Source organism: Silene latifolia, chromosome 1 (assembly GCF_048544455.1).
Source record: "Silene latifolia isolate original U9 population chromosome 1, ASM4854445v1, whole genome shotgun sequence".
Classification (NCBI taxonomy): domain Eukaryota; kingdom Viridiplantae; phylum Streptophyta; class Magnoliopsida; order Caryophyllales; family Caryophyllaceae; genus Silene; species Silene latifolia.
Window position 1 is genome coordinate 91,012,883 of NC_133526.1, and position 72,089 is coordinate 91,084,971.

A 72,089-nucleotide genomic window follows, 5' to 3' on the forward strand; every position below is an offset into this window, starting at 1 on the left:
AAAACATTATTTATAACTTTACAAACTACTCTTAGCAAATAGGCAAGTAAAGGTCGGATCCCAAAGGACGGGTATTGATGTAGGATTCTCAATTGCAAATGGTTGTGTCTTAGGGTGTCACAAATTGGGTTGAGGTAGGAGATACACTAAACTAATCAACAAGATGAAAGTAAAGTAAAGAAAACAAGCAAGGTAATTAAAAGGGGATGTAAACAATTGATTAAAGGCACTAGGGTGTCATGGGTTCATAGGGGATTCATGGGAGTTGATCATACAAACATGTTCTCAATTATATGCAAGCACTTATTGTTGTGATGGGATCGAGTTGGTGTATAAGCCTACAATCCCTAAGAAGGTTTGGGTCCCGGAGCCGAATCGATTAGATTGTACAACACCTAAAAGTCGACTTAATCCTTCCAATTCAACTTTATGCATGGTCAAATAAGGCTCGAGTTGGTTTATATGCTTACAAGCCTCATTGAAAATATAGGTGATGGATCAAAAAATGCAAGGATTCATAGGCTCGCATTTCATCAAACATAACATGTGCATAAGTTGAAATCATAACAAGCAAGCAAATTAATTATGAAAACATATTCGATTAAGCATGAATCACTCCCCATGTTTGTTTCCCCTAATTCCCCATTAACCCTAGCTAGAAGACTACTCACTCATTATCAAGTTAAACATGCTAATAAGATTGTCAATCAAACTAACAAGGCAAAACATGATGAATAAATGAAAATGATTAACAACAATTAAACAAGGTTAAGAGAGAATTATACCTATGAAGATGATTCCAAATAATAAAGCAAAGATAATAGAAGTACTTGATGATTGATGGAAGGTTGTCAATCCTCCAAATAAACCCAAATAATCTTCTAATTACCCAAAATAAATGAAGAACAATAGAGAAATTAAGGAAAGATTAAGATATGATTAATATTGATAAATTGTATTACAACTAAATTAGGACTAATTTGAGATTAAGAGAGTATAAGAGATGATTAAGATATGATAAGAGATTGATGCTAATTTAAGTAGTACAATGGGGTATTTGTACTAAAGATTAGGTACAAGGATTAGGGTTACTAAGGGCTTAAATGACTATTAAGACCCTAAGAAAAGTTGAGGAAATGCTCCTCCCGAAGGAAATGAGCGGATCCCCATAGCTAGTTTCGCCACGATCCGCCCGTCCTGTGCTGTTGCACGGGCTCTTCTGTCTTGTGATCCGCTCGGATCCAGGGGAAGACGCTCGGATCAGGGTGCTGTAAGCCGCTCATGTTGGGAGCAAGATGCCCGGATCTTGATGTTGTGAGATGCCTGGATCGTGCATGATCCGCTCGAATTCCTGGGCAGACTGCTTCTCTTCTTTTCCTCCTTAACAATCCGCAAGGATCATATCGGGGATGCAAGGATCCTTTCATCATTTCCCATTTCACTTTATTATCTACTTAGGCCTCTAGTGTAGGTCTTCTCTTTGATGCTTGGTCATTAGGTGCGATCAATTTAGCTCCATTTCGCCTCGTAAATGCAAGGTTAGCAATCCTTTCCTACCAAGGAGACAAAACCTCAAAGAATATGCAAAATGGGAAACTAAAGATAGTAAATGACCCAATTATACACTATAAAGCATGGGAACGGGGTTAATTCGGGGACTATATGTGCTCAATTATGAGTCACATCATGCTCTCTGCGTACAAATGAAGAAATGCCTCATTTCAATCATTTTCAATAAAATAAGGCAACATTTTCATTGCCACAAAATTAAAAAATGAAATAAGTAAGGGAATGAGAGGTTCATACCTATCGTCCCCGGCCACCTACGAGTGCCTCGATGGCCGTAGCCCCCAACCGGTTGGCCATCCTCCACAGCGCCATGTACCGAGACGGTGCCATCTGCATTCAATTACAAAGAAGGTTCAAAAGGAACAAACGCATTCTTATACAATAAAACAAAAAAGACAGCCAAAGCTAGGGGCTTACCCTCCTCATCAAGTGCTGCCACTCCTCCAAACCCGCGTCCGTCACCTCCTCGCCGAAGTCGCAGATCTCCGAGATCGTCGTCAAACCCGCCGCGTCAGTGTACTCGAGTGTCTCCGGGTAAGCTGGGGGCTCGACGCCTGCCACCTCGATCTCCTACAAGGTCCAAATAACCCTTTATTTTACGATCGTTCGTCATTTGTCAAATCAATTCAAAAATAACAAAAGATGAAATACTTACCACTATCGGCCAGTACGCCAATCTCTGGTTAACGAACTCGGAGTACTCCTCGCCAGGAAGAAGGAAGGCGTCACCACTCGCGTCATCCAAGTCAGCCTCTCTCTCAGCGTCAGAAGGCTCCCTAAACATCATCCGTGGAGGATCGATGGGAACCGTGAAGGTGTCACGAGAGCACTGCCGAGTCAAACACTCGCCCAGGTACCACACGGGTCCAATGGGTGTCCTCAACAACAGCCGACTCGAGCTCCTAGGACGAAGTACCTCGGACACGAAAATTGGAGTCTCAGGGTAGTCCTCCCAAGGTCTAGGCACCCACTAAAATAAGCAAACGAGGGGTCATTCCTATGATCGGCTCTAAGCGCGAGGGGGTCATTCTTATGATCACTTCTAAATAAAAGAAAGAAAGAAAGTAACCAGATAAGGATCAAAGGCATTTACGTCGTCCAACTTCAGGGCATTCACGCCCCATCGATAAACATCGTAAGAAGAGCGCTGGCTCTTCCTACGACACACTACCCAGTCCCTCACGACAGGGTACGCCCTCGGCTCGGGCTCCGTCCTCTTGGGCGCGATGCTGGGAAAGTAGGAGTACACCCACGCCTGTAGACAGAATAATTATTTATTTTCTACGATAATGATCTTTCATAATTCAATAGAGATAAAGAAGTGAAGAAGTAATGATCTTTCATAATGCAAATAAAGTTTCATAACTCCAACAAGAGTCCATGACCGACAGTAGCAAAAGAAGTCCCCTTCTCTATCAGCTTCGGATGCACCATGGCCCTCATGTAGCGAGTGAGGACCTTAAAGCCATGAGTAACCCAGTCCCACCGACCCAGGCTACTCAAGTCAGACAGAAAAGGAAGAAGCTTCGTCGACAACCTCTCCCTCTTGTCTCCAAGGTAAATCGTGTTGGGGCTGGTGTCCTTTACAGTTAGTGCAAGGACTTATAAATCTCTAAAAGGATCAAAGGGTATACTTTTGTATCATTATCAGTTGGTCCACGTTTATCAATAACGGTTGGCTTGCTAGATAAGTTTGACGTTATTGTCATACAGATAGCGGTGATCAACTGGTCCCTAAAAGTCACACCTATAGGATACGTTTGAGAGATGTGACGGTATGAAAATACAGTCATATTGATGCCAAATTGACTAACCAGTTAGTCCGAGTTATTTGACTAATAATTAGTTAAAATGTGATGTTGAGATATTTTATTTAATACGGATTAAATAAAAATGGCTAAGACGAATTAAGCGGTTAATTCGTAAATTAAATATTAACGATTATATTTAATTAATGTATATTGAATTAATTATACAATATCGTCTTTGTCGGACATGTATTAACACTTCAACTAATACGTGTTATTAGTTGATGCCTTAATAACCGATAACCGATGACGATTTATGATAAAACCGTGTCATATACATTTAGCGAATTTCGGGTCGTACCATGAGTTAAAAATAAGAGAAAGTGGAAAGCCCACTCTCCCCATTTGGAAGCTCACGGCCGAACCAAGCACAAAAGGAGAGCTTTCTCTCCTTTTTGCCCTAATCATTCATTTGGAAAAACAATTAGGGTTTTGAGAAACATTTTCTCTCAAAACTTTAGATCTCACATCTAAAAGAAAACTCACATAACAATCCTCTCAATATTGCAAGGCAATTAGAGGATACATTCTAGCACAAGGGCATTTCTCGGACGATCTTGGGTGCAACAATTAGGAGGAGATCTACTTTGATCTCTCATTGCCGAATTGCACTAGGACCGGAGGTTAATACTTAATCTTTATCGTTTCATTGTTGTTTTTCGTTTATGACAATAAATTGCATATAAAATTTGCGTTATAGTCCTAATTTTATTGGGTTTTATACGGATATTACCCTTCAAGTGGTATCAGAGCGAGGCCACGTAAATTTTTCTATGTGATTTTCATCAAACGAAATGGATCGATAATTTTTTTGTTGCTCAAAACCACACGGCTAAAAAAAATTTTTTGCACGGTTTTTTATTTTTTTTGGCACGGCTGCCATGAATTCCGTGCCTTGTTTTCTTTTTGTTTGCGATTTTGATCTTTGCATATTATTTTGTAATCGATATTCATTGTAATATGTTAAAGATCTATCAATTGCAAATTCATTTCTATACGGATTAGGTGATATCGCAATTGGTTTTTATCAAATCGATAATTTTTGTATAAAAATTTGATAGACCGTGTGGCCTTTTAGGTCTCGGCATTTTTTTTAGTGTCACGGCCTGTTTTTGCTTTGGGAACCGTGTCCAGTTTACACGGTTGCATTGTCGATCTTTTGTTTTCCTTTTGTTCTTTGCATATTGTAATTTTAATCGATAATTATTGCAATATGTTAAAGTTGTTTCAATTGTAATTTCAATTCTATACGGATTAGACTAAATTGCAATTGGGTTTTTACAAATCGTTTTGTTTTTGATCTTTTGTTGCTCACGTAATGATTGAGCCGAAATTTTTTTTGTTCTTTTTGTTGCTCTCGGTTTTCAGCAGCATTATAAAAAAAAAAAAAAAAAATTTCTGGGTACTGTTCACGCCCAGCCGTGAAGAAAGAAAAAAAAAAATTTTATGTTTTGTTTTTTTTTTCAGCCAATTTTGCATAATACTGATTTATGCATTCGCTTGATAGTGAAACGGTTCACCCACGTACAAGTTAGTTACTTTAAAACGATTTAAAGTAACGGATTATCACGAATTAAAGGTGGTTTGGATAAATTTAACATAATTACGGAATTATGTCACGAATAAATTTAATTTAGTTGATGCATTTTATTTATCATTATTTTGAATATTTTGAATGTTTACATTACGTATTTATTTATTTATTTTACAATCGGTTGTAACTTAGTGTGGCCTTAGTAGAACGTGTTACCGTAATGATGGAACACGGTCTTGGTTGTATTTTGAGATCTCGTATCTCCCTTTTTATTTCTTTTAATTACAGTTTTTTATTTAGAATGTAAATAGGTTTATATTTTGTAAATTTTAATTGTAATTTTGAGAAGACTAAAGATGGAGATCGGATGCTCACTCCCGCTGCATGGACAAAGATGGAACATCAAGACAAGCTTCTCGGGTCCAACGGTGGATTCCAAAGTTGTTTTTTGTTCTTTTTACTAGGATAGGCCACACTAGGAATTTTTATTTACGTATTGCATTCATTTATTTATTTTATCGTATCGATAGATTGCATCATATTCCGCCTAAAAACCAAACCACCTAATAATTGCATGAAAAACCGACTCATGTAGAGGTCACGCGTTAGTTTTCTATGACATTCATATGTCACACGATTTAAGCCATCATCTAAATTAATTCATTCACGCAGTTGCTAGTTATTCGTTCACTTAAAATGAATTTAAACTTAGTTGATGGGATCTTCCTCGTATAAACCAAAATTGAGAGTAGTCTTTATAGGTCAAACTCCAATGAGTCCCTTCTTCGTCGGTAGGCATAATATGACCCCTTCTACGTCGGGTAAGTTGGAACCGATTGACCTATTTTATCTCAACACTATGGTCACTCGTACGATCCTGTGATTATGGTGGACAATAGATAGGATTTACGGAAATCTATCGACCAAGAGTTTTTACGGAAGAACTAGCTAAACAGTTGGCTTATCAATTTACAGAAATTGAGTCTTGGGATCACTTGTATTATTCTTGAGGGAGATCAATTATGCAAGTGCAATGAGTCTACACGATTAAAATGAATTTTAAATAGACTTAAATCACCTCGATGCGTTGCTTATTTCGTTTTTGTTTTTCTTTTTTTTCCAGCGTAGATCACGTATTTTAAACTGCTAATAACATAATGGCTGGCATCCTCGATGACCCAATGCCAAGTGCCACATTGGACCGTGAGTCCTGGCTTCGGATCTTTATGAATCAGATGAATCAGTCTACTAGATCAAGAATGATGGATCAAACTTCGCGGAATGGGAAGCGGCATTACGGAATGCCGCCACCGGCCGACGGAAGCTCAAGTATCGATCGAGCCCCTCCCGCCAACCCTTGGCCCCACGGCTCGAGTTAACGAGGTCTCCACGTATAGCGACTTCGTCATGGAAGCGGGTGCGATTAAAAACGTACTCATTTTTGCAATGGAATCCAATTTGCAGAAACGCTTCATAGCCCAGGGTGCAAACAAGATTTTCACCACGCTCACTAAGGAATTCTCGAAAGCACCGAGAATCGTGACCTATGAGCATACCACTCGCTTCTTTGATGCGAGACTCCAGAAGGGCCAACCGGTTAGCCCACACATTCTCAAAGATGATTGAGAATGTTGAGAGATGGAGACGCTTGATTGTAAAATCAGCGAGAACATCGTGATTGACCGCATGCTTCATTCACTCCACGATGGTTTTGCGCTCTTTAGAGCGAATTACTATATGAATGATTTGAAGAAAAGTCCCCATGAACTGCACTCCCTTCTTGTACAGACCGAGAAGGACATGAAGTTCAGTGGGAGCTTGAAACAGGATGTTCTCGTTGTGACAAACAAGGGGAAGGGTAAGGGCAAAGCTCAGGCAAACCTAGCGAGAGGTAAACCGAAGTTTAAGAAGTCGGGTCCAGGTAAGAGTGGGCCTGGTGAGTCGAGCACCTCATCAGGCGCGACAAAGAGCAAGAATGAAAACCTGGAATGCCATCATTGCCACAAGACTGGGCATTGGAGGCGTACATGTCCTGTTTATCATGAGGACTTAAAGGCAGGTCGCGTTAAACCTGTTGGTATGTCTTCATCCTCTTCTACTTTTATTCATATGATTGAGATTAACCATGCAAGTTACGGAACTTGGGTACTTGATACTCGGTTGTGGTTCTCATCTGTAATCATGTGCGGGGCTCAAACATCGAACCCCTCGTAAAGGGTGAGGTGGACCTGCGTGTTGGGAATGGAGCATGAGTGGCTGCCGTCTCAAGGGGAACATATGTGATCCAGCTTCCTAGCGGATTTGAGTTATTTTTATATAACTGCTATTATGTACCCAGTCTTTCCAAAAACATTATTTCAGTTTCTGCACTTGATAAACTTGGATTTTCATTTGTAATAGAGAATAATACTTGCATTTTCTCATTACACGATATGATTTATGGCAAGGCAGTCTCCATGAACGGAATTTATGTTTTAGATCAGACCACCGAAATATTACACGTAATGAATAAAAAGTTAAAGGTTGGTGACAAAGATCAAACGTATCTATGGCACTCGCCGTATATGGGACACATTAATGAGAAACGCGTTAAACAACTCATCAAAAATGGAGCTATCTCGGCCTTTGATTTTCAATCATTTGGCACGTGTGAATCATGTCTCATCGGTAAGATGACTCGAATTTCCTTCAAAGGTGTTGGAATGCGCGGCTGGCGACCTATTAGGACTCATACACACGGATGTATGTGGACCTATGTCAATCACCGCACGAGAAGGCTATAGGTATTTTATCACTTTCACGGACGATTTAAGTAGATATGGTTATGTCTACTTAATGAAGCACAAAAGTGAATCCTTTGAGAAATTCAAGGAATACCAGAATAGGGTACAGAACCTATTGGGTAGAAAGATTAAAACACTGCGTTCGGATCGTGGTGGCGAATATCTTTCTCACGAGTTTGATCAACACCTTAAAGACGTGGATTGCCTTACGATTAACTCCACCGGAACACCTCAGTTGAATGGTGTGTCCGAACGGAAAAATCGAACATTACTTGATATGGTTCGATCCATGATGAGTCACACTGTGTTGCCTGACTCATTGTGGGGTTATGCTCTTCTGTCAGCTGCTCTAATACTTAACCGAAGTCCGTCTAAAGCTGTTGACAAGACTCCATATGAACTATGGAAGGGAACGGTCCCTAACTTGTCCTTTATACGGGTTTGGGGCTGCGAGGCTTATGTCAAGTGGAGACACGAGGATAAGCTCGGCCCGCGATCGGTCAAGACATACTTTATAGGTTATCCTAAAGGAACACTTGGTCATTACTTTTATTCGCCAACCGAACAACGTGTTTTTGTTGCGGCTAGTGCGACATTCTTAGAGAAGGAATTTCTCGAGAATGCAAAGAGTGATAGAACCTTCGACCTGTCGGAGATTCCAGAACCAAATACCGAGCAACCATTGGAGGAACCAATTCCTTCAATCCCGGCTGCGGTGAATATTCCTGAGGAACCTAGAAGGTCGGGAAGAGTCTCTATTCCTCCAGACAGATACATTGGTATGGTCGAGGAACATGACATAGATGACGTTCTACTCTTAACAAGTAGTGAACCCGCAACCTATAAAGGTGTCATGACCAGTTCTGACTCAAAGCTATGGCTTGAGGCCATGCAATCCGAGATGGACTCCATGTATGAGAACAACGTATGGGATCTTGTTTACTTACCTGCTAAGGTTCGTCCCCTTCAATGCAAATGGCTTTACAAGATAAAGCATTCTGTGGAAGGTCAACAAGATATCTATAAAGCACGACTAGTTGCTAAAGGTTTCACCCAAGTGCCAGTCCGCACTACGATGAAATTTTTGCACCCGTAGTCATCTTTGCGTTCCATTCGGATTATCTTAGCGATTGCCGCTTTTCATGACTATGAAATTTGGCAAATGGATGTGAAAACCGCCTTCTTAAACGGCTTTTTGGAGGAAGAGTTGTACATGGTACAACCCGAAGGTTTCATCGATCAAGAACATCCTAAGAAAGTGTGCAAGCTTAAGCGTTCCATTTATGGACTTAAGCAAGCATCTCGGAGTTGGAATCATCGCTTCGACCAAGTGATTAAAGAGAATGGATTTACTCGATCGGTCGAGGAACCATGTCTTTATATCAAGTCGAGTGGGAGCAAGATTGTCTTCCTAATATTGTATGTCGATGACATACTCCTGATTGGGAATGACATACCTCTCTTAACTTCGGTGAAAGTATGGTTGAAAAACCATTTCCAGATGAAAGATCTAGGTGAGGCACAAAGAATTCTAGGCATCCGTATCTATCGAGATAGATCACGACGGATGTTATCTCTCAGTCAGGAGTCTTACATAGACAAAGTCCTAGAGAGATTCAGCATGACTAACTCCAAGAAGGGGTTTCTTCCTATGGCTCCAGGAGTGCATTTGAGCAAGTCTCAAGCACCAGAGACACCGGAAGAAAAAGAGCGCATGACACGAATTCCTTATGCCTCGGCTATAGGATCAATCATGTATGCCATGATATGCACACGTCCGGACGTGGCATATGCATTGAGTATGACAAGTCGATTCCAACAACATCCAGGTGAATCACATTGGATGGCTGTCAAGAACATTCTTAAGTACCTACGGAGGACTAAAGATTGGGCATTGACTTATGGAGGCGATCAAAAGCTATGCGCAACCGGTTACGCAGATGCTAGCTTCCAAACGGATCGAGATGACTCAAAATCTCGGTATGGATTCGTTTTTTACTCTTAATGGCGCTGCAGATCACCGGAAGAGTTCCAAACAAAGTGTTACAAAGAGATTCTACGACCGGGTCCGAGTACTATGCCGCGTCCGAAGCTGCAAAGGAAGCGATATGGATGCGTCAATTCTTACAAGGACTATCTGTAGTGCCTAGTTCGAATGACCCGATCACCATCTATTGCGACAATAGAGGTGCCATCTTCCAAGCTAAGGAGCCAAAGTCTAGCAACAAGTCTAGACATGTACAACAGAAAGCTCATCTAATCCGAGATTACGTCGAGCAAAAGGAAGTAGTGATAGAAAAGATTGCTACGATGATGATAACATAGACGATCCTCTCACTAAACCATTACGACAAGATAAGCATGAAGGGCATGTTAATTCCATGGGAATTAAACGTGTTCCTAAGTTGTAGTACTCTTTTATGGATTAGATTCATTCTCTTTTGTACTCTATACGACATCATCGTTTTGATATTTTATATATTTTGTTTTTCATGTGGATTTGTACGACAAATTTTGAACACCACAAAGTGAACTGAACAAACATTATAATTTTGGTCCTTAATTGCCCACGTGAGCTGATAACTCAAGGTAATTATTTTGTGACGTTGGTTGATGGTGGGTTCAACGAGCCATAAGTCAACCGGTTGACTGACCAATCACAGAAGCATGTTATACGGATATCTCGTAGGACACAATTGTGACATCAACGTGGAGTCCAAAATGTTTTATAACATTCGGTGCCCGGTCGTGGATAGGACCTCCATAGTGATCCTAAGAGTCGATTCTTTTGACTATCGACTGTCTCTTGAGACTAAGGCAGATTTTGGGTGACTTTGGTTTCTTTCTCACGGTCATCCGTAACAGGGGGCCAAGTAGATTGTTTCGGTCATTTCATGTCGTGCTTAGATCGGAAGGAGTTCGAGTTGAAGGAAATATTCAGCCTTGATCGGTACTCGATATTTCTCGGGGCCACTCGAGGAGTCAGAATCGAAATGCATGGCCATGCTCGAATACGAATTCGTTTTATCAGTTAAGTTACTCTCTAGTCGGGGAAACCACTCTAGATACAGATCGATTGTAAAATACGACCTTTGCGGATCCGGATCTGCAAATTGTTTTACATTGAGTGGGAGAAATTTTAAATGAATATGAGAATCGGTTATCGCACATACACTTGTACGGACAAGTGGGAGTTTGTTGAGCCGTGTCCTCCGGTTAGTGCGGATAACGTCATTGCACATACACTTGTACGGACAAGTGGGAGCTTGTTGGGGCTAGTGTCCTTTACAGTTAGTGCAAGGACTTATAAATCTCTAAAAGGATCAAAGGGTATACTTTTGTATCATTATCAGTTGGTCCACGTTTATCAATAACGGTTGGCTTGCTAGATAAGTTTGACGTTATTGTCATACAAATGGCGGTGATCAACTGGTCCCTAAAAGTCACACCTATAGGATACGTTTGAGAGATGTGACGGTATGAAAATACAGTCATATTGATGCCAAATTGACTAACCAGTTAGTCCGAGTTATTTGACTAATAATTAGTTAAAATGTGATGTTGAGATATTTTATTTAATACGGATTAAATAAAAATGGCTAAGACGAATTAAGCGGTTAATTCGTAAATTAAATATTAACGATTATATTTAATTAATGTATATTGAATTAATTATACAATATCGTCTTTGTCGGACATGTATTAACACTTCAACTAATACGTGTTATTAGTTGATGCCTTAATAACCGATAACCGATGACGATTTATGATAAAACCGTGTCATATACATTTAGCGAATTTCGGGTCGTACCATGAGTTAAAAATAAGAGAAAGTGGAAAGCCCACTCTCCCCATTTGGAAGCTCACGGCCGAACCAAGCACAAAAGGAGAGCTTTCTCTCCTTTTTGCCCTAATCATTCATTTGGAAAAACAATTAGGGTTTTGAGAAACATTTTCTCTCAAAACTTTAGATCTCACATCTAAAAGAAAACTCACATAACAATCCTCTCAATATTGCAAGGCAATTAGAGGATACATTCTAGCACAAGGGCATTTCTCGGACGATCTTGGGTGCAACAATTAGGAGGAGATCTACTTTGATCTCTCATTTCCGAATTGCACTAGGACCGGAGGTTAATACTTAATCTTTATCGTTTCATTGTTGTTTTTCGTTTATGACAATAAATTGCATATAAAATTTGCGTTATAGTCCTAATTTTATTGGGTTTTATACGGATATTACCCTTCAAATCGAAGACAAGAACCACCACAACCACAAGCGGGCCCTCTGCTCTACAGTACAAGGAGGAGGAGCCACCTTCCTCCCATCCATCATCTCCGTCGCCGGGGTCCTACCTACAAAGTAGTCCATGACTTAAGAACTCGGCACCAACCCGGGAACGCTAGCAGCACCTGCCTCCAGGTTCTAGCCGATCAACCTCCTCGCCTCAGCGGAGTCCACTCTCATAGCCGTCGACGGCCACACCAAAGCCTCCTCTCAACACGGCAGACCCGAGATCAAGCCGTAGTCCTCCAAATTGATCCCGGCCTCTCCAAAAGGCATATGGAAAGTCGAGGTCGTGTCCCAGTACCGATCAAGGAAAGCTCGGATCAGGCTAAGGTTAGCCCAAATATTCCTTTCCCTGATCGCTCTCCAAGCTCCCACCAAGGCCCCAAAGGCTCCCAACTCGATGATGGCCTTCTCCTCCACCTATAGTCTCTCAAAGGCATCCATCATCATCGAGTAGACGGAAAAGGACCTCATGTTCACGGCCTCCTGTATCAATTCAAAACAAAGCTATCTTTAGCATAAAAACAAATGAGTGTAGATACCTCATTTCTGCACCTCTCGCAAGCCACCCGGTGATGATTGGGCCGCATGTTTGGTACACGGAACGATTTATGACAGTTCGTAAGTTTATCGTCAAGTTATAGCTCAAATACTTTTGTCTACCCCTTGGTTGTCATCTACGCGCCGATACAGTCGTTTTGACAGTAATTAGAGTTCATTTGGAGTCCGGGTAAAAAACCGCTTCATTTTCTAATAAACTGTTTAAAATGCCAGGGTAGTCCACCCAAGGTCTGGGCACCCACTAAGACAAGCAAATGAAGGGTCATTCCTATAATCGGCTCTAAGCGAAAAAGGGCTCATTCTTATGATCACTTCTAAAAGCAATAAATAAATAAAGGAAAAGTGATTGAAGATACTTACGTCGCTCAAATTCAGGGCATTCACGCCCCGTCGACAAACGTCGTAAGAAGAACGCTGGCTCTTCCTACGACACACCACCCAGTCCCTCACAACTGGGTATGCCCTCGGCTCCGGCTCCGGCCTCTTGGGCGCGAAGCCCGGAAAGTAGGAGTACACCCATGCCTGCAAAACAAAACAATCGATAATGATCTTTCATGATTCGGGTAGAAGAAATACATGAAGAAGTAGTGATCTTTCATAATGTAAAATAGAGGTTCATACCTCCAACAGCAGTCCAGGACCGACCGTAGCAGGAGAAGTCCCCTTCTCCAAAAGCTCAGGACGAACCATGGCCCTCATGTAGTGAGTGAGGCCGCAAAGCCAGGAGTAACCCAGTCCCAATGACCTAGGTCACTCAAGTCAGAAATGAACAGAAGAAGCTTCGTCGATAGCCTCTCCCCCTTGTCTCCAAGGTAAAGTGAAGACAAGAACCACCAAAGCCACAGACGAGCTCTCTGCTCCGCAGTACAAGCTGGAGGAGCCACCTTCCTCTCGTCCATCATCACCGTCGCCAGGGTCCTACCCGCAAAGTAGTCCCTGACGTAAGTGCTCGGCACTAACCCGGGAATGCTAGCAGCACCCTCTGCCAGGTTCCAGCCGATCAGCCTCCTTGCCTCGGCCGAGTCCACCCTCATGGCCGTCGACGGCCACAACACAACCTCCTCTCCACACAGCAGATCGGAGATCATGCCGTAGTCCTCCTGAGTGACCCCGACCACTCCAAAAGGCATGTGAAAGGTCGAGGTCGTGTCCCAGTACCGATCAAGGAAAGCTAGAATCAGGCAAGATTAGCCCGAAGCTTCATTCCCTTGATCGCCCTCCACGCTCCCACTAAGGCTCCGAGGGCTCCCAACTCGATGATGGCCCTCTCCTCCTCCATCAGTCTCCCATAGGCCTAGATCATCGTCGTGTAACAAGAGAAAGACCGCAAGTTCCCGGCCTCCTGTATCAATTCAAGGAAAATGCTATCTTTATCACAAAGACCAACAAGAAATGAAATTACAAATGAAGAAGGAAATATGATAGGAAATGGCAAGTCCGACTTACCAAACTCCTCACCGTCCTGTACGACAGGTGGCTCTCTGCTGCCCAAATGAGATGTCTACCATCCCATTTCTCGGCCCACTCAGGCGCCCCCACCAGCTGACGACCACCACGCCCTACGTTGGCCTGCCGCGGGACCTCCTAAACCTCCTCCTGTACAACCTCCTCGAACACCTCCTTAAGAGTAAGAGAAGGGTCGAAGTCAAAGTCTACGTCCATGGAAGCCCTCTCCAACGTAGAAGGAACGTCACCTGCAAAATCAAAGTAAATTAGGCCGCGTCAAGTGACTACAAGCCTTGATAAGTTGTTTCAAGCCTTTTCGAGCCCTGAAAATGGCCTTTCTCGCAATCTTTAGCCTTTTCATTCGAAACCCTATCACTCATGTGGTAAATTGGGTCAATTCAAGTCTAAGTCCAAGCCTAGTCACGGGTTTGAGTCGAAAATTCGGCAGCATTTCGCTATAATATCGATTATGCCTAGGAAAAGTGTCCTGAAAAAAGCTGCCACAAATCAAAAATCTGACATGGTAGGAAGTTTAATCATCACGCAAGGATTCCAGAAAACCAAATTTCATCAAAAATGGGCAATCCTAAAGGCAATTTCGAAGCAAGTTTCGAAACAGCTGAGAAACCGTCTCAAAATTGCTCAAATGTTCAATACTCGACGAAAATTCAAAAAGAATACATGGTTATGTTCCTAGCATTGCCTATTATCCATTTCCATTGTCAATTTTACAAGACAAACCCATTTGGGGGAAAAGCCCCAAATTTTCGAAATTTGGGTAATACAAAAAAACCTAATTTTTCCAATCAAAATCGAGCTAATACGGGAATTAAAGCAAAGATAAGACACATACCTCTATTACTCAGACAAGGACGAACTCGGGAAAAGACGCAGCATCTGCTGTGCCTCTTCCAAGAGTCGCAACTCTTGCTGCGCCTCTTCCCCAGCTCCTTTTCCGTTCAATTTTCAAAAGTTCGTTATAAGTTGGTTACTTGTGGGCCCATCTTTGGTGCGCCTATTCCCCAACACCATATATCATATATTGGGTCTATTGTACGTTTATTTTTTGTCCGGACCCGTATCTTCGAGCAGACTGTGAACTATCGCGGTATTTTATCTTCGAGCAGACCGTGAACTGTCGCAGTATTTTAACTTCAAGCAGACTGCGAACCGTCGTAGTATTTCATCAGGACTTCGCTTGCAGCAACGATCGGGTTTCGCCTTTTTATCCACCGAGAGTCCATGACAGCCTATTCTAATTTTCGAGAGACGGAGTTTGTTTGGAAGAAGACACGAGCAGGTTCCCAGAAATGATTCAATCCAGACAGGATCATCAACATATTCCCCGACGAGAGTTCGTTTGAGACCGACGCAAGCATAGTTCTCCCAACAGTTTTCTACCGAAGTCCTACTGTCCTCAATGTTTATTTGTTTCGAGAAAGAAATATCAGGTATGGTTTCTTCTTATGGCTGGCGAGCCTCCTTACCTAGTCTAATGGACTTTAAACGACCCTCCCCGAAAGTCGACAGACTCTAAAATGTTCCCGACGACAGGTCCTTGGCTCAGACCCCTTGAGCCGTCTCGCGTCGCCATAGTCGTCAGGTGGTAAACTTTGATTGACCTGGTGGCTATACTTTGACTTTCGCCTTGTCCAAGCCTCAGTCAAACCGGCGGCTCTGTAGATACCTCATTTCTGCACCTCCCGCAAGCCACCCGGTGATGATTGGGCCGCATGTTTGGTACACGAAACGATTTATAATAGTTCGTAAGTTTATCGTCAAGTGATAGCTCAAATACTTGTGTCTACCCCTTGGTCATCATCTATGCGCTGATACGGTCGTTTTGACGATAATTAGAGTTCATTTGGAGTCCTGGTCAAAAACCGCTTCATTTTCTAATAAAGCGTTTAAAATGTCGAGTCAGAATGTCCTAGAATATTCCGGATATATTTATTCCATAAATTTAATTTTACATCTTATGGCAAAATATATCTCAAAAATCTTATAAGGAAGTTAAGATCTACCGCAATTCCATAAAAGAAACGCGAAATTCTTTCTTCCGCAGGAGGAAACCTCTGGGGAAAAGACGTAGCATCTGCTGCGCCTCTTCGAAGGATCGCAGCAGCTGCTGCGCCTCTTCCCCGGCCCTTTTCTGCGTATTTTCATATTTTTCCGTGATTTGTTTCCAAAGTTTGAGTCATTCCATAACTCTTCATATTTTCTAGTATAAATAGGGACCTCCGTCCCACATATTTTTCACGCGAGTGTCCGCCCTTCTCTTCTCCCTTTGCATTCTAAGGCCGTTTTCTAAGCTTTTGACGTCTACGTGCTTGATCAATCGACCACATAAGCTCAGATCATTCTGAGTACCAGTCACGTTGCATGACCGACCAATTTGACCACTACACATTAATCAATTTAATCTAAATCCTCTCACGAGGGCACTTTCTTCATACATTCGAGTCGAGCAATCACTAAAACGTTAACTTAGTTAATCTCGTTTCGTCAAACATGTAAGTCTGAGGGTGTAAATCCCATCTTTATTACTGTATTTCATTTTTGTATCAATTAATGTAAGATTTACGTCAAAAGCATATTTAAAACCGATTTCTAAAACCCTTTATTAAACCCTCTTTTACGGATTAATAGTGACAAGACGTCGAGAAGAAACGCAGCAACTGCTGCGCCTCTTCGAAGAGTCGCAGCATCTGCTGCGCCTCTTCCTGAGGCTACCGCAGTTCTTGCTTTTCTTCTTCTTCCTCTGTTCGTTATTGGTTTCGTCTTTTCTCGTTTTTCTTCTTTTATTTCGTACATAATAATTCTAATACGAGTTCTATTTCACTATTAATAATTATCACGTTTTATTCACGGTTTAAATCCCTTATAATCAATATTTGCGGGTTTTCGCCATTAAGTCAAACCCGGATTTTTGGGACTTGATTCGTTCATATAAAGTTTATGAAATTCGTCCTTGTACATACTTTTTACCTTTTGTTTCCAGTTTGTCTAACTCGTTTCTGTTTTCGTAAATAACCTAATTAATTTGTAATTAATCCTAACACGTTTATAATTAGTTTTAATTAGTTTTAATCCGTTTTAACTTGTGTTTTATAGCTTTTATGACACTTTCATATGTAAATAATATGTTAAATCACTTTCATCCGAGTCCAATATCGATAATCAATCATTAAGGGGTCGTTTGGTTGCATATAGGAATTTGTATTGGCTAGGAAGTCATAAAACACGTGAATTTGGAATTCATGTGAATTGCAAAAAAATGTTTGGTTGCCATGGAGGAAGTGCAATTCATGTAGGCATTCTAACTTACCTAGGGGGGCCTAGGTAAGCAACTTCCTCCATTATGGAGGAATTGTAATTCATGGGAACTTCCAATTCATGTGAATTGGGGTAACCAAACAACATACCCATTTTGCAATTCACATGAATTTAAGTTCCTGCATTGTTTAGTGGGTAACCAAACGACTCCTAAAATTACCAACGAACGTAAACAATCCGCAGTTTTGACTTCACAACCAGAATTCAACTTAGAAACAGACGCAGTGACCACTGCGCCTCTTCCAAGAGACGCAGCATTGTTGCGCCTGTTCCAGGGTGACTTCTGTCCCTGAACTCCGTTCTTGCTATGACCTAATCTCTTAATTAATTAATCAGCTAATAATTGTATTATCACCTCTAATCTGTTTATTTTCTAACCTTTTATTTTCCATTCTTTTCTCAAATCATCCGTCTTAAGTATATTTTTGACGTAAATCATGTAACCAATTGTAAATTATTGTAATTTTAATTATCGTTATTTATTTCTCGTATTTATCATTATTATGTATGATTTATTTACTTGTTTTCACATGTAATTAATTCTAAACCCTAATTCGACAATAATGAGTGCTAAATTACGTGTTCACCGACTTAGTTAATATTCACATACTAGGACTAAAACGTTGTTTGTTTCATTGCATGCATATAATCGACAACATATCTGATGGGGCATATTCTGCACCCGCTGACCAAGTCAACATACTGAGCAAGGTCAAGGATATCTACAGCAAGTCAACGACTTAGACAGCCTAACCGAGTCAGCCTGTCGGCCTGTCTCTTATGCCTCGGCTGGGACAACTAGCCAGCCGAGGCACATATCCGCGAACTCATATCCAAGACCCCTCGGCGGCGAGTCAACAGGGCCCGCCGGCCTGCCATGGGTCCCTCGGTCGAGGGAAGATCAGTCTTTCCACCTGCTAGCCACTTGGCCACTACGTGACAAAAGGTGAAAGTCTATAAATACTCCTCAACCCTCATTGAGGAAAGGATCCACAATTTAACCTAAGAATCACTATTCATCTGGTAATATCCTCCTTATCTCTCTACAATATATACTTCGCCAAGTAACAACAACTTACCTCTCTAAGTTACTGACTTGAGCGTCGGAGTGAGTTCGCTCGGTCCAAAGCCGAGCCCTCAGTTTGTTCACTGTTTCAGGAGACCGAAAGGAGAAGCCAACCAAAGACGTCATTCTACAAGCACGGGTGGTAACAAATAACTGCTCTGGAATTACACCCGGAACAATTGGCGCCGTCTGTGGGAAAGGGATACTACAAGCTAGTCACATTCATTCCTAAACAAAACAAAAACCCACCCAAAAAGCTAAGAAGATGTCAAAACAACAAGAGGTATTCGTAACTGACGAAACCGAATTCTACCATGATGATACCGTCCACAATTCTGGAGTTGCGCAGCCCTCCACCGGCCGGGTAATTCAACCGGAGTACGGGATGCCAATAATGCCAGATATGCCGCTGCCCGCCAACCAGGTCACCATCATGGGACACGTGGTTGATGCAGCAAAACTGAAGCAACTCCTGGACCTAATTAGTAGTACGCCGGCTCACACTGTCACACCGACAAGAGCGGCGGAACCCGTCCAAGAGACCAGGGACCAGAATGTGACTCCAAGAGACTTGAACGGAGCACTGGAAGAAGCTGGCCCTGTCGAGACGCCGGGGGAGCCCAGAGCGCTAGTGTCAGACCTGAGTCCTTCCCGCACTTACGGGAGGACGGCGTCGCCGCAGCACCGACGAGGCATTCCCCAGAGGAGTGGAAGAAGTCCGACTTACCAGAGTCGGAGAAGAAGCCCGACTCACCAGAGGCGGAGAAGAAGCCCCTCCCGCCACGGGGAGAGGAGCTGGACTAGGGGTGCGAGGAGTCGATCGCCGCGTGTCGTTCGACACGCGGTCAGACAACCCCTCAGCACCTACGTCTTAGAGACCCCGGTGCCGACTAAGCTAAAGCTGCCACCCATAGCATACAAAGAAGAAGGCGACCCAACCGACCACGTCGAGGCTTACGAGTCTCACATGTCGGTATGGGAGCAACCCGATGAGGTTTGGTGCCGAGTCTTCCCAACGACACTGCATGGGATGGCACAAAGTTGGTACAAGGGGCTACCCGACGGGTCGGTATACTGTTACGCCGACCTAAAGGACACATTCCTAGCCCAGTATTCTTGCAACAAGAGGAGGGCCGTGGAGACCTCGGACCTCCTGACTATCAGACAGGAGGGAGGCGAGTCTCTCCGAAGTTATGTAAAAAGGTTCGACGCCAAGGTTCAGCAGATTCGTGAGCCGAACAATGAACCGGCGACCTTTCGCGATGAAAGGCCTCCCGAGAGGAGACCTAAAAAATGAGCTCATCAAGTGTGGCGGCCTGAACCTAGACTCCGCCAGGAAGATGGCCGATCAGGCCATAAAGGTGGAGGACTGCCATAAGACCTGGGTAGGCCCCAGCGAGGCTGGGCACTCAGAGAGAAAGAGCCGCCGGGAGGATAACTCGGACGAAGGACGCCGTGACAATAATAGGTCACGGTCTGACAGGTCCACCAGAAAGCAAAACTCGGCGGGCGCCGGGGGGAATTCAGGACCGTACTACCAGAAGCGGTTCAATGGCCACACCCCTTGGTCGTATCTGCCGCCGAGGTCTTCGCCCTGAGCAAGCACGAGGGCCAGAAGTGGGAAAGGCACCCCAAGCCGAAGAGGGACGGTGACACGAGCCAGTACTGTGAGTACCACGGCCACACCGGTCACCTTACTGACAACTGCCGGCATCTGAAGAATGCCATCGAAGAGCTGATCCGGAAGGGGAGCCTCGACAAATATGTCGCCAAAGGCCAAAAGACTAATGCCGGCGGCTCGAATAAGAAATCCGTCTTCGAACGAATAGGAGTGATCCATATTGTCATCGGGGGCAACGAGAACGGTGGGTCCGCTCATGGGCACAAACGGCACCTGAACGAGCTGTATCAGGCCATCAACTTTGTGCCTAAAACAGCGGTCCCCGCGTCCAGCATCCCCGACATGACTATTGGGAAGAAGGACTACGAGGGAGTCATCGCCCCTCACAGCGACCCACTTGTAGTCCACTTGGACATATCCAACCACCTGGTCAAGAGGTGCCTGATTGACACAGGCGCCTACACGAACATCATGTTCAGGGAGTGCTTTCTCAACCTCGGTCTGAAGGTTGAAGACCTGAGCCCCTGCACCAATCCGTTGTACGCTTTTTAAATCGGCCTGGTACCCCAGGGTTGATCGGTTGCCGGTGATGTTCGGCGAGGGAGATGCGGCTAAGAATATCCTAGCTGAGTTCGTGGTCATCGACGGCTCGTCCGCCTACAACGTTCTCATAGGCCGACTCACTCTGAGCGAGGCCGACGCAGTGATGTCCATCCGGGCCCTGACACTGATGTATGTCTCGGACCGGGGGGAGGCGCATAAGCTCGTCTCCAGGGACGAGAAGGATGAGGTGGTCAACATCCAGATATCTGCCAGAGGGTGTAACATGCAATCCCTCAAAGTGGCAAAGAAATCAGAGAAGGGAAAGAGCCCATCCTTACAACAGGAGGGCGACCTCATGGATGCAACTAACGGCTAACTGGGAAGGTCCCGGCAAAGTGGTTGAAGAAATAAGGCTGGGTAGATACCGGCTGACAGACATGGAGGGTGTGCCTTGGATGAGCCATTAGAACACTATCTCAGGAAATACTTTGTATAGCGGCGGAGGCGCCCGAGACAACTGTGGACACCCCGACGCATGTTTATATCTAATGAAGAATGGTCCAAGTTTTCCACCAAAGTGTTCATTTCCCCCCCCCCCCCCCATAGTCACTATCAAGAAATAGACGCAACGGCAGTCACCCCAAGAAGTAGACGCCACGGCAGTCACCCCAAGAGGTAGACGCCACGGCGATCACTCCAAGAGGTAGACGTCACCGCATCACTATCAAGAAATAGACGCAACGGCAAATCACCCAAGAAGTAGACGCCACGGCAGTCACCCCAAGAGGTAGACGCCACGGCAGTCACTCCAAGAGGTAGACGTCACCGCAGTCACTATCAAGAAATAGACGCAACGGCAGTCACCCCAAGAAGTAGACGCCACGGCAGTCACCCCAAGAGGTAGACGCCACGGTAGTCACTCCAAGAGGTAGACGTCACCGCAGTCATTATCAAGAAATAGACGCAACGGCAGTCACCCCAAGAAGTAGATGCCACGGCAGTCACCCCAAGAGGTAGACGCCACGGCAGTCACTCCAAGAGGTAGACGTCACAGCAGTCCCTATCATACGCTGTCGCGCCGTAACCCCTAGTCGCCTCGGCCAACCGAAGGCCTGGCAGGGGACACAACGGTCGACACGCTAACATATTCAAGAAAAGACGTTAAACATAGTTGAGATACGCATTCTGACTGCCTCGGCCAAGCCGAAGGTAAAAATGAAAAAGAGCGCTCAATTAATAACGCAAGAAGACAAGAAAAGACCTCGGCCGAGCCAGAGGCAAAATCAGCAAACTCTTATTAAAAATGACAACGGGTTGCAAGTGAGGAGAATACAGACGACGGCCGTCCCCATAGGGATAAGCCAAAACACAACCTACCAAAGGTGTACAAATACAAGGAAAAGGAAAGCAAAAGGTTATAGACATATCATTCAAGCGCCAAAAGATGGCAGGGAGGAAAGGCTTAATAATTGGCTCCCGAACAGCTGCAGCTATCCGAGACGCCGGGTGAGCTTGGTGACGACTGCCCGTCTCCCTACGCCTGTTGCTGCTTGTCATCAACAGCGTTAGCAGCGTCGTCCTTGTTGGGCAACTCAGAAGCTGTCTTCGCAGTCTCGGCTTCCTCAGCAGCCTCAGCCTCAGCTTTCTTGGCAGCCTCAGCCTCAGCAGCCTCAGCTGCCCTCATCCTCTCCGCTTCCTCTTTGGCCGCCTTGGCCTCTTCAGCAAGGGCTGCCTTCTCCGCAGCCACCTCTTCCTCCCTCTTCACCCGTTTCTCCTCCTTGGCCTTCTCCTCCGCGGCTTTCTCCTTAGCTTCGAGCTTATCCTCAAACAGCTCGTCAAATTTGTCCCACGGAAAGGAGCCATCAAGAAGGAAGAGCTCCCCAATCACTTCCCTGGCGGCTTCTTCGGCCAGGTCCCGGTATTGGGCACACATGTTAGGGAGGATAACGGTTTGGAGCGTCTCAATGTCCTCCTCCCTTTGGGTGATGATAGCATCCTTGTTCCGAACCACCTTCCCCTGGGCCTGAAACAAGCCCCTAAATTCGTCCCTCTGCGTACGGTAAAGGTCGGCGTGCTTCTGAACGAGGTCACGCATCTCCAGGCGACTTAGCGGCTTCAAATACCGCCGCAGCCTCGGCCTTGACTCTCTCAGTAAGGACCTCCTTTTCAGCGTCCTCCCTGAGTTTTCTCTCAGCAGGGACTGCCTTTTCAGCCTCAGCCTTGGCCCTCTTAGCCTCCTTGTTCGCCGCGTCGAGTTCAAGCCTTAGCCGCTCGAGCTGTGGGGCAGCTTCAGCCATGGTCTTCTCTTGCTCCATAATGTGGGAGCCGGCTAGCTGAGTCCATTTCGCCAGCCTCTTGTATATTCTCGTCCCCTCTGCCACAAGCTCGGTGGGGGAAACCTTCTGGAGTAAGGAGTCAACGGTGACATTTCTATCACCCGCCTTCTCAGGCTGCTTCTCTAATTGCCGCACAGTGAGAACGGCGGCTGCCGACGGTTGATCTACAAAAAATTCAATTAAAGCATCCGTGTCAATACACATGGACATATCGGAGAGCCTGTCATCAGGGACGCCCAATGAACCGGCTAAGTCTGAGCAATAGGATAGATCAGTACCGGGCTTAGCTTTCTTGGTCGGAGGACCCATTTCCTTGCCGCCCTCGGCAGTAGTAGCAGCGGAAGCATTGGCAGCAGGAGTAGACTCTTTCCTTTTACGGACAAGGGGGGACCCCTCCGCATCGGAGTCCTCCCCATTGGTAATGTCAACGATCACCACCGTCTCCTTCTGGACTGAAGGGATGGGAGGCGGAACTGATGTCGACGCCGTCGCCGCCGAAGACTTTGCTTTCCGCGTTCGGCGCGGCATGTTACTAGCAACCTTCGCCTGGGCCGCCTCCACGTTCAAGCCTTTCAGCTGCTGATCCATGAGATCATTCGGCGACATTCTGCGATCACGGGCCAGAGCCTTAGGGTGCAAATCAGCAACGGTCTTATCCTTGTGCAGCCCCATTCTCCGGAGGATATCCTCAGACAGGTCTGGTCCAAAGTGGTCTGCAAAGGAACCAAAGCAAGGGTTAAGTAGAAGAAATAAATCAAAATTCAAGAAACAGAAACATTAAGAGCAGAGATGGGCCTCACACCGACCCCACTCACCCTGTGCTAGGGCCGGTATGAGGCCAACATGGCAGAGCAGCTCATCCTGAAGAATGATCTGCGTCGGGGGAATCCATCTTTTCGACACCCCACTCTTGTCCGCCTCAAAAAGCCTTATCGCCAGCTTCTCATCCGCATTAAGAGGGACCTTCCTGGCGTCCATCTTAAGCTTGCTCCGGGTGACCCATTTCTCACGCTCTGCCTTACTCTCGCACCGCAAGTTAACTTCGTGCTGGAAGGACCGGGGCAGCGGATAGTCATCCGGCACCTCAACATACACCCACCGATCTTTCCAGTCCTTGCAGGAGGAGAGCTTATCAACGGAGACGTAACCCGGCTTCATTTGTACGCTGTACCATCCGACGCGGCCAGGAAATGACGGCCGAAGGTGGTGAAGCCGACGGAATAAATTAACCGTTGGGACCTCCCCCTTGAAGAGACAGAGCCAGACAAAGCCGACTATAGTTCTAATGGCCAACGGGTGCAGCTGGGCCACGGCGACGTTCATAGCCCTAATAATGGCCATAAGGTAATCATTCAGCGGAAACCGGAGCCCGTACTCCGGTGCTGGGATGTATCGCCGGTGCAACCCGGGGAGGGCAACAGACGGCCGACCCTCCTCGGGGATAACAATTTTGTATCCCCCGCCGAAGTAGAAGTGGCCCTCGAAAAATGTTTCGCGGAACAACCGGCGAACTTGTGGGTCCAGGCACGGTCGGGCGGAGACCTTACAAGGTTCGCCGTGATCCATGACGTCTCGCCTCCCCTCATTAGGATGAGCCCTTTCAACATCATCACCGTCATCATCAACGTCATCATCATCCTCCCAACCCTCCAAAGCTTCTGGATCAACTTCGGGAGAAGGAGACCTAGGACCCCCGGACCTTAGCGGGACGGCGGCCAGAGCCTCCTCTTCATCAAGACGCGACGGGGAACCCCCCGGCGCAGGTTTACTAGGTCCGGCATCAGCAGAAGACATGTTTACAACAAAACTTACAAGTTAAAAAGGGAAAAATTTGTTTGTTTACCTTGAAGAAAAGCACTAGCCGAAGTAACGACTCTGAAGATTAGAAGAGAAAGAAGCCCATGAAAGTTTAGAGAGAAGAAAATTTTAGAGAGAATGAAATTGGTGGCCAATTTCAGGGACTAACTGCCCTATTTATAGGGGAAAGCCCATGAAGAAGGACCAATCAGGGCACGACCCATGAAACGCGTCGACCAATCGGCGAATGTACACGTGTCAGACATGCAACCACGGAATGTCAATCGTTGCAACAGTTGAACGTCAATCAATGCAACAGTGACCAAGCGTCTTCAACACGCCCCTTCATAACTCTCTGCCTATTCATCTTCAACAAATTCCTAAGTATCCGTTCTCCGCCGGCCACATGATCAACCAAGCCAGATAGCACCAGCCAGGGGGCAATCAGAAACAACCGGCACTCTCCACCCTGGTCTCAGCCAGCGTCATTGCCTTTTCCACATCGGATGTCCATTACACAACCATGTGGAGGGGGGATATGGTACGGCCATAATACGATCAAGCCGAGGAAGAAGAAGCCGGGGCAGAAATTTTTTACTTGCGCAGAATATACGCTCAACATACATCGGAGCCCATACCATGGCATAGACTACGCTGGGGGCAAATTGATGGGGCATATTCAGCACCCGCTGACAAAGTCAACATACTGAGCAAGGTCAAGGATATCTATAGCAAGTCAACGACTTAGACAGCCTAACCGACTCAGCCTGTCGGCCTGTCTCTTATGCCTCGGCTGGGACAACTAGCCAGCCGGGGCACATATCCGCGAACTCATATCCAAGACCCCTCGGCGGCGAGTCAACGGGCCCGCCGGCCTGCCATGGGTCCCTCGGCCGAGGGCAGATCAGTCTTTCCACCTGCTAGCCACTTGGCCACTACGTGACAAAAGGTGAAAGTCTATAAATACTCCTCAACCCTCATTGAGGAAAGGATCCACAATTTAACCTAAAAATCACTATTCATCTGGTAATATCCTCCTTATCTCTCTACAATATATACTTCGCCAAGTAACAACAACTTACCTCTCTAAGTTACTGACTTGAGCGTCGGAGTGAGTTCGCTCGGTCCAAAGCCGAGCCCTCAGTTTGTTCACTGTTTCAGGAGACCGAAAGGAGAAGCCAACCAAAGACGTCATTCTACAAGCACGGGTGGTAACAAATAACTGCTCTGGAATTACACCCGGAACAATATCAAATACAAATGATTTCCCTAATCATTAATAGAGGCCGCTATCGAGGCGGGCGGGATTAGGTGTTCAGTAAAAGGACTTCCTAATACGTACCCTCACCCCTTACTCCACATCTTTGTGAACATCCGTGTTCATTGGCATCCACGAGAGTCATTCTAGACATCGAATGCTAAGGGTAACGAGTTCTTAGTATCTATGTCACTACTTTGTGTCTTGACATGACACGAGGTATTAGTACGGTTCCAATTTCCCATAAAAATTGGTGGCGACCCCACAAATGCAAACGCTTGTTCCCAAGCGCCCCCGTGGGCCCGTGTCCACAGTTTGGCGACTCCGCTGGGGAGAATACGCTTATGTGTTGCCAAGGGTGAAACTTGAACAAGGTTAGGGAATAGTTTATACGAGACAGTTATCGATTTTCATTACTCGACCTTCTTAGGTCGTGATTCGGCCTTTGTAGGCCCAACCCAACCCATTCGACCAAATGTCCCATCTGGACGGTCCAAATTCTTATCTGAGCCTAAAGATAGATAGCGATTGACGTCAACCATACCGTGGTGCATAATCATGTTTGTATCAAGGGCTTTCACTACTCGAGGAAATGGACTAGGAACCTGTAACACCCCCATTTATTCGGGAGCCTTTAGCTAGACATTCCCAAATAAATAGGACTGTTATCATCTCGGTTTCCCGAGGTAGTAGATAACAAAGTACAACTCACCAAAGTACTTTAAATAAAAACTTTAATGGTTCAATATGTTTTACAATTTTAATCAACTAATACTTAATATAAAAATAAATACAACTCGCAGCGGAAAATAAATAAGTGATATACCTATATATGTGATCTAGACTTCATCTAAGGTTCCAAGTTTGGCTCTCATCCCAATGCTCCCAAGTCAGCTAATCTTTTGTACCTGTCAAATCTGCTCCCCATAAAACGGTTCACCGCAGGTGTTCACGAATACACTGTCAACCACGAGGTTGAGTAGGAATAACCAACAACAAGTCAAAGTGAAATGATATGATATATGATGCCAAAACAACTGAGCTCATCACCCGAAACACCCATTCATCCCGCCAATCCCTGGTCCGGGGTATTCATCATTCCAACCGAAGTTGAAGTATTCACCATCCCAACCGAAGCTGAGGTATTCATCATCCCAACCGAAGTCGAGGTATTCAATTATAATTATACGTCATGCCAACATGAAATCATCTCAGACACGAGGCTGAGGTATCCAATCCAAACAAATTTCCAATATAAATAATTAAACGATAACCAATCAGACAACATATAATCCACATCCATTAATTCACCGGAGTCCACAATACTTTTATAATCTCCACAAACCAACAAGGATAAGACGAGTTGAGTAGTTATCCTACCTGGCAAGCGATTCCAATTAAGCAGCTCAAGTAATCCAAATTAATTAAAGCAATCCGATCCGATTATAATCCTTCACAACCGTCACCTTTATCAAAAATAATATTTACAATTACTAATTATTAGCTTCCATTATTATTTAATTTAATAATAATAATAATTATAAATTATATTCATTATTCAAATTAATTAATTATTATTATTAAAGGTCTATGATATTAAAACCCGATTCAAATTCAATCCCGAGTCATCCAAATAAAACCCGTCTTAAACAAATAACCAAATACCCAAAACATGTGAACAACACAAACTACCAATGACAAACTACGTTAATACAAAAACCCACATACGCACTTAATACAGATGACAAAACCGCATCCGACACCCATCTTTTAACCGCCTTCTCCCGACACTACCAACCACCAATGACACCACCATCGCCTGACTCCTCTTGCCTGCACTAAGACGAATCCCGACATCCTCCTACCACCAGCTAAACCGCCCAGAACAGACCACACAACCTCGCCCTAAACACTACCACGAAGCTACCTATACCGAAAACCTGACATATACAAACTCCCGTATAACTACTATTTACGACAACCACCACCACACTAAAGACGACCACCGACCTCAAAAGTGTCCTATAACCAACCACCAACAGCCACCCATGACACAACCACACTACCCCAACCACGTCATGTGACACCCTCATTTATTGCGGAAAAGTAAACACATAATTCTAGATAAAAACTGCATGGATATGTTTGTAATAAGTTCATTTGGGTAAAAACCTGTGAATTTTAAAACATGAACCTGTTATAAAAATATCCAAATGGGAAGGTGTCAAACATGCAAGGTCTAAAATAAATCTCATAAATAAAACATCGCTAAAGTCGTGAAACAAAGTTATACAATCCAAATATGAAAAAGGGAGACATATGTCCCTAAAAAGTATATGACATAAAAAGTGTTTAAGGGTCACAATAAGATAAAGCCAATCTAGGTCCCAAGGTTACTTTGCTCGCTAGCTCGTCCATGTACCCCATATATGCATCACCTACCTGTCAATCGCATTTTATACAAATACGAAAGCCACAGTCAGTGGGGAGTAACTCCGAGTTCTCCCAGCCACGAAATGTCATAATTAATATAACATGTAAACATAAGAATATGAATACGAATAACACATAGCCTTAGCATATAGATGCTAGACAATCATGCTTATCATGTGAACAACAATATAACAACACATAGTCCTAGCATGTGAATACTAGACCGACTCATACTACACTATCATGTGAATCACATAACATCCAGGAATCCAAACTCTATCAACCATAGCCGGCTTGCATCTCACCTTCTATGATTCATAAAATCATCAAACAAGAAAGGACAATATATCTAGAGACAGGCATAAGTTCTTAGGACAGTCAATAGTCACTCTGTAACTCGAGTCTATACCACGAGGTAAGGTAAACACCCTAGTCCTAAACCTGCGCAGACCTAGCGACATGCGGAAAATACCGCATCCAAGACCCATGATCACACACATGAGTACCCCTCTGGAGTCCACCAAAGGGTTGGCTAGTACTTAAGCTGACCACATACTTCTAAGAGTACGTCAGGAGGTCATGTCCTAACTTGGATATAAGCCCACCAAGTTAAGACACAAAGGTTATTAAGCGGTGAACATACACTCGTCAAAGACTATAAGGGCCTATCTATGACGAAGGCCGAAATACTCACCTAGGACCTAGTCCCAGCTTGAATACTTTAGCCCACTCCACACAAGACAAGTAGGACACCCAATTAACCATAAGAGGGGCAAAGAGTCCAAACTTGCACACACACAAATGATCATACACACCATAGCATATGAAAGACTACGTAAGAGCATATTCAGCTGACAATATCTCCAATATCTCCAATATCAATAATAATCCAAATTCCAGCTAACCAACAGTACCATAATCCATGAGAACAAGCTAAAATGGCAGAGAGGCAACAAGACTCAAGCATAAGGCATCCAAAGCATCCAACAACCAACATGTGAAATGATAATCACAAATATCAAGGCATCAACCTAAAACATCCAATAACAACCAATCTCACCCCAAAGATAAACCCTCGACCCTAGTCCCGCGACGGGTCATTGGTCAAATCGAGGCTGGCCAGTTTAAACCTAGTTTGACCAAACTCGTTCGGTCAATCTGGCCCAGCTCAGAGTCTTGGCCTACTTTGGCCCAAATCACAAAATTCATCACAATATCATTCTCATGCCATTTCCAATTTCTATCATGAGAAAGACTATCAACATAAGAAAATATATTCCAACTTACAAAATAACTAATTCCACAAAATTCTCGCATAATAAAATAGCATAAATAACCGTCTCACATAAGGGTAAACTTTTCTATAAATTTTAATCGATAAAACGACGCCATTTACTCATACGGACTCCGAATTGAGTGATTCAAGTGGCTAAACCACCTAATTTTTCGATGCCGTTCAATCTGTCATATTTTTGGAAACATTGGAAACCGTCTCGGTCCGGTACTGACGCGTTCCAGCCAACACGCGGACTTGTCACAACACATAATTCCTCATCCAAATTTGTTCCAAACAATAATATACAAATGGGTAACATAAATTAAACATAAGCATACTCATTTTACTCCATTCATTCATTTATCAACAAGATCGTCTCAAACAACAACAAACAACAACAACAACAACAACAACAACAACAACAACAACAAACAACAACAAACAACAAATACAACTACTAATGTGACATTAATTCGTCGAGTAACTCGGAATAGTTACCTTAAGCTAGCAAAGAGACAAGTAATAACTTGAGAAAGCTTCTAAAACCCAAAATTACTCTTCATCTTCAACAACATATGAGTCACCTAACTCATCTTCAAATTCTTCACCTATAAGAACAACAAAAACATAATTATTAAGCTTAAATTCGAAACCCTAAAAAAAAGTGTCTTAAACAAAAATTGGGGGAAATGAAAATAAAGCTTACTAGTAGATGAGGATTGAAGAGAGGATTCCAAATATATAATTTTTATGAGATTTGGTGGAGAAATGAAGGATTTATGGTGGATTTAGGGATTGTAAGGAGGATTTTTAGTGGGTTTTTGGTGTTTGAGAGAAGGAGGAGATAGATTGAGTTATGGATGAAATGAAAATTGGAAGAGGGAGCAAATGGGGGTAGGTGGCCAGCCAAGAGGCATGGGGAGATGGGTCATTTGTTTACGTTTTGGTTCGTTTCGACGGAAATTAGAAATATTCGTCGAACGCGATTTCCGAGAAAATAAAGTTCTTAAACACGATTTTACTAAAAGATTAAGTACTCATATGTCCAATATCCAAACTCGTTTACCCAACGACCGCAAGAAATGGGAAAATCCCAATTTTACGACTTTTATCCGAAATCTATTTTATCAAAGGAAAAGGTTTAAATATAGTTCAAATCACTTTTAAACATTTCTAAACTATCAAAAATAATTACATTTCTTCAAAATAAAATACGATTATATTTTATCAAATAAATTTTATTTCAAATAAATTAATATTAAATTAAAATAGATTAAAATATTACTTTTAAAATATAATAAAGGTCTTCAAATTTACGGGGTGTTACAATCATCCCTCCTTTTAAGAAGTTTCGTCCCCGAAACTTAGAAGAAGGAACATTGTATATATGTAGGTCTATCTCTTTAAAATCAAGTAAACAAAATCTTCAAAATGTGAACATATGAAATATAAGTGTCTTTTCAATGGAACGGAATATCCTCGTCGGCCGTCCAAGAACATCAACATTCTAAATCAAAGACATAAAAATATATATTTTTACACCAACAAATGAGAAAACCAATTATCGGACGTCTCCAATAACGAGCTTTACCACTCATTGACGTTAAAACCAGTGGAAAACATTAAAACATTTCCAAGAGTCTTTAGTTCGAAACTCTATAATAAGGATAATAACTCCACTAGCTATGACCAAACTCTAACTACGACTTTTAAACAACTAGGCAAGGACTACTAACGCGGAGAGTATTTAAGAGAAGGAGAGGAACACTCGAAAGGATTGCTAAAATTCACAAGAATTAGATAAAGGAAAGAGAATCACCTCACGAGAAAAGTTCAGGATATTTAGCTAACATAGAAGATTCAGGCTCCCAAGTTTCTTCTTCGACATTTCCACAACGCCAAAGGATACGAACTAGGGGCACAACTTTGTTTCTAAGTTGCTTGTTTGCCCTTTCGAGGATTCGGATCGGCCTTTCTTCCAAAGCCAAGTTAGGTTCCAAATCTGGGATTTCTTCTTGAATAACATGGCTCGGATCACTAATGTACTTCCTCAACTGAGATACATGGAAGACATCATGAACCTTGCTCAAATTCGGGGGCAACTCTAAACGGTAAGCAACGGGACCAATCTTCTCAAGAACACGGAAAGGTCCAATGTATTTGGGACTCAGCTTTCCTTTCACACCAAACTGTTTTACCCCTTTCATAGGTGATACTTTAAGGAACACTCGATCATCAACCTCAAAGGCAAGTGGTCGACGACGGACATCGGCATACGATTTTTGTCGGTCTTGAGCGGCTTTCATACGCTCTCGAATGATCTGAACCTGATTGATGGTCTCAGTTACCAAATCGGGTCCCAACACATGAGCATCTTGGACTTGATCCCAACAAACAGGACTACGGCACTTCCTACCGTACAAAGCTTCATAAGGGGACATCTTGATAGAGGAATGATAGCTATTGTTGTAGGAGAATTCGACCAGAGGTAAACATTTCTCCCAAGAAGTGTGGAAGTCTAAAGCACAAGCACGGAGGAGGTCCTCTAAAGTCTGGATAGTCCTCTCAGTCTGTCCATCTGTAGCGGCATGAAAAGCGGTACTCATCAGTATCTTACTACCCATGGCCGCTTGCAAAGCAGTCCAGAAACGGGAACAGAATCTAGGGTCACGATCTGAAACTATATCCTTAGGCACTCCATAGTAGCGTACTATCTCCCTCACATAGGCCTCAGCTAGGACATCTAATCTCCACGTCTCCTTGATAGGTATAAACCTAGCACATTTGGTCAATCGATCTACAACCACCCAAACCGCATCTTTTCCACTAGCAGTCTTAGGTAAAGCCATCACAAAGTCCATGGAGATGGACTCCCATTTCCAAAGGGGAACATCCAAAGGTTGTAGCAAACCCCCGGGTTTCTGATGCTCAATCTTCACTTTCTGACAGGTAAGACACTTGCTAACATACTCTAGGACATCAATCTTCATCCTAGGCCACCAAAACTGTAATCTCAAGTCTTTATACATCATGTTACCACCAGGATGAATAGAGTAAGGAGAAAGGTGAGCTTCATCAAGGATCTTCTTCCTCAACTCGGCTACTCTCGGAACATACATCCTACCTTGGTAACGAAGGTATCCATCACTATCCACCACACAATCCTTAGCTTGCCCAAGTTGGATTTTTGCTTGAATGGACTTGAAAGTAGCATCCTCAGGTAGGCAAGTACGGATCTCATGGTAAAAGTCGGGTTCTTCACTCAAGGCACTAAGATAGTCAAAGCCCTTCCCAACAAGGCTTGTCCCTAACTTTTGAAATTCCGTGGTAAGTTCATCAGGTAACACACGGATAGTGCTCAAAGAGTGACTAGTCTTCCTACTCAAAGCATCGGCCACCACGTTTGCTTTCCCTTCATGATAAATCAACTCGGCATCATAATCATTCACCAACTCTAGCCATCTTCTTTGCCTCATATTCAATTCTTTCTGGGTAAAGATACACCTCAAACTCTTATGATTGGTATAAATGCGGCAATGAACTCCAATAAGGTAATGCCTCCATGTCTTCAAGGCATGTACCACGGCGGCTAATTCAAGATCATGAGTCGGATAATTCACCTCGTGAACCCTCAGTTGTCGAGAAGCATAAGCAATAACCCTTCGGTTTTGCATCAAGACACAACCTAGGCCATGCTTTGAAGCATCACAATAAACATCGTAGTCCACACCATCCTCAGGTAAGGTCAACACCGGAGCGGTAGTCAACCTAGTCTTCAACTCCAAGAAGGCATTCTCACACTCATCGGTCCACACAAACTTAGACTCCTTCTTCAACAATTGAGTCATCGGTCTACCTAACTTAGAGAAATCTTTCACGAATCGACGGTAATAACCCGCCAAACCGAGAAAGCTTCGAATCTCAGTCACATTTTCCGGACTCTTCCAGTCCACAACGGCCTCAATCTTAGAAGGATCTACCATAACACCATCTTTGGATATGACATGTCCAAGAAACGTTACTTGATGCAACCAAAATTCACATTTCGAGAACTTAGCATACCACTTTTGACGATGTAGAATGTCTAAGATGATATGGAGGTGTTTGGCATGTTCTTCATCATTCTTTGAGAAAATCAAGATATCATCAATGAACACTACAACACACTTATCGAGGTACTCACTAAAGGTACGATTCATTTGATCCATGAAGATAGCAGGAGCATTAGTCAATCCGAAGGGCATCACTTTAAATTCGAAATGACCATATCTCGTGCTGAAAGCAGTCTTAGGAATATCGGACTCACGCACCGGAATTTGATGATAACCCGATCGGAGGTCAATCTTAGAAAAAGTAGAAGCACCACGTAATTGGTCAAAGAGATCATCAATTCGTGGAAGAGGATACTTGTTCTTTATTGTCACACGATTGAGTTCACGATAATCAATGCAAAGTCGCATAGATCCATCCTTTTTCTTCACAAAGAGGATGGGGGAACCCCAAGGAGAAGCACTAGGCCTAATAAAGCCTTTCTCAATCAAGTCATCAAGTTGAACTCTCAACTCCTTCAATTCGGAAGGTGCCATACGATAAGGAGCTTTAGCAATAGGACCGGTTCCGGGAACTAGGTCAATAGAAAATTCAACATCTCTTTCAGGAGGAATCCCGGGTAATTCATCGGGAAATACATCCGGAAATTCACAAACAATGGGAACATCCTTAAACGGAAGAAGAGAAGGAGAATTAGAAGTAGTCACTACACATAGGAATGCTTGATGACCCTTCTTCAAAGCATTCACCATCTTCATAGCTGAGATCAACTTCACACCTGTTTGCTTTCGAACCCCTTGATAAGATACGCGAGTACCCAAAGGGCTTTTAAGAACAATCTTTTGATCTCGACATTCAAATCGAGCATGATAGGTAGATAACCAATACATGCCCAAAATAACATCAAACTCTTCAAGTGGAAATCGAAGGAGATTAGCCGGGAAAATAGATCCCGCAATCGATATAGGGACATCCGAATAAAAATAAGAATAAGAGAAGATGTCGCCGGAGGGTAAAGATATTGATGTACTATCTCCAAGTGAAGGTTCAAGAGGTAACTTGTCGGAGAATTTCATCGATATAAATGACAAAGAAGCACCGGTATCAAATAAAACCAAACAAGGGACATCAAATATTAAGAACGTACCAGTGACTATGTCTGGGTGTGCCTCAGCCTCAGCACGGCTCATCACAAAGATGCGACCTCTCGGCCTCTCAGGAACAACAGGTGTAGTAGTAGTCTTCTTCTCAGGACACTCATTAGGCTTGTGTCCAGGCTTGTTGCAAGAGACACACACAATTTGCTTATCAAAGCAACGAATTCCGGGATGCAAAGGCTTCTTACAATGATAGCACATACGACCCTTAGGATTTTTGTCGTTGCTAGGAGATAGAACACGAGCACCTTGATTTGCTTGTCCACTCGGAACAAACCTCTTCTTGTTAGGATAAGAGGGGGAAGAAGTAGGCACAAAGGGTCTAGAAGGAGCAACATAAGGCCTAGAAGTGGAGTAGAGTGGCCTCTTGCCAAGGGAAGTACGAGAAGCATGAGCCTCTTCATCAATAGCCCGAATAGAGCTCTCGGCCCATAATGCATCATCATAGATTGAGACAAAGGAAGTAGAATCCCTACGGATCAAGCTCTTAAGCTTTGGAGTAAGCTTGTCAAGGTAAAAGAAAGCCTTTTCTTCTTCATTTTTGACAAGTCTAGAAGCATAGTGAGCAAGTTCATTGAACTTGTCGGTAAAACTTGACAGAAAGACTTCCTTGCTTTAAATTCATAAACTCTTTAAGCCTTTGTTGTTTCAGCTCTTTTGGATAGAACCTAGCCTCAACTAGATCCTTAAAGCGATCCCAACCAAAACCAGGCTCAAGAGTGGAAGTAGGACTAGTCATGGTCCACCATCTATCAGCTTCTTTCACAAGGAAGTGAGAAGCCAATTTCACCTTGTCTTCTTCGCGAACATCATACAAGGCAAAGCTTTTCTCCAATTCACGAAACCATTCGGTGAGTGCCACCGGGTCTACTTCACCACCATAAGTTTGAGTCTTGTTTCGAGTCAATTGACTTGCCACCCAAGTGTAAGAACCGGGTCTTTCACCTTCTGGAAACTGAGGAGGGGGAGGAGGAGGAGGTTGGTTTTGTTGTATGTCTTGCTGGTTCTGGAGAATCTGAGTAAGAGCTTGTAAGATTGCATTATCAATGTTTCTTATAGGAGTCATCTTGCAAAAGAGAACACTAATTAGCACCTAATAAATAGCAATCACAAAGAGACTACAACATAAGGTCCTAAGTCTACCCATCCTACCCATCTCTCGAGTTTATTATTTAAAGGTCAAGTTATTTATATTGGGGTGCACAAACGTGCGTCGGGAGCAAATATGCTCTGATACCAACTGTGACACCCTCATTTATTGCGGAAAAGTAAACACATAATTCTAGATAAAAACTGCATGGATATGTTTGTAATAGGTTCATTTGGGTAAAAACCTGTGAATTTTAAAACCTGAACCTGTTATAAAAATATCCAAATGGGAAGGTGTCAAACATGCAAGGTCTAAAATAAATCTCATAAATAAAACATCGCTAAAGTCGCGAAACAAAGTTATACAACCCAAATATGAAAAAGGGAGACATATGTCCCTAAAAAGTATATGACATAAAAAGTGTTTAAGGGTCACAATAAGTTAAAGCCAATCTAGGTCCCAAGGTTACTTTGCTCGCTAGCTCGTCCATGTACCCCATATATGCATCACCTACCTACACAATCGCATTTTATACAAATACGAAAGCCACGGTCGGTGGGGAGTAACTCCGAGTTCTCCCAGCCACGAAATGTCATAATTAATATAACATGTAAACATAAGAATATGAATATGAATAACACATAGCCTTAGCATATAGATGCTAGACAATCATGCTTATCATGTGAACAACAATATAACAACACATAGTCCTAGCATGTGAATACTAGACCGACTCATACTACACTATCATGTGAATCACATAACATCCAGGAATCCAAACTCTATCAACCATAGCCGGCTTGCATCTCACCTTCTATGATTCATAGAATCATCAAACAAGAAAGGACAATATATCTAGAGACAGGCATAAGTTCTTAGGACAGTCAATAGTCACTCTGTAATTCGAGTCTATACCACGAGGTAAGGTAAACACCCTAGTCCTAAACCTGCGCAGACCTAGCGACATGCGGAAAATACCGCATCCAAGACCCATGATCACACACATGAGTAAACCTAAGGAGTCCACCAAAGGGTTGACTAGTACTTAACCTGACCACATACTTCTAAGAGTACGTCAGGAGGTCATGCCCTAACTTGGATATAAGCCCACCAAGTTAAGACACAAAGGCCATTAAGCGGTGAACATACACTCGTCAAAGACTATAAGGGCCTATCCATGACGATGGCCGAAATACTCACCTAGGACCTAGTCCCAACTTGAATACTTTAGCCCACTCCACACAAGACAAGTAGGACACCCAATTAACCATAAGAGGGGCAAAGAGTCCAAACTTGCACACACACAAATGATCATACACACCCTAGCATATGAAAGACTACGCAAGAGCATATTCAGCTGACAATCCAACAATATCTCCAATATCAATAATAATCCAAATTCCAGCTAACCAACAGTACCATAATCCATGAGAACAAGCTAAAATGGCAGAGAGGCAACAAGACTCAAGCATAAGGCATCCAAAGCATCCAACAACCAATATGTGAAATGATAATCACAAATATCAAGGCATCAACCTAAAATATCCAATAACAACCAATCTCACCTCAAAGACAAACCCTCGACCCTAGTCCCGCGACGGGTCATTGGTCAAATCGAGGCTGACCGGTTTAAACCTAGTTTGACCAAACTCGTTCGGTCAATCTGGCCCAGCTCAGAGTCTTGGCCTACTTTGGCCCAAATCACAAAATTCATCACAATATCATTCTCATGCCATTTCCAATTTCTATCATGTGAAAGACTATCAACATAAGAAAATATATTCCAACTTACAAAATAACTAATTCCACAAAAGTCTCGCATAATAAAATAGCATAAATAACCGTCTCACACAAGGGTAAACTTTTCTATAAATTTTAATCGATAAAACGACGCCATTTACTCATACGGACTCCGAATTGAGTGATTCAAGTGGCTAAACCACCTAATTTTTCGATGCCGTTCAATCTGTCATATTTTTGGAAACATTGGAAACCGTCTCGGTCCGGTACTGACGCGTTCCAGCCAACACGCGGACTTGTCACAACACATAATTCCTCATCCAAATTTGTTCCAACCAATAATATACAAATGGGTAACATAAATTAAACATAAGCATACTCATCTTACTCCATTCATTCATTTATCAACAAGATCGTCTCAAACAACAACAAACAACAACAACAATAACAAACAACAACAACAACAACAACAAACAACAACAAACAACAAATACAACTACTAATGTGACATTAATTCGTCGAGTAACTCGGAATAGTTACCTTAAGCTAGCAAAGACACAAGTAATAACATGAGAAAGATTCTAAAACCCAAAATTACTCTTCATCTTCAACAACATATGAGTCACCTAACTTATCTTCAAATTCTTCACCTATAAGAACAACAAAAACACAATTATTAAGCTTAAATTCGAAACCCTAAAAAAAAGTGTCTTAAACAAAAATTGAGGGAAATGAAAATAAAGCTTACTAGTAGATGAGGATTGAAGAGAGGATTCCAAATATATAATTTTTATGAGATTTGGTGGAGAAATGAAAGATTTATGGTGGATTTAGGGATTGTAAGGAGGATTTTTAGTGGGTTTTTGGTGTTTGAGAGAAGGAGGAGATAGATTGAGTTATGGATGAAATGAAAATTGGAAGAGGGAGCAAATGGGGGTAGGTGGCCAGCCAAGAGGCATGGGGAGATGGGTCATTTGTTTACGTTTTGGTTCGTTTCGACGGAAATTAGAAATATTCGTCGAACGCGATTTCCGAGAAAATTAAAGTTCTTAAACACGATTTTACTAAAAGATTAAGTACTCATATGTCCAATATCCAAACTCGTTTACCCAACGACCGCAAGAAATGGGAAAATCCCAATTTTACGACTTTTATCCGAAATCTATTTTATCAAAGGAAAAGGTTTAAATATAGTTCAAATCACTTTTAAACATTTCTAAACTATCAAAAATAATTACATTTCTTCAAAATAAAATACGATTATATATTATCAAATAAATTTTATTTCAAATAAATTAATATTAAATTAAAATAGATTAAAATATTACTTTTAAAATATAATAAAGGTCTTCAAATTTACGGGGTGTTACACGTCATATCCACGCAACAACACAACCCCATACACGATTGAAACCGTGTTCAACCAACCTCTTCAACCCGCCGCTAAAACAACCCATTACCGACCTCCACACAAACCTACACCACATACGACCACCACCACTGGTCCACGGGGATCCCAGAGGTAGCCCCACACTCCCCTCGACCCATCTAACCGCCACCAGAAACACCCAACAACGACAGCAGCACACACGCATACCCCTTCCCCTGTTTCTCGTTCCTCCGGCCACCAACCGCACAAACCACCACCAACGACCATCCCAAAGTTATATATAGTGATATAACTATATATGTGATCTAGACTTCATCTAAGGTTCCAAGTTTGGCTCTCATCCCAATGCTCCCAAGTCAGCTAATCTTTGGTACCTGTCACATTTGCTCCCCATAAAACGGTTCACCGCAAGTGTTCACGAATACACTGTCAACCACGAGGTTGAGTAGGAATAACTAACAACAAGTCAAAGTGAAATGATATGATATATGATGCCAAAACAACTGAGCTCATCACCCGAAACACCCATTCATCCCGCCAATCCCTGGTCCGGGGTATTCATCATTCCAACCGAAGTTGAAGTATTCACCATCCCAACCGAAGCTGGGGTATTCATCATCCCAACCGAAGTCGAGGTATTCAATTATAATTATATGTCATGCCAACATGAAATCATCTCAGACACGAGGCTGAGGTATCCAATCCAAACAAATTTCCAATATAAATAATTAAACGATAACCAATCAGACAACATATAATCCACATCCATTAATTCACCGGAGTCCACAATACTTTTATAATCTCCACAAACCAACAAAGATAAGACGAGTTGAGTAGTTATCCTACCTGGCAAGCGATTCCAATTAAGCAGCTCAAGTAATCCAAATTAATTAAAGCAATCCGATCCGATTATAATCCTTCACAACCGTCACCTTTATCAAAAATAATAATTACAATTACTAATTATTAGCTTCCATTATTATTTAATTTAATAATAATAATTATAAATTATATTCATTATTCAAATTAATTAATTATTATTATTAAAGGTCTATGATATTAAAACCCGATTCAAATTCAATCCCGAGTCAATTTAATAAAACCCGTCTTAAACAAATAACCAAATACCCAAAACATGTGAACAACACAAACTACCAATGACAAACCACGTTAATACAAAAACCCACATACGCACTTATTACAGACGACAAAACCGCATCCGACACCCATCCTTTAACCGCCTTCTCCCGACACTACCAACCACCAATGACACCACCATCGCCTGACTCCTCTTGCCTGCACTAAGACGAATCCCGACATCCTCCTACCACCAGCTACACCGCCCAGAACAGACCACACAACGTCACCCTAAACACTACCACGAAGCTACCTATACCGAAAACCCGACATATACAAACTCACGTATAACTACTATTTACGACAACCACCACCACACTAAAGACGACCACCGACCTCAAAAGTGTCCTATAACCAACCACCACCAGCCACCCATGACACAACCACACTACCCCAACCACGTCATATCCACGCAACAACACAACCCCATACACGATTGAAACCGTGTTCAACCAACCTCTTCAACCCGCCGCTAAAACAACCCATTACCGACCTCCACACAAACCTACACCACATATGACCACCACCACTGCCACCACTGGTCCACGGGGATCCCAGAGGCAGCCCCACACTCCCCTCGACCCATCTAACCGCCACTAGAAACACCCAACAACGACAGCAGCACACACGCATACCCCTTCCCCTGTTTTCCCCTGTTTCTCGTTCCTCCGGCCACCAACCGCACAAACCACCACCAACGACCATCCCAAAGTGGTCGACTAACCACCCTGAAACCAACCCTAGCCACGCCTAGGTCAGTCACGACTGAAAAAGGGTTTTTAAACTATATAAAACGTGTTAACAACCACCCACAACAACCTATTTATAGTCGGTTAAACACCCATCCCTATCGGTCAACGACGGTCAAACTGACGTCCGGTCAACCCCTGGTGATCCATGGTCATAGTGACGGTCTTAGCTAGTCTAGAGGCGGTCTAAATTACGATTTATATAAGTTATAAAATCGATACATTAAACTATAAGACGGTCTTACCTTTATCGCTTAATTGCTCCTTCCGTCTCTTAAATCTCCTTCTTCTTCTTTTATGAATTACTTTTCAGATTTATTAAGTATTTATAGACTAGGTTTAGGGAGTATATGAGACCAATTAGGAAATTATTATCTTTTTTTAATTATTATAGGAACTACCAATTTATTATTATATTTATTATTTTATTATTAAATCCCGTTTTAATTCCCGACTACTACTCATACTAGGCCTAATATAATCAGCCCATTTATTCACAACACACGGCCCAAGACTTATTACTAGCTAAACCCAATTCCCGATCTGCTTATTTATTTATTATTTAATTAACGTCTTTCTCGCAACTATTATTAGAAATCTTATTAATTAATTATTTAAATTACATAAATTATTCTCATTAATTATTAAATTACAGGGCATTACAGAACCGGCCTTACTCATGTTTGGCACGGACCTCTCCACAGACCAGGGTTTGATTGCTTGGTATGGCAACCTACCTTTTAAGCCAAAACCCTTCTAAATGCACTTAGCATACCGTTATAATGCCTGTATGAATACTTGTATCATATGTGATCACCATTTTGTAAACAAAACCATGACAAAATTTCTTTCAAATCAAAAACTTTTAAGATGTAAACCTTTTATTCAAAAATGGCCAAAATTAGTGCAATACGAGTCGAAACTCTGTCCAAATATCCAGTCAAAATTCGGGCCTCAAAACCCATTTCAAAATCTCACTTCGAGTCAGCACTCCTACAACTACACTACAGTTCGCTAGGACAAACATTTCAAAACCTTGTCATTTTCAAACCGCACTTAACACACTGGCACACTCCCACTTCACAAGTCAAGTCTTTTCTTTGAGTAAGTGTGCTAGAATGGTCGTTCATGTTTTGATTCATCGTCGATCTCTTATCCAGTTTCCAAGATGCCTGAAACTAGTACCACAAGTGCCAGTGGTCAACCCCCGAATGGTAATGATCAAATCCTATCTGCGCTCGCCCGTCTCCAAACAAGCCAAGACCAAGCTTATGATCGCCTCAACGCTATTGAAGGCCGAATTGTTGTTGTGGAAACTAGACTCCCTCCTGCAGAAGATGATATTCCTAGCGAGATCATGTATGATAACCTTCCACCCTTTGTTGGACAACAAGAAACCAACCCTCCAATAGGTCCTACTGAAGCTGAAAAGCGACTCCAATACTTGGAGGAGGAACTAATGTACCTCAAGGGATATGACATCTACAGGGAGAATAATCGCAAGTACGAGGCCGTGAATGGTCAATTGACAAACAACTTCAACATGACTGACATTCCAAAGTTCAAGGGACATGAAAACTCTTTAAACCATATTCGTGCTTTCAAGGACTACATGTATATTAAAGGCATCAAACCTGAGATGTTCTTAAGGATCTCTCCTTCATCTCTCGACACCATTCCTGAGCAATGGTTCTACTCTTTGGAGCATAAGAAGATTTCCACTTGGGCTAATGCCGCAATTGAATTCACCAAGCAATATGCGGATAATGCTAAGATCCAAGTCAACATGTGTACTTTAGAGGTTCTTACCCAAAATAAAAAAGAAGGCTTTACTGACTTCCTAAGTAGGTGGAGGAAGACTAGCACGCAACTTGTTAAACGTCCAGACGAGGCCACTCTTGTGGAAAAGTTCGTGGATAACCTAAGGCCCATTTATGCAAACTATTTGAGATATCAAAACATAAAGTCTTTCAAAGATTTAACTGTACTATGGACAAGGATTGAAGATGACATCCGTAAAGGACTCTTGTCCAAAATGGTAGGTCGTGGATATCAAGGCTCGACAAGTCGTTCTTATGGCTCTACTAGAAGGACTGATGAGGTTAACCTTGTCGAATCATCTAAGACGAATAATCCACAAAGGAAGTTCACAAACATTGGCGATACATACTCCAATGCTCTGAAAAGGTTGATGAAACAAGGTAAGCTCCAACCCATAGGACCTACACCTAACCTAGAAAAGAAGTCCAAGTTCTGGGATAAGAATGCATACTGCAAATATCATAGAAGCAAAGGACACGACACAGAGAAATGTTTCAAGCTAAAACATGTCCTTCAGGACATGATCGAAGATGGTCGTTTACCTATACCTCCTGGAGGTAAGCCTAACAATACTCAGAATCCTCTTGGAGTTCTGATGATTACAGATGAAGAATCCACCTTGGATTGTTCTCACCTCATTTCTCCAATCGAAGATGAGATTCATGCATTAAAAGATGAGGGGAGTTATTCCACCATTTCTCCTACCATCACCGATTTTATTGCATGGGCAAAGAGCGTGCATAGGCAAGTTTCAGAATTGGAAGAAATAGTAGCATCCCTCCGCAGTCCAAGCACCATACCTAAGGAAAGCGTGCCACTAAATCTCTCTCGAGATGCTACAATGCAAGAGGTAGTCACCATAGTTGATAATCTAGTCGATCAAATAATCAGTTTAGAAGCCGAGGTCATCATATTGAGAGCGCTTAATATCGTCAGTGGAATATGGGCCGATGACGATGAAGATGAATACCTCACCGAACACTATCTAATCAAGGTTAGTGAGGATATAGTCAAAGCTAGCGAAGATCAAGATATAGACAACCTTACTCGTTTAGGGTGTCTTCCAAGATCCAGTTAAATTAAGTAACCCAGTTACTTTTTAAGATGAGGATCTGCCTCCTTTCGGCGCCAGTCATAACCACGCTCTATACATTACCGTCACATGCTTAAAGAAGAACGTACCAATGACTTTGGTGGATGATGGCTTTGCAGTCAATGTCATACCACTAAAGACAGCATATAAACTGGGCATGAAAGAATCTGATTGGGGTCCTACCAATCAAGGTGTTCGAGCATACGATGGAACACGGCGTAAAGTAGTAGGGCTAATCAACCTCACAATAGCCACAGGACCAATTGAGCGAAAGGTTAATTTTCAAATAGTGGATATCGAAGCATCATTCAACATACTTCTAGGGAGACCTTGGATTCACGCTTCCAAACCAGTAACATCCACCTTACACCAGAAGATCAAGATTCCACTAGATGACAAAATAGTGACGATCATTTCGTCACCCATCAAGCCTGTAATAGAGAAACTGTCGAGCAACCAAGTAGTCACAGATCCAGTATATGAGCTTGGGGGCTTTTTGAGCATAAACCTCGTAGAAAGCGAATTGGCACCTCTATAATTCAACCCATACTCCAATTTAGTGGTCAACCACATACTCAAGTCTCAGCGATACTTCCCGGGAATGCCATTGAATCCTGCCAAGAAGAATACCTTTGCGCCTTACAAAGAAGAAAACTCTCAAAGGATACCACTAGGACTGGGGTACAAACCCACGAAAGAAGAAGCTTTGGAAATGCTCACTCAATTCCAGAATCGTAAGAACCAAGGAATCCAAATGCGATCTTACCTCCCTACCCTAAATGGATATTTCGTTAGAGAGGGGAGTTGAAAACACTTCCACGGGTTTCTCGAACCTTGGCACTACAAAGGAATGCAACTAGCTAGAATCGAGGTCTTCCACGACTACTACTTCATTCCTCCATAAACGGTTCCTACCATCAAAACTCGTCAAGCACCTTGTTTAGACGAACGGGCTGTTAGCCTTCTATTTGGAGAGGACCGATTCGTTAGAGCCGCACAGGATGAGATCATTACCATGATACTTCAAGATGACCACTTCAACCCCACAACATTGATCACCAAAGCCAGTTCAAATCAGCAAAAAGAATGGAGAAATTCTATCAAGTGGACTAATAACTAAGGAAAGCTCTTCAAAGTCACCACTAGAGAAGGAGAGATGTTCAAGGGAAGGAGAGATGTTCAAGGGAGAACCTGAAGACAATGAACTCGAGTCAGAGTCGGAGTCGGAGTCGGAATCAGAGTCTGAGTCTAGAGAAGTCCCTAGAGTGCCTCCTCCTGTCGTCACTCCCAATCCCCTTGTTTCCCCTAGCATAGCGTTAAGTAGTAACAGTAGCTTGGGAAATGTCCCAGCAGCTGTCCCTTTACCGCCACTAACTACTGAAAAGATGGCTTCTTTGTTTCAACTCTTTTCAAAATTTCATATGAATAAATCAGATTCTGCTTACTCTTTGTGTTATTCTGAATGCAATTCTATTTATGATGATGATGATGAGGAGGAGGATGATCCTGATCCAGACTCAATTGACTTACCTCCCCACATAGTTAAAGAAATATTACAAGAGGGGGAAGGGGCACCAGTTATAGAGAACACCGAACCTATCAATGTAGGAACCGAATTAGATCCCCAAGAACTTAGGATAGGCACGACCCTAAACCCAACTGAAAGGGCCAATTTCATCGACCTCCTACACGAGTTCAAAGACGTTTTTGCTTGGTCCTACAAAGACATGCCAGGAATCGACAGAGATATTGCAGAACATCGAATTCTAATCAAACCAGGTTTCAAACGCGTCAAACAGAAGCTTCGCCAAATGAGGACCGAATGGGCTCTTAAAATCAAAGAAGAAGTCGATAAGCAATTCAAAGCCGAGTTCATCAAAGTTTCCTAGTATTCAGACTGGGTGGCTAACATAGTCCCCGTACCCAATAAGGATGGGCGAATCCGAGTTTGTGTTAATTTCAGAGACTTGAACAAGGCACGTCCCAAAGACGACTTCCCTCTACCGCACATTGACATACTGGTAGATAATACAGCAGATCACGCGTTATTATCCTTCATGGACGGATATGCAGGGTATAATCAGATCAAAATGGCCATAGAAGACATGCATAAGACAGCCTTCGTTACTCAATGGGGCACCTATTGCTATACAGTTATGTTGGAGCCAGTGTCCTTCAGTTAGTGCGGATAACGTTATTGCAAATACACTTGTACGGACAAGTGGGAGCTTGTTGGGGCTGGTGTCCTCTACGGTTAGTGCAATAACATTTAAATCTCTAAAAGGATCAAAGGGTATACTTTCGTATTATTATCAGTTGGTCCACGTTTATCAATAACGGTTGGCTTGCTAGATAAGTTTGACGTTATTGTCATACTGATGGCGGTGATCAACTGATCCCTAAAAGTCACACCTATAGGATACGTTTGAGAGATATGACGGTATGAAAATACAGTCATGTTGATGCCTAATTTGACTAAGTAGTTAGTCGGAGTTATTGACTAATAATTAGTCAAACGTGATGTTGAGATATTTTATTTAATACGGGTTAAATAATAATGGCTAAGGCGAATTAAGCAGTTAATTCGTAAATTAAATATAAACGATTATATTTGATTAATGTGTATTGAATAAATTAATTATACAATATTGTCATTATCGGACATGTATTATTATATCGACTAATTCATGTTACTAGACGATATTTTAATAACCGATAACCGATGACGATTTATAATAAAATCGCATCATATACATTTAGCATTTTCGAGTCGGACCACGAGTTAAAATAAATAGGAAGTGAAAGCCCACTTCCCCATGAGGCTCTCGGTTTGGCCGAACCAAGGAGAACAAAAGGAGAGCTTTCTCTCCTTTTGTAACCTAATTCATTTTGAAAGAAAAATTAGGGTTTTGAGAGCATTTTTCCTCTGAAAATCCTAGATCTCACATCAAGAAAATTCACAAAAGCTCTCTCAATATTGCAAGGCAATTAGAGAGCAATTCTAGCACAAGGGGCATAGTCTCAGACGGTCTTGGGTGCAACGATTAGGAGGAAATCTACTTTGATTTCTGTTCTTAGGCCGCATCTCAAAGGACCCGAGGTTGATTCTTGTTCTTTATCGTTTCTCTATTGTTTTTCGTTTGTGACCATAAATCGCATGTTAAATTTACGTTATAGTCCTAAATTTTAAAGGTTTTATACGGATATTACCCCACAAGTGGTATCAGAGCGAGGCCACGTAAATTTTTCTTTGTGATTTTGTTTAAACGAATTGAATCGATATTTTTTTTTGCATAAAATTCCGTGCGGCAGATTTTTTATTGTCTCGGCTGTTTTGTTTTTTTTTGGCAAACCGTGACATTTTTGCATTGGATATCGTGCCACACGGCTTTATGCTGTTCAGACGATGTTTTGTTTTCAATTTGTTCTTTGCATATTGTTATTTTAAACGATAATCATAGCAATATGTTAAAGTATTATCAATTGTAAATTCATTTCTATACGGATTAGGTTTATTTGCAATTGGTTTTATCAAATCGTTTTTCGATGATTGTTGATGCTCACGTTTTTTTGAGCCGCTGGAATTTTTTTTTCTCGCTCTTTTGAGCTCTCGGCAATCAGCAGCCAATGAAAAAAAAAAAAAATTTTGCTGCCCTCTTCACGGTTCAGCCGTGAGAAAAAAAAAAATTTCGTGTTTCAATTTTTTTTCGGCCTTAACATATGCATAATACGGATTTTATGCATTCGCTTGATAGTGAAACGGTTCACTCACGTACCATTTAGTTATTTTAAAGCGATTTAAAGTAACGGATTGTAATGAATTAAAATTAAGTTGATTAAAGCGGTTTTGTCACATAATTTTAATTATCATAGGTGGTTTGGATAAATTTAACATAATTACGGAATTATGTCACGAATAATTTTTATTTTAGTTGATGCATTTTTATTTATCGTTATTTTGAATGCCTTGAATGTTTTATTACGTATTTAATTTTTACAAACAGTTGTAACTTAGTGTGGCCTTAGTAGAACGTGTTACCGTAATGATGGAACACGGTCTTGGTTGTATTTTGAGATCTCGCATCTCCATTTTGATTTTTCTTTGTAATTACAGTTTTTATTTAGAATGTAAATAGGTTTATTTTTGTAAATTTTAATTGTAATTTTGAGAAGACCAAAGATGGAGATCGGATGCTCACTCCCGCTGCATGGACAAAGATGGAACATCAAGACAAGCTTCTCGGGTCCAACAGTGGATTCCAAAGTTGTATTATGTTCTTTTTACTAGGATAGGCCACACTAGGACTTTTATTTACGTTTTGCATTCTTTTATTTATTTTATCGTAACGATAGATTGCATCATATTCCGCCTAAAACCAAACCACCTAATAATTGCATGAAAACTGACTCATATAGAGGTCACGCGTTAGTTTTCTTTGATATACATATATCACACGTTTTTATAAGCCATCACCTAAATTAATTCATTCACGCAATGCTAGTTTTTTCGTTCACTTAAAATGAATTAAAACTAAGTTGATGGGATCTTCCTCGTATAACCAAAAATTGAGAATAGTCTTTATAGGTCAAACTCCAATGAATCCCTTCTTCGTCGGTAGGCATAATATGACCCCTTCTACGTCGGGTAAGTTGGAACTGATTGACCTATTTTATCTCAACACTATGATCACTCGTACGATCCTATGATTATGGTGGACTATAGATAGGATTTACGGAAATCTATCGACCAAGAGTTCTAACGATAGAACTAGCTAAACAGTTGGCTTATCAATTTACGGAAATTGAGTCTTGGGATCACTTGTATTATTCTTGAGGGAGATCAATTATGCAAGTTCAATGAGTCTACACGATTAAAATGAATTTTAAATAGACTTAAATCACCTCGATGAGTTGCTTATTTCATTTTGTTTTTCCTTTCTTTTTCAGTGTAGATCACGATCACTTAAACTGCTAATAACAAAATGGCTGGCCGTGCTGACGACCCAATGCCAAGTGCCACATTGGACCGTGAGTCCTGGCTTCAGATCTTCATGAATCAGATGAATCGGTCTACTCGATCAAGAATGATGGATCAAACTTCGCGGACCGGGAGGCGGCATTACGTAATCTTGCCGCTGCGACGGGAAGCTCAAATATCTGACAGAGCCCATCCCGTCAAACCCAGGCCCCACGGCTGGAGCTAACGAGATCGCCAAGTATAACGATTTCGTCATGGAAGCGGGTGCGATTAAAAACGTACTCATTTTTGCAATGGAATCCAATTTGCAGAAACGCTTCATAGCCCAAGGTGCAAACAAGATTTTCACCACGCTCACTAAGGAATTCTCGAAAGCACCGAGAATCGTGACCTATGAGCATACCACTCGCTTCTTTGATGCGAAACTCCAGAAGGGCCAACCGGTTAGCCCACACATTCTCAGCATGATTGAGAATGTCGAGAGACTGGAGGCGCTTGATTGTAAAATCAGCGAGAACATCGTGATTGACCGTATGCTTCATTCACTCCACGATGGTTTTGCGCTCTTTAGAGCGAATTACTATATGAATGATTTGAAGAAAAGTCCTCATGAACTACACTCCCTACTCGTATGCAGGACCGAGAAGGATATGAAGTTTAGTGGGAGCTTGAAACAGGATGTTCTCGTTGTGTCAAACAAGGGCAAGGGCAAGGGCAAAGCTCAGGGCACCTAGCGAGTAGGTAAACCGAAGTTTAAGAAGTCGGGATCAGGTAAGAGTGGGCCTGGTGAGTCGAGCAACTCATCGGGCGCGACAAAGAGCAAGACCGAAAACATGGAATGCCATCACCGCCACAAGATCGGGCATTGGAGGCGTACATGTCCTGTTTACCATGAGGACATAAAAGCAGGTCGCGTTAAACCCGTTGGTATGTCTTCTTCCTCTTCTACTTTTATTCATATGATTGAGATTAACCACGCAAGTTACGGAACTTGGGTACTAGATACTTGGTTGTGGTTCTCATCTCGTGTAATCATGTGCGGGGGCTCAAAACATCGAACCCCTCGTAAAGGGTGAGGTGGATCTGCGTGTCGGGAATGGAGCACGAGTGGCTGCCGTCTCGAGGGGAACATACGTGATCCAGCTTCCTAGCGGATTTGAGTTATTTTTATATAACTGCTATTATGTACCCAGTCTTTCTAAAAACATTATTTCAGTTTCTGCACTTGACAAACTTGGGTTTTCATTTGTAATAGAGAATAATAGTTGCATTTTCTCATTACACGATATGATTTATGGCAAGGCAGTCTCCATGAACGGAATTTATGTTTTAGATCAGACCACCGAAATATTACACGTAATGAATAAGAAGTTAAAGGTTGGTGACAAAGATCAAACGTATCTATGGCACTGCCGTATGGGACACATTAATGAGAAACGCGTAAAACAGCTCATAAAGAATAGAGCTATCTCGGCCTTTGATTTTCAATCATTTGGCACTTGTGAATCATGTCTCATTGGCAAGATGACTCGGATTTCCTTCAAAGGTGTTGGAATGCGCGCTGCTGACCTATTAGGACTCATACACACGGATGTGTGTGGACCTATGTCAATCACCGCACGAGAAGGCTATAGGTATTTCATCACTTTCACGGACGATTTAAGTAGATATGGCTATGTCTAATTAATGAAGCACAAAAGTGAATCCTTTGAGAAATTCAAAGAATACCGAATCGGGTACGAACCTCACCGGGTAGAAAGATTAAAACACTGCGATCAGACCGTGGTGGCGAGTATCTTTCTCACGAGTTTGATCAACACCTTAAGGACTGTGGGATTGCCTTACAGTTAACTCCACCTGGAACACCTCAGTTGAATGGTGTGTCCGAACGGAGAAATCGAACACTACTTGATATGGTTTGATCCATGATGAGTCACACCGTGTTGCCTGACTCATTGTGGGGTTATGCTCTTCTGTCAGCTACTCTAATACTTAACCGAAGTCCGTCTAAAGCTGTTGACAAGACTCCATATGAACTATGGAAGGGAACGGTCCCTAACTTGTCCTTTATACGGGTTTGGGGCTGCGAGGCTTATGTCAAGTGGAGACACGAGGAAAAGCTCGGCCCGCGATCGGTCAAGACATACTTTATAGGTTATCCTAAAAGAACCCTTGGTCATTACTTTTATTCGCCAACCGAACAACGTGTATTTATTGCGGCTAGTGCGACATTCTTAGAGAAGGAATTTCTCGAGAATGCAAAGAGTGATAGAACCTTCGAGCTGTCGGAGATTCCAGAACCAAATACCGAGCAACCATTGGAGGAACAAGTTCCTTCAATCCCGGCTGCGGTGGATATTCCTGAGGAACCTAGGAGGTCGGGAAGAGTCTCTATTCCTCCGGACAGATACATTGGTATGGTCGAGGAACATGACATAGATGACATTCTACTCTTAACGAGTAGTGAACCCGCAACCTATAAAGGTGCCATGACTAGTTCCGACTCAAAGCTATGGCTTGAAGCCATGCAATCCGAGATGGACTCCAAGTATGAGAACAATGTATGGGATCTTGTTGACTTACCTGCTAAGGTTCGTCCCCTTCAATGCAAATGGCTTTACAAGATAAAGCATTCTGTGGAAGGTCAACAAGATATCTATAATGCACGACTAGTTGCTAAAGGTTTCACCCAAGTGCCAGGTTTGCACTACGATGAAATATTTGCACCCGTAGTCATGCTGCGTTCCATTCGGATTATCTTAGCGATTGCCAATTTTCATGACTATGAAATTTGGCAGATGGATGTGAAAACCGCCTTCTTAAACGGTTTTTTGGAGGAAGAGTTGTACATGGTACAACCCGAAGGTTTCATCGATCCAAAACATCCTAATAAAGTGTGCAAGCTTAAGCGTTCCATTTATAGACTTAAGCAAGCTTCTCGGAGTTGGAATCATCGTTTCGACCAAGTGATAAAAGAAAATGGATTTACTCGATCGGTCGAGGAACCATGTCTATATATCAAGTCGAGTGGGAGCAAGATTATCTTCCTAATATTGTATGTTGATGACATACTCCTGATTGGGAATGACATACCTCTCTTAACTTCGGTAAAAGTATGGTTGAAAAACCATTTCCAGATGAAAGATCTGGGTGAGGCACAAAGAATTTTGGGCATCCGTATCTATCGAGATAGATCACGTCGGATGTTATCTCTCGATCGAGTCTTATATAGACAAGATACTAGAGAGATTCAAAGATGACTAACTCCAAGAAGGGGTTTCTTCCTATGGCTCCAGGGGTGCATTTGAGCAAGTCTCAGGCACCAGAGACACCGGAAGAGAAAGAGCGCATGACCCGGATTCCTTATGCTTCGGCAATAGGATCAATCATGTATGCCATGATATGCACACGTCCAGACGTGGCATATGCATTGAGTATGACAAGTCGTTTCTAACAGCATCCAGGTGAATCACATTGGATGGCTGTCAAGAACATTCTTAAGTACCTACGGAGGACTAAAGATTGGGCATTGACTTATGGAGGTGAACAAAAGCTATGCGCAACCTAAGTTCTGCAGATGCTAGCTTCCAAACGAATCGTGATGACTCGAAATCTCGGTGCCGGATTCGTTTTTACTCTTAATGGCGCCGATCACCGGAAGAGTTCCAAACAAAGTGTTACAAGAGATTCTACGACGAGTCCGAGTACTATCTTTGCGTCAAGGCCGCAGGGCAAAGGAAGCGATATGGATGCGTCAATTCTTACAAGGACTATCTGTAGTGCCTAGTTCGAATGACCCGATCACCATCTATTGCGACAATAGAGGTGCCATCTTCCAAGCTAAGGAGCCAAAGTCTAGCAACAACTCTAGACATGTACAACGGAAAGCTCATCTAATCCGAGATTACGTGGAGCAAAAGGAAGTAGTGATAGAAAAGATTGCTACAGATGATAATATAGCAGATCCTCTCACTAAACCATTACGACAAGATAAGCATGAAGGACATGTTAATTCCATGGGAATTAAACGTGTTCCTGAGTTGTAGTACTCTTTTATGGATTAGATTCATTCTCTTTTGTACTCTATACGACATCATCGTTTTGATATTTATATATTCTGTTTTTCATGTGGATTTGTACGACAATTTTGAACACCACAAAGTGAACTGAACAAACATTATATTTTTGGTCCTTAATTGCCCACGTGAGCTGATAACTCTGGCAATTATTTTGTGACGTTGGTTGATGGTGGGTTCAACGAGCCATAAGTCAAAAGGTTGACTGACCAATCACAGAGGCGATTTATACGGATATCTCGTAGGACACAATTGTGACATCGACGTGGAGTCCTAAATGTTTTCTAACATTCGGTACCAGGTCGTGGATAGGACCTCCATGGTGATCCTAAGAGTCGATTCTTTTGACTATCGACTGTCTCTTGAGACTAAGGCAGATTTTGGGTGACTTTGTTTTCTTTCTCACGGTCATCCGTAACGGGGGGCCAAGTAGATTTTTTCCGGGTCATTTCATGCTTTGTGCTTAGATCGGCGGGGTCGAGTTGAAGGAAATATTCAGCCTTTATCGTGTACTCGATATTTCTCGGGGCCACTCTAGGAGTCAGAATCGAAATACATGGCCATGCTCGAATGCGGTTCGTTTTATCGCTTAAGTTACTCTCTAGTCGGGGAAACCACTCTTGATACAGATCGATTGTAAAATACGACCTTTGCGGATACGGATCTGCAAATTGTTTTACATTGAGTGGGAGAAATTTTTAAATGAATATGAGAATCGGTTATCGCACATACACTTGTACGGACAAGTGGGAGTTTGTTGGAGCCAGTGTCCTCCGGTTAGTGCGGATAACGTTATTGCACATACACTTGTACGGACAAGTAGGAGCTTGTTGGGGCTGGTGTCCTCTACAGTTAGTGCAATAACATTTTAATCTCTAAAAGGATCAAAGGGTATACTTTCGTATTATTATCAGTTGGTCCACGTTTATCAATAACGGTTGGCTTGCTAGATAAGTTTGACGTTATTGTCATACTGATGGCGGTGATCAACTGATCCCTAAAAGTCACACCTACAGGATACGTTTGAGAGATATGACGGTATGAAAATACAGTCATGTTGATGCCTAATTTGACTAAGCAGTTAGTCGGAGTTATTGACTAATAATTAGTCAAACGCGATGTTGAGATATTTTATTTAATACGGATTAAATAATAATGGCTAAGGCGAATTAAGCAGTTAATTCGTAAATTAAATATAAATGATTATATTTGATTAATGTATATTGAATAAATTAATTATACAATATTGTCATTATCGGACATGTATTATTATATCGACTAATTCATGTTACTAGATGATATTTTAATAACCGATAACCGATGACGATTTATAATAAAATCGCATCATATACATTTAGCATTTTCGAGTCGGACCACGAGTTAAAATAAAGAGGAAGTGAAAGCCCACTTCCCCATGAGGCTCTCGGTTTGGCCGAACCAAGGAGAACAAAAGGAGAGCTTTCTCTCCTTTTGTAACCTAATTCATTTTGAAAGAAAAATTAGGGTTTTGAGAGCATTTTTCCTCTGAAAATCCTAGATCTCACATCAAGAAAATTCACAAAAGCTCTCTCAATATTGCAAGGCAATTAGAGAGCAATTCTAGCACAAGGGGCATAGTCTCAGACGGTCTTGGATGCAACGATTAGGAGGAAATCTACTTTGATTTCTGTTCTTAGGCCGCATCTCAAAGGACCCGAGGTTGATTCTTGTTCTTTATCGTTTCTCTATTGTTTTTTGTTTATGACCATAAATCGCATGTTAAATTTACGTTATAGTCCTAAATTTTAAGGGTTTTATACGGATATTACCCCACAAGTTATGCCATTTGGGCTCATCAATGCTGGAGCTACATATCAACGCACCGCGACCACATTGCTATATGACATGATCCATAAAGAAGTAGAAGTATACGTCGATGATATGATTGTCAAGTCCAAGGACAGAAAAGGGCATATTGATAACCTTCGCAAGTTCTTTCTAAGATTGTGCAAGTACAACATGAGGCTCAATCCTTAGAAGTGTGCATTCGGGGTAACATCGGGAAAACTCCTGGGATACGTCGTCAGTCAAAGAGGAATATAAATTGATCCATCCAAGATCAAGGCTTTAATCGAAATGCCAAAACCCCGGACAGAGAAAAAGGTTAGAGGATTTATGGGCAAGGTACAGTATATAAGCAGATTCATATCGAAGCTTACTATGATCTGTGAACCCATCTTCAAAAACTCAAGAAAATAGATCACACCATATGGGACGACGACTGTCAAAAGGCATTTGACAGGATTAAGGAGATACTAGCCAAACCACCAGTGATAATGCCTCCTCAACGAGATCAACCTCTTGGTTTATATCTCACAGTTACTGAAACAGCCATGGGGGCTATGCTTGCACAAACTGTTGGGAAAGGAGAAAGGGATATCTACTACCTTAGTAAGAAATTCATAGAATATGAGTGTAAGTACACACCTCTCGAAAAGATATGCCTCGCTCTTGTGTGGGCAACAAAGAAGCTACGCCATTACATGCTTAGCTACTCTGTCAAGGTGTACTCCAAAATGTATCCTGTCAAATACCTCTTCGAGAAACCCGTTCTCAATGGCCGATTGGCTAGATGGACCCTAATGCTCTCAGAGTTCGATCTCAAATACGTACCTTTTAAGGTTATAAAGGGGCACGCCATTGCCGAAGTCTTCGCGGACAATCCTATCAACGACGCTCAAACAATGGACATGTGGTCATTTCCAGACGAGGACATATTACAAACTAGTATAGACTCCTGGGACCTTTATTTCGATGGAGCATAGAATCTAAGAGGATTTGGGATAGGAGTGTTGCTCATTTCTCCTGAAGGTGAGCATACACCACTCTCTGTCAAACTCGACTTCGAGGTGACAAATAATGCAGCAAAATATGAAGCATGTCTCATTGGTCTACAAGCAGCAGTAAGTTTAGGCATCAAGAACCTTCTAGTCCATAGGGATTCATCCTTGATCATCAACCAAATTACGAGATCTTGGAAAATTCGAAGTGAAAGTCTAGCACCCTATCAGGCTAGGATAGATCAAATTGCACAATTCTTCGATCAGGTCACTTATCTACACCTACCTCGTGAAGAGAATCACTTTGCAGAAGCTCTTGCAAAACTTGCATCTTTGATTAATATGCCAGACAACATGGTAGAAATGCCTTTATGCATCGAACGACGGTCAGAACCAGCTTATGTACAAATTACAGATGAGGAAGAAAGTCCAGGGGAACCTTGGTTTCAAGCCATTCTAAACTTTAAGCTCAATGGTACATATCCACCAGATATGGACAAGAGGGGACAACGTGTTATACGCCTGCTAGCCTTTCAATACCTCCTCATGCAGGGAGAATTGTACCAAAGAACACCTCTTGGTGTAGTCTTGCGTTGCCTCGATCATTCGCAGGCACAAAAAGTGATGGAAAAAGTTCATGATGGAGAATGTGGTCCTCACATGAGTGGACCCATGATGGCAAAAAAAATCACGCGTCTAGAATATTACTGGACCACGATGAAGTCGGATGTATCAAATACGTCAGACATTGCCACAACTGCCAAATCTTCGGGAATGTGCAACACGTCCCTCCTTCACTGCTTTACACCATGACATCTCCTTGGCTGTTCTCTGCTTGGGGAATTGACATCATCGGGAAAATCACTCCAGCCGGAACAGGAGGTCACTGTTTCATCTTGGTAGCTATCGACTATTTTACCAAGTGGGTCGAAGCAGCATCTTACACGAGTCTCACCACCAAGAACGTGGCAAAGTTAATACAAACCAATATCATCTGTCGATATGGTTGCCCACATGAGATCATCAGTGACAATGGATCACATTTCCAAGCTGAGACCGAGCAATTGTTAGCCAAATAAAAAATCAAGCACCACCATTACTCGCCTTACAGGCCTCAAACTAATGGCGCTGTAGAGGCAGCTAACAAGAACGTTGTCACGATCCTCAAGAAAATGATCGACAATTATCGCGATTGGCCCAGCAAGATACCATTCGCATTATGGGGTTATCGCACATCAGTCAGGACGCCTACTGGGGCTACTCTTTTCTACTTAACTTATGGCATGGAAGCCGTGCAACCAGTTGAATTAGAAATCCTGTCTCTACGCATTCTACTTGAAAGTCAAATTCCCGAAGCTGATTGGAAGAGGGATAGATATGAAAAACTCATCCTCGTGGATGAACGAAGGTTGCGCGCATTACATAATGTGCAAACATATCAGACACATATCAAACGAGCCTTCAATAAGCGGGTTAAACCCAGGAACATAAAAGAAGGAGATTTAGTGCTCAAATCAATCAGAGCTCTACTACCTGTCGACCCGCGTGGAAAGTTTAAACCTAACCGGGTCGGGCCTTTCTTAGTCAAATCCATACTCTCGGGGGGTGCTGTTAGGATTACAAACCTAGATGGGAATGAATTTTCTAACCCAACCAACCTTGGCCAACTGAAACGGTATTATGCCTAGTGTAGGACAAGAAACGCGCCTCGCGTAACAGCCATGTGCCGCTCATGCGACACGAAATAAAAATGGCCCTTGGCCCGCTGAAAGAAAGCTTATGTCATTATGCTCTTGTGTTTTGACATTTCGACATCCTCGTGTCATCAAATAAATTTGAATTGTATTTTAGGAGTAAGTAAAGCTCTTGCTTATTTTCTAAGTTCATTAAAAGCTCTTGTTTCGAACAATTATTCTTTTACAATTACTCGAAGTACGCGCTAGGGTTTTATTTCATTTTTTTAATGAATACGTAGGCAACCCTTCACAGGATACAACCCATTATTTTAAAATGTAAATAGAAGGACATTTGCATTTGCATTTGAAATTCGACAAGAATAATAAAAAAATGACAATGGTTTCTTAACCAATTAATCCTTTATTCATTTCGTTCCATAAATAATACTAATATGCCAAATAATATAAAATGCGGGAAATAAATGCTAGGCTAGGATTCTAAAAACCCTGACGTTTATAATAATAAATAAATAGTAATACGACTAAGGCTACTCTTCTATCTTCCCCTTGCCTTTGTCCTTTTTGTCATACTTTTTGTCTCGACCACGAGCTCGGCGCTCTTGTGCTATCTCTGACCTAATCACCAAAGGTCTCTCTCGCGGTCTAGACTTGCCATTTCGATCCACCACCATTTTTACAGTAGGAGCGGTCTTCGGTTTCTTCGACGGATGAACGACTCGGAACCCGGCCTCTTCCTCCTCTTCAGTCAAGTACTTCTGGTTCTCCTTTGCAACCTCGCGGATCTTATAGTCAACAGGCTCTTGATTCCTCAATTTCTCACGCTCTTCAGGAGTAGCAGCCTTCCTCAATTGCAAGTACGAGTCAGATACCCATAAGGAGCTAATAGGAGTAGGTATGAACCACATGTTTCTCTAAGCCCATTTGAGGGCCCACTCTCGACGAGTCTCGGTAGTGTGTGCCAATGCAGTCTGAGGAACGGTGTCAAGCTTCGGGATCTTCTGCCTAAGGCCCACTTGCCTCATCAACCTCTCAGGATAGATACAGATCATGAACTCCAAGCCAGAAACGCGGACTGACCGAGTCAGGTCTAAAGATGAAACTCCAGTGACTGACCTCAGATGCAACCATGGCACAATCCACCGGATCAAGGGACCTCATTCATTCTTCAGCTTGTTTTCCCAGTAATTGCAAACCCGAGTGAAGTCCACCATGTAGAGCCTGGTTCTCATTGCAATCGACCGAGCATGGTATCCTTGCACATTAACTGGGGGCTCGATCAACCCCAACCTCTCCATCAGCAAAACCTACAAAGAATGACGGGAATTAGTGCCCATTATTTCAACCGAAAAAAAAAAGAAAAAAACGATAAAAAAAAAAGAAAAAGAAAGAAAAAAGAAAAACGGTTGAAAAGAAAGAAAACGGTTTCTTACCTGTAGAATGATGGGACTTCCCAAATAAGGTAGCTCGCGATTGGACTTTCTATTGTCCAACCCCAGAATGATCTCTCCTAAACAAAGGCAAGCTGGGCTCTTGCGCAGCTCCATTTGTTCCACTATGCTCAAGAAACGAGGGTCTCCTCTCACTTCCTTGTCAGCGTGTCCTCGGAGGACATAACAATGAAAAATACAAAACCCGAACGCCCTGCGTCTCGCAACATAAGAAATAGATGGGTCTTCCCTATCTAAAAATCGGTCAATGAAGTCAAACATGCTGATGAGAGTGTCGTTGGGGCTCTCAATCACACATTTATATTTCTCAACAAACAACTAGTTAGTGGTTAAGTCGAGGTCGATCCACGGGACGGTGTGCTTTGGGTTCTAGGTCTATCTATTTTAATTTATGCTAATGTCACAATTGATTTGGGTTTGTAGTTGTGTTCTAGACTAATGCAAGCAATAAAGTGAAACAAGTAATAAAAGGAAAGATGTAAACAAATGACTAAAAGTGCTAGGATATCATGGGTCCAAAGGGGATTCATGGGAGTTGATCATACAAACATGTTCTCAATTATATGCAAGAACTTATTGTTGTGATAGGATCGAGTTGGTGTATAAGCTTACAATCCCTAAGAAGGTTTGGGTCCCGGAGCCGAATCGATTAGATTGTACAACACCTACAAGTCGACTTAATCCTTCCTATTCAACATTATGCATGGTCTAATGAGGCTCGAGTTAGTTTATATGCTTACAAACCTCATTGAAAAGATAGGTGATGGATAAAAAAAAGCAAGGATTCATAGGCTCGCATTTCATCAAACATAACATGTGCATAAGTTGAAATCACAACAAGCAAACAAATTAATTATGAAAACATTGATACGGTCGTTTCAGTACCAAAAATAAATACCTAAGTACTACTAACAGAAGTCAGCGGTAAGTAGGGTCGATCTCCACAGGGAGGCGTCACTATACTTGTCAACTCGGTCTGTCTAAAGTCACAATTGGGGGTTTGAGTTGAATAAACTAAACTAAAGGAGATTAAGGCAAGAGAAAAGGTTAAGAGGAATTAATAAGAGAGAAAGAAAACTAGGATTGTCGGTTCATCAATGAATATCGGTTAATCGCAGCTAAGGTCACAGATCAGTCGATCGTATCGGTCCAAGGGGCAACGAATATCTCCTTCCATTCTCAATTCGCCCTAAAATACTATTAGCTTAGCTTCCGCCCTCACTAAAGCATCCTATTGTTCACTACGGGTCTCACCCCTTCCAACCTTCCGGTCTAGGTTAAGGCTTACCAAGGTTAAATAGGCTAAATGCATCGATTCAAGTAGCTAGTTACAGTTAATAGTAGTGATTAACAACATAGACATAACAACAACGAAAGATCTGTAACCTAATTAGCAACTAACAATAATTCATCAAATCCCCTAAATCCTAGCAGGGGAATTAGCTAAACATAATAAATAAAACGGAAGCAGAAGATAAAGAAATAAAGAACATTGCAAATTAAAGAGAGAATAAAGAGAGAATTACTAAATAAGTTCTGGAAGAATAGAGAAAAGCAGTATTCAGCAGCAACAAGAAAAAAAGTAACGTATGAAGTGATGTATCAAGTGGTCCAAAACCTAATGTCATATTTCCTATTTATAGGAAAGATAATTATTAAACCTAGAAAACGAAATTAAACTAAAGAAGCCCGAGCCCATTAGATAATTACTCGATCGAACCGTTTAGAAATACTCGATGGAACAAAAACAAGCAAAAACCACTCGATCGAGTAGATAAACCACTCGATCGAGTAAATAAACCACTCGATCGAGGAACCATTAAAAAGATCATCTCGATTGAACACATAAAGTACTCGATCGAGTCTTCTCATCCTCCAAAAGTGCTCGATCGATCAATAAAGGCTTCGATCGAGTGACTTTGACTCAGCCAGCAACATTGCGTCATTAGTTTCAGCCTTGACTTGGTGATTTAGCTTCCGAAATGACTTCACGCATCCCATAACAACAGGATTCCCGCTCCAAATCCACTCATCTTCCAAATGCATGCAAAATGGACGATAAAAGGCTTGATTCCACCACTTTCAGGTCCATTCCTGCAAATAAAGCAAAACAAACCAAAGTAGAATATTCAGGGCATTTCGTAGCATAGAGCCACGAGAATCGCATAGAAATACGTGCATAAAGAGGCTTAAAAAGACTATATAAAATGCACGTATCAAACATATTAGATTAAGCATGAATCATTCCCCATGTTTGTTTCCCCTAATTCCCCATTAACCCTAGCTAGAAGACTACTCACTCATTATCAAGTTCAACATGTTAATAAGGTTGTCAATCATACTAACAAAGCAAAACATGATGAATAAATGATGTGATTAACAATAATTAAACAAGAGTAAAAGAAATTATACCTATATGAGATGATCCAAATAATAAAGCAAAGAATAATAGAAGAAAACTTGATTGATTGATGAAGAGTTGTCAATTCTCCAATAATAACCCAATAATCTTCAATTACCCAATAATAATAAACTTGAACAATGATTAAGGAAAGATTAAAATGTAATTTTGTGGAATGATTGAGATTAATCTATTCTAATCTACTCCTAATCTAATCTAAGAGAACTTCATCTAAGCTAAGAGAACTTGATTTTATCTAAGGAAACTTGATCCTTTAATTATTACAAATGGAGTATATATAGTGGTATATCATTAGGTTACGCAAGGGTACATTAGTAAATAACAATGCTAAGTGCTTGAGCACGGAATTGCAACTCCCGAGGGATATGCGCGGATCACGTAGCAGAGGAAAGCCTTCTGTCCAACAATCTGATCGTCCCGAGCAAAATACGAGCAACCTGAGCCTCAACCCGAGCGGGTTGATTTTGTCCCAAGCGGGTTGAGGAGTATCCCGCTCTACTTGAGCTTGACCCACGCGGGTTGAGCTGTTGTTTCCCATTTTCTTGCTTTTAAGCCTATGATGCTTCTATATACTCTTTATTCCTACTTCCTTGATCATCATTCTTACCTCCTCTTCATACTTAGTCCATCCAAGATCGTAAAGAAGCTTCCAAATATGCGCGAGAGACGAGAATTCCGCCTCATTATCTCCTTTCCTATAAGACATATAAAATGCACTAGGAAAGCAAAATAGAAAGCATTTGACGGATAAAATGGCCATGAAATGTTATAATAGTATACAAAATAGGTTCAATTAGGAGACTAAATGTACGCAAATAAGTATCACATCAAACATCCCCAAACCGAACCTTTACTCGTCCTGAGTAAAGAGGTGACTAGAACTAGAACTTTATTTAAACTATCCTAATAATATCACCGATGTGAGATAATTAGCGGGTCTCACTCCGCCCTTTCAACTCACAACAAGACAACCATGAGGTAGGATGCCTTCTTGCAAGGCAAGGTGGGTCTTGCCAAAATGGCGATACATCCAAGCATTAAAGCACATAAAACAAGTAATGGATGCATCTACAAAAAATGAATAGCCACTTTCCTTATCTAAGTGGTGAAAATTATCTATAAGGGAAGTAATCTAAGGGTACACACTCCATTATAGATACGGTTTCTTCAAACTACTAAGCCTAGAAGGATACCAAAAATCACCTCCAAGTGGTATCAAGCTAAAGTACCTTTGTCCTCAATCACTAAATGCTTTTGTCAAGAGTAGTCTCCTTATGGTGTTAGAAACACTGTAGGATCGCGGAATTCCCCCTCTTTCCTAGACAAGAAGAAGGGTCGTCCCCTCTCTACCATGCACAAAAGTGGATTCGATGGAAAAGGAATCAATAGATTTTTGAGTTTCATGTGGGAGTTTGCTTTTGTTGTTGTTTTTCCACCCAATTTCTCGTGGCATTTGACATTTGAGAACATTTTCTTTTTGCCATTTCTTTGATGCTTGGCATTTCAATACTAGATAATTTTCAACTTTTTGCATTTTCTTTTGAACATTTTCAAAGTCACCCCAATTAGTAACGAGGGTGCTTATATTTGAAGCATAGGAGTTCTTATTTTTGTACTCCTCTTTTCTTTGATGCAAATTGCAAACTTTTTCTTTTTTTTTTTTCATTTCTTGAACTCAAATTTGAACAATTTTTGTGCCCATTCCCTTTTGTTGACAAAAATGTGGTAGAATATAAAAGATGGTTGCATGGTTTCAAGGGTTACCTTGGAATAAACGGTAGCCAAGGAGTTATCACACCACAAGGTACTCTTGACTGGCCTTAATCCATGGGTCAAAGGATACTAGTGTTAGAAATCATATTTTAAATATCACATATTTTGGTTTAAAGTTTTAGTCATAAAAACTTAAAGATCTTATGCATGCAAAACTAGAAAAGAATAAGAAAAATCATTTCATACCATATGAATATTACGGCTATTATGGGCACCAACAAGATCTCCTACTTGTTAGTTCTTGAGCTATAATGAATATTAAGATGATCCTCCAAAATCCCAAAGTAGAGATTTTTCTCTTGATTGCACCCAAGATTATCCCTTATCCCCACTAAATAATATTAGCTAGATATTAGTTTAGTAGTTTACCTTAAAATTGATTATTAATACTCATATATTACATTAATAATATTAGTAATTTGATTGAACAATTTTTGATTGAATCTTCTCATATTTTAGATGAAGATTAAAGAGTAGAGAGAATAATGCATCACATTTGCATGTAGTAAATGAATGAGTATGTGAGAGAAAAATTAAAGGAACAAAAGCCTCCAAAAGGGAGTGTCACACGGTTGGAGGAGGGATGAGCGCCAATATATTGTCCTTCACTTTTCCTTTTATTCTTATCAAAACCTTAGGCGTGTAAGGCTAGGTGTAGACTAGGCATCATTAGCTTATTTTATCTCATAAAATAATTCACCCACTAACACTCATCACTCTCATTATTTCGGTCCATGTACCATAAAATGGACTACCATTTTATTTTGTCAATTTGTCATTTGTCACACAATATGTCACATGTAGTATGATACATGTTATTAATTAATTTAATGCATATTTATCACATAAATATCATTTTATGAATTAATTAAATTACATACAACAAATTGACTAGTGATACTTGATCACATAAATAAAATGGGTCATTTAATTATAATTCACAACATCTTGTAATTATAATTAACCATTCATTATTACCTCTATTGTTTCACAAACAATAAACAATTTTAGTAATTAAAATATTTCAATTACTAAAATAAATCTTATTTAATCCCATTATAATAAGATATCAATATTCTCTCTCTCAAATTTAATTGTTCAATTTTAAGGAATTGATCAACTTGTATCGTCATACAATTAATCAATTTTACAGATAAGGGCATCATCCTTTAGGTGTGACCTTAAGGGATCAACTGACCACCACCGTCCCACGACAGTAACGTCAAACTCTAGCAAGCCAATCGTTACCGATTAATGTTGATCAGTTGATTATAAAATGAATCATCCCTTACGTATTCTTTAAAATGAGATTTAAACATGTGATCAATATGATCGACAATTGTGATCGCATTATTGTCGGAGGACACATATTCCAACAATCTCCCACTTGTCCTCGACAAGTGTGCGTCACCAATTCTCTTGTCCTATTACTATCTCCCACTCAATGCAAGGTGTCTTTCAGGTCGTACTTGCAAGTGATCATATCGAGAGTGGTTTCCTCGATTTGGAGAATAACTGATTGACTGGAATTTATCTACCATAGATACCTTCCGAGCGTGGCCACGCATTTCCAGTTCATTACTCCTCGAGTGGCCCTGAGATATTATTTTAACCCTGACAAAGGGTGGACAATTCCTATCGCGCTATTCCCTTCGACTAGCCACAGCCATCATAACCCAAAATATGCCCATTTGACCCCATTTACGAAGGTCGTAGTAACATAAATCAAAGCTAATCTGAAACTGTGCCATCTTAGGCGAACAGTCTTTAGTCAAAAGAATCGACTCATTAGAATACTATAGTAGCTCTCGCCACGACCAGGCTTTATAAATTTGCCAGAACTCTATAAGCGGTCACTGCCCGACAAAGTGTTCCTAACAGTCTGCCTATGTGATCGACTAGTCATCACACATGACTGTATGGCAATGAACTTGCCATCAATCGCATCACACTATAGTCACTTCGAGACGTCACCTCATATAAGTGACTATGGGCGAATACTATGTTAATCCGTGTTCACTTTAACGGGGTTCAATTGTCTCTACAACCCATTTGGATATAACAAAGTATAATAAAAGAGTTTTTAAAGTAAAACTCGAACGACAAATGTGATTATCACATATGAAGAGTCAATACCTGATAACTACTTCATATATTTATGGTCCATTTTCATCTTATATGTAGTTGTTCATCTCAATGCAATTGAAATGACATATGACATGACTTATCATGTTAAGCCTTATGAGAAGGCTTTGGTTAGTAGGTTTTATCAACTTCTTGTACCTAACTCAACCTTACTACATACTCGTTTTCCTTTGTAACGTATACATTTGCATTACAAAACTTTATGAGTACGTGTCTAGATTCAATCTAGACATAGATCATCTAGCCTTAGAACAGCTCCCACTGTTTTCACAGTGTGCGGGACTCATCCTTCTTGCACATCACATGATTGCAAGTGTACTCAATTTCCGTTGTAAATATTTCTCATTGTTCTTTATTGCCTAGAACGATTCTAGAAAATCTATTTCTTAAACCACATAGCCACAATGGTATCTTAACCATCCTAATGTATTTTGATTATGGTTTTGTCGGAAACCATGCGCAATCTCAATTGTCAATTGTCATTTGTGTAACACCCTTACACAAAATTGCATCAAAAACACTTTGCATTACATCCTTAATGCTTCTGCAAGCACTTAAGGGTAATCTTTATGGCTTACTTGGTATCAATTACTTAAATTCGATTTGAAACAATTCATCATACTCAAAGTATATGAAGTGTTATACATCATTTCCTATTTAATTGATTTGGCAGCGGAAGCAAATGGAATCAATCAAATATGTTCAACTTGATTGAACTAGTCATGAATCTTATCAACATAAGACTTCTTATTTGACATTAATATCATGTAGATTTATCTACATAAATCTGGATATTAAAGATGTATTATATTACTCCAAGTCTTAAATCATTCGCAATGATCAATATGTCATCCACATATAAGACTACTAAAATTTCTGTAACTCTCACTAAACTTCATGTATAAACATAACTTCTCGACTTATCGGGAAAAATTTTATACCATGATCAAATCATTGATTCCAACTCATTGATGTCCTACTCAAGACCCTCTCTTAAGTTTCACATTATCTTAGGATGGCAAGAATCTACAAAATCCAAGACATGTATTGAATACATTCCTTCTAATTGAAGAAGTGGGTTTTTGATTCACTCGCTTTATATATCTCATAATGAAACACAATCCCTAAGAAGATCCAAATAGACTTAAGCATTTCAACTAGTGCAAAACCCTTTGCTACCAATCAAGCTTTGATATCTAACAATTCACTTGGAATTTGTTTCGGATTTTCATGGCTCTAAGCCTTGTATTGAGTTGTGACTTAAACACTCTCATGTAAGTCATATGTTCATTACTTTCCAGAAATAATCAACTTGAATCAAACAATTTCTTTGTAAGTTGCAAGCTCTTTACTTTCTAAAAGTAACACTAATTCATCGTCTTCAACAAGTGATGACTTTAACCTCCTAGGTTTTAAGAAACAACGTCTTACACAAAACGTCTCATGTAGCCAAGAAAGACCAGTTTCTTGCGACATAACATTCTTTGTGGCTCTTGAATAATTTCTCCCACTCTGTCTTCTAGAAATAAACTTGTATTCTAGAAAGACAGCTTCACGAGCCACAAACTTGTTGTACTCGTGATTATAGTAAGGAAAAATGAGCATTTGTTTCTTGTGAAAACTTACAAGCATGGTACCCTACCATTTCATATCACATATGAATTACTTTAGATTTAGTGGAAAAATAATTTAGACAAAATGATAAAATCCCCAAAAGGATCAAGTAACTCAAAATAACTTGATTGAAGTCCAAACCATATCGAATAGCGTTTGATTTCTTTATCCAACCACACATTATCCCATAATGCGTGCTAAGAGAGATTAATTTGTGATACTATATCACATTTCCTTTGGCTTATATCAAAGTCTTCACTTTGATAATCCCATCACGACTAGATAAATGATTCCGAGATCCAAATTCATATTAACTTGGGCACGGGATAGCCGATGAAACCCTTATCAATATAACTCGGTGGACTAACTCTTTAATCGATTCTACTTTTAGAATTCTCGGTCGATAAAATTACACTAATATTTATCTATAGCCCGGAACACATGCGACTACGGTCAGGAATACTTCCGTTGAGGTCAATCCAAATTTCGAATAAATGTGTCCATGATCCAAATTCACATTAACTTGGGCACGGGATAGCCGATGAACTCTCATCAACATGAATTCGGTGGATAGACATTTAACACCCACTTCCCCTACGTAACAAGGTTTGTACCCCGGGATGGCCGAGTGCACTCCCTCGCGAAATAGGTTTTCATGGTTTCTACTTTTTGGTAAGGCTATGTCTCAATTGTTTATTTTTAGCGAGAGGTCATGTCAATTTATTATCTATCACATTTTAAGTGAACTAAAGCGGTGAACTATGATAATTATAATTGACACGGTCGATTAACTCGATTAAAAGAATGATGCATGTTTTAGTTATGGCGATTTAGCGATGCATGAAACATATAAATAAAATGCAAAGTATAAAATAAATCCTAGTATGGCCATCCTAAAATAGAAACCTAATTAACTATTACATATTCGGAAACCAACTCCATTGGTCCCTTGAACTTCGGTTTTGGCACGTGATGTGGGTGCGATGATGTCGTCGGGTCACGTCCAATCAAAACACAATTTATAGCTTCACAAACAACTCTACAATTAGTAAAGAGGCAAGTAAAGGTCGGATCCCAAGGGACGGGAATTGAGATGAGATTTCTATTGAAACTAGTGGTGTCTTAGAGGTGTCACAATTTGGGTTGATGTAGAAGGTCACTAAACTAAATAGCGATGAAAGTAAGCAAGCAAGATGAATTAAAAGGGTTGTAAACAATTCATAAAAATCACTAGGGTGTCATGGGGTCATAGGGGAATCATGGAAATTGATCATACAAACATGTTCTCAAATTATAAGCAAGCAATTATTGTTGTGATGGATTGAGTTGGGTTATATCTTACAATCCTAGGAAAGTTTGGGTCCCGGAGCCGAATCGATTAGATTGTACAACACCTACAAGTCGACTTAATCTTCTCTACTCAACAACATGCATGGTCTAATGAGACTCGAGTTGGTTTATGTCTTACAAGTGTCATTGAAAAGATAGGTGATGGGTAAAAAATGCAAGAATTCATAGGCTCGCATTTCATCAAACATAACATGTGCATGAGGTTAGATCAAAACAAGCAAGCAAATAAATCATGAAAGCATATTAATTTAAGCATGAATTATTCCCCATGTTGGTTTCCCCTAATTACCCATTAACCCTAGCTAGGTGACTACTCACTCATTATCATGTTGATCATGCTAGCAAGGTTGTCAATCATACCAATAAAATGAAACATGATGAATAAATGAAAGTAATTAACAATAATTAAAAAGGGATTAAGAGGATTATACCTACTAATGATTCCATTAATAAAGCAAAGATAAAAGAAGTACTTGATGCTTGATTGAGAGGTTGTCAATCTCCCGATAATAACCCAAATAATCTTCAATTACCCAAAATAAAGGATGAACAAAAGAGAGATTAAAGAAATAAAACTTGTATTAAAACTTGATTAATTGTTGATTACAAAACTAAAGAGAGATTTGATTGATATTTGTGGACAAGGCCCTCGGGAACTGCGTCCGAGGGATCCACACCTGACATAATCGACTCGAGGTTCTTTCGAATCGAATTAAGACATATTAGAGTCGCCACCAAGTTTTTTGGGAACTTGGAACCGTTCAAGTCAACTTTACACCTTTCATCGAAAAGCATAAAGCCAATCGACTACGAGTGATTAAAGATAAAGACTTGTACCCTATATCACTCGATTTGAATGACTCTCGTAATCCAATGGTATTTAGACGGATCCACAAACCATAGATCTTGAGTAAGGGGTGAGGGTACGTGTTGGGAAGCCCATAAGGACACCCAACCCCGCCCGTCAATAACGGCCTCTACTAAGTCAAGTGTCGGATTTCAAACAAGGTCATAGCTACTGCGATGTATGATATGCAAACGTTGTTTTAACCCTATCATGTGACAACAATTTCTATGTCGTTTAGATGCAACTAAACTAACTTTGTCAAAGTTGTAATTTAGCATGTGGGTTGATTGATCTAACAACATACAAAACAAACAAACAAGGCTTAGGGGGAATGGGGGAGCCGTTGGGATCTACCTATTACAAACCGGGCATTTTATGCCGACACAACAATAAATTAAAGATACAACTCGATCTAAATACAAATGCTACATACAAAACGACACACGACGACACACACGGCCAATTGGCCTTGAAAACCGTGCACATGAGGGTGGCCCACGGCTCACATGACCCACGGTCCTTGGGTCACTCCCCGTAATGCGTGCTCGCGCTTAATCTTATCGAATTAGACATATGGCTACGCACCAAAGCATGCATTAGCATAAACCGGGCCATGTTGCTTTAGGCAACATGCGGTTTACTACGCTTCAACAAGCATTGGGAACAACCGTCTAACCAAACAAGACCAAGGTTTTTGAAGAGGTTTTGACTCAGAAAGAAGTAAAACAAACGTGAAAGATTACAATCCAATGAGCAAACGATAAATTACAAGCTACCAAACGACAAAGAGCAAAAGATATAAAACAAACAAAACAAAGAGAGGCATGGCCAACCCCACGGCCTAAAACCATGGCCACAGACACGGCTAAGACAGAGCCAACCTAGTTCCTAAGTTAGATTCATTGGTTAGATCGAATGATTGCGAAAAGGGATAGGAAACAAGTTAGAAAACGAGTAAAAAAACGATGATGATTGATTGTCGCATGAGGGTGCATTCTACACGGCCTAAAGGGTCTAATTAGGTCAAATTCGCTAATTAATTTAACTCATCGAGTGTCAATAAGAAGGTGCTAATCACGCACTCTTATACTAGCGAGAAATTAAGTGAAAGAGAGAGATGCATTCAATTATTTACAGAATCGTCGATCGATTTTATAACTTACGTCGAAGCCACCTATCGTGTCTAATTAGATTATTAAATTAATTTAAAGTCATCTAAATACGTCATGGGTTAACAATCAGAGGTTAAACTAACATACAACGGGTCCTAGGGTATATCGATTGGCCGAAACAGTAAGGGGGTCGAAAGCGAAGGACAAAGTTAGATAATTGTTTTATTTATGCCCTACTTTGAACACGAGGATATGTAAATGAGACGGGGGTGTACGACCGACAGATGTAGCGGTTTCTTTTCCCATCTCAAGTCAACGCGGGTGTTCATAGTGGTACTTTAACTCATACTCGGACTAACTAGTTTCATAGTTAATTTAAAACAATCGATAAACAAGCGAAAAAACAAACAAAAAAAGACAATAAAAAAGGCATAACAAAACGAAATAAAAAGAGAAAAGAGAAGGGGATTTGATGCACCCTCAACCTACATGTATCGTTGACACCGTCTTGGGTCGTAATCGATGGTAGATTTTATCTCGAGAGGCCGTCGTCGACGAAGAACAAAGCAAACACGGGTTTTGGAAGGTTTCTGGACAGCGATTTTAAAACAGTGATATCTCCCTCGTTTCACGACGAAAATTCGATTCGAAAGATGTTTTGGAAACTAGAAAGAGAGGAGAACAAGGATATTAAAGCAACCCCTGCTCGTTTTGGGTTAATGGGCACGAAAAACGAGCACAAACAGAACTGGACAGACAAGAAGAAACCGCGAAAACAGAGTGTTATTTCACTCTATTTTTCGAGGGATTTCGTGTACTCTCAAGGGCAATTTGGCTCGTAATTCTTTGTCTAATGTGTAGATGGATGTTATGTGGTTAATTAGGAACAAGAAACTCGAATTTTTATGGAGTTTTGATGGAGGAACGAAAGGGTTTTCGAAGGGGACACACAAACAGTTTCAGTTTGTGTGTCGGTTTTGTTTAGGGTTTTTGGAGGATGTTTAGGGTTTGTTTCTGAGGTTTAAAGCTTATGGGTGATGCTTGGATGTATGGAGAACTTAGAGGAATGAATGTATGGTGAAGGGGTGATATTTATAAGGGTTTAAAGTAGGGTAAAAGGGAGGAGGAAGCAGCCGGGCTCAATCCCGTATGGCTGCTGTCCAGCAGGTTTTGGGAGGGTTTGAGGAGGGTTTTCTTGGTGATTAAGCTAGGATAATATGGGTAGGATACTAGGGTATGGGTTAGGGTTAATGGGTACGGGTCTTGGTGGTGTTTGGAGCGGGTTTTGGGCTCGAGATTGAGCTGCCAAAACAGGGGGCTGCATTGGTTTAGTGCGGGCTGTTTGGGGCCTGTTTTGGACGAGAATTTGGGCCGTGGTTAGGGGGTTCGAACAAGGGTGGATGGGTAGAGGCTTGGGTTGGTTAATGTACTCGAGATTCGTGCCAATTCGTAAAGGAAACGGGCTCAAAAACCGAGCTAAAATCGAGCTCAAAAACACATGGTTGAAACGAGTTTTCTTCGCTTTTAAAATCGATTTTTCAAATCAATTAATCCATTAAAATAAATGACTTTTCAAATCAAATATATTCATAAAATGATTTTTCAAATCAAATATTTATTTTATTTTCAATAAAATAAACTTGGGAAAAATAAAATTCAAAATAAACTAAATTAAATTGAAATCACTTAAAAAACCATAATTTAAATATCATTTAAATTAACAAAATGAACTCACTAAAAAAACATTAATTTAAATATCATTTAAATTAATAAAATGAACTCACTAAAAAAACATTAATTTAAATATCATTTAAATTAATAAAATACTTCATCGACGACGCCCATTCTACCTCGTAAAACGAGCTCCAAATAATGACAATGACAACTAAAGAATACATGTGTCCTATCATCATCGGGTGTTTG

At 41.4% G+C, this 72,089-nt stretch overlaps 1 protein-coding gene across 1 annotated transcript; it reads right to left on the bottom strand.

Moving 5' to 3' along the window:
* Positions 1-14,130: 14,130 nt before the first annotated feature.
* LOC141650534 (uncharacterized) lies at positions 14,131-35,066 on the bottom strand. The gene is made up of 2 exons (XM_074458678.1): positions 34,247-35,066; positions 14,131-14,240 (listed from the first exon to the last, which is right to left on the bottom strand). Exons 1-2 carry the CDS (start codon positions 35,064-35,066, stop codon positions 14,131-14,133), a joined length of 930 nt encoding a protein of 309 aa, XP_074314779.1.
* Positions 35,067-72,089: the final 37,023 nt, after the last annotated feature.

Excerpts from the sequence above, each read along its gene's own strand:
- LOC141650534 (XM_074458678.1), bottom strand. The coding sequence starts at position 35,066 with ATGTGCTATCATTGTAAGAAGCCTTTGCATCCCGGAATTCGTTGCTTT. Across the intron at positions 14,241-34,246 it reads TATTGCTAAAGCTCCTTATC|GTGACGTTCCTTCTACGTTG; the intron begins GTATGGCACCTT and ends TTGATTTTGCAG.